General features: G+C 38.9%; 1 long non-coding RNA gene across 1 annotated transcript; it reads left to right on the top strand.

Annotated features, from left to right (window-relative positions):
• Window positions 1-17,774: 17,774 nt before the first annotated feature.
• On the top strand, window positions 17,775-55,937 carry LOC149185445 (uncharacterized). Its single transcript, XR_016257843.1, has 2 exons — window positions 17,775-18,544; window positions 55,764-55,937. It is a non-coding gene; the product is annotated as an uncharacterized LOC149185445 (long non-coding RNA).
• The last annotated feature ends 16,152 nt before the right edge of the window (window positions 55,938-72,089 follow it).

Below are 72,089 nucleotides of genomic sequence, written 5' to 3'. Positions count from 1 at the left end.
ACGAAGGTATGAAATTGCCAGATTTTGTTTATTGGGATTATGAAGGAACTGGATTAGAAGATCCTGGGTATTTGCAGGCCTAACCTGCGTCACATACCTCAATGTCCACCAAGATGTGAGAGACCAACTGTACATTTGGATTTGGTGCGAGGATTTGTTGAAAATAGACGAATGTTGTGGCATAGTCACTATTTGGAACTAATCTTCAATGTAGTTCTTGCTATCCAATAGATGCTTGATCATCATTCTAGATTTCCTGTCCACAAATGGATTAGTGTTGAAACTCTTATAGTACAAAAATTGATTGAAATTTATGCATCTAAATGATTTTTAACATGAATTTTAATTATGCATCTAAAAATGGATGCAAAAGTAAAGGATGCAAAAACAACGAGATAGCAAGTTTTTTGAAATTCAGAGTTAAAATCATGATTATAACCACTAGAGAATTGTGATATTCAATACACCTAATGTTTGATAAAAATTGTTGAAGGACATGTTCTTTTGTTTGCTCTTGAAATACCCTTGAGTTTTATAAATTTAATAGAGGAAACATGCATTCTTCTTCTCCGTAAGGGTTCTCTAACCAAGAGGGAACTTCATTTTTCAATTAGGCAGGTGGAAAAATGGCCATCTTTTGGATTTGGGATCCATTTGAACTTGTCATTTCTCCAACCCTACAATCAATAAAAGCATCATCAGTTGCTATCCATGGCCTTCCTAAGACTATTGGGTGTCCTAGTTTAGTGGTTTTGGGAGAGATCACTATAAACTCTATTGGGTATTCCCAGGAAGCCACAGTTACTACCACATCTTCTAGGACTCCAATGGGCTTAACAATAGATTTGTCTACCAACTCTAACATAATAGGTGTGGGTCTTACCTGGTTTAGTTGTAGTAAGGTCTTAGTATCAATGGTCGTTGCATTAATTGTTGCCCCTAAATCCACTAGAGTGTTAGACAGGAAAGTCCCATTAATCCCTATAGTTAGTACTGGATTCACTGGATATATATATTTTAGCGGCAATCCTAATATCAATTCAGAAATTTGGCCAACTACCTTAATGGTTTGGTTATTGTTTTTCTTCCTTCCTTGTTTATTTATACAAAAATCCCTAATAATCTTACTATAGATGTGTATGTCCTTAATAACATGAAGTAGAGGGATATTTGTACAAATGTTTCTTAGTTTTGATTCCAAGTCATATTCCATAGGTACTTTAGGTTTATTTACAAGTAGTATTTCTGGAAAAGGAGGTTATTTAGGTTCCAATTTTTCTCTAGGTCTACCTGTATCTCTATGCATATTGAAAAAATACAACAAGAAATGCTCAATTTGATTTTTCCTTCATTAAATTGAGGAAATTTGAATTTCCACATCAGCAGACAACTTGGATGCAGTTAACTTGTGTGACATGGCCTGTGTCACCCAATTTACTCAATAAATTCGAGTTGGAGGAGTTAGAGTTCAGTTCAGCATGTATGATTGCTAATTTGTGGCAATCAAGGTCAGTTATCTCAGGTTCTTTTCAGTTAAACTAGTTCCAACTTTTGGAGGAACTAGTGGAAGATTAGTTAAGAAGTGGGACTTCAGTCAAACTTAGTGATCATCTAGTTAACTGATCATTGAACCAAAAATAGCTAGTGCATGAAAATAATTCGAGTTACCCAATTGAGTTGGAGATTCAAAGGCAGTGTAACTTCAATTGTAGACTCGTCTTGAGTGTACATGTGTTGCATACAGTCAAAGGATCATCCTAAAGGAATTGCACAATCAATTTGAGGATTTTCCTAAATAATAGGGGCCTAATTTATCAAGGAACATCGCAAGGACATAGGAATTCAAGCCTAGAATTTCTTTTACTAAGTCTAGGTCAGAGTCTTTCAGTGAGCAGAGAGATAGGTTATGCACTTGCATGGTGTTCTCAGTTGAGCAAATCAATTGTAATACATATCTATTCTTCTAATTAAAGCAACCACACATTGGGGTTTTTAATAGTTTTATCTCCCCAGGAAAAATACTTGTTTCATGTGTGTTATTTCTTATTGCATGTCTAAAATTTTTGTTCTAGATTGTTAATTAATGTCCACATAGCAGTAGAGTGGGTTTGTTTCTTGTGATTTTGATTAGAAATTCATGAGTAGTTGCAAACATACATCGTAATTTCTACGACGTATATGAAAAATAAACTAAAGAAATCAATGAAGGACAACCATACTTTGGAGAAACCCCACCATAGTGGATGTGTGGCTCTTCATTCACATCTTATCGTACATTCTCTGCCCTCTTGTTTCCCTGCAAATCTGCTACCACAATAATTAATCTACCGAACTCGTATCAAAGCAAATTGTTACCTAAAGCATTTGCAACTCCCTGACAACTGTGCCAAAAATGTTAGGAGTTTTATATGTCTGCTTAATCTCCCTTCATTAAAGCATCAACCAAGGCTCATCAACTTTGAGTTGCAAGATAACACTAATCTAGGTACACTTCAACAAGCCTATTCAATATGAACATATTATGTTCTTAAAGTTTAACTTAACTACACAATACAAATCTATCAACTATAGGTACACTTGATTTAATCTTTCTACCAACTTAGTATAGAACTGAAGTACCAAACCATATCAAACTTAGATTTCAACCTTAACACCCGAAGATAAAGAAACCAATTAACTATTCTAACTAAAAATAAAGATTTTAAGAAGTAAAGAAGCCTATTAAATCCTTTTACTAGAAATAACTGAACGTTATAAAATGAAGAAATCAATTCAAATGCTTTGCCGATGAAAAATGGTGTAATAATTGGTGATTAATATCAAACTTTTAGATCGAACTTATTTCAAATCCAATGTTGGCCATATACAGCTATCTCAATCCAAATCTAATAGTAACTCAAATAGATCTAATAATAATCAAAGAAATCTAACTTATTTCAATCAAGCAGTGACCAAAAGAATCTAACTCATTTTAGAATTCTAATCCAAGGTTCTTAATTAAACACCAAAAAAATAGAGTCTCTATTCAAATCCTAATATACAATGATCAATATACAGTCAAGCATATTTATGACTTCAATCATTCAATCAACAATGTGCAAAACTAAAAAGAAACACTTCAATTCAAAAACAAGAGATGATTGATACTACTAAATGGAAAGTATAATTACTATGTATTAGATCTAACCATGCATGCTAAGTCTAATTAGATGTATCTTTATAAGGCTTGGCCAAGATCGATGGCAGGTCCTTTCCAATGACCTAAGTCAAGTTAAATTAACTATAATAAATTAAATTAATCACAACACATCAATAGTGAGGAAAATAACAACCGAAATATTGTATTAGAAAGTCTTAAGTAAAACTTATACATCATAGTTCCCAACATGTTTGAATTGAAATAAAGCTCACAGGTATTCTGGAAAAAATATTGTCACTAGTACTCATCCTCTTCTTTTCTGTCTAACCTATGACACTACTGATGATTCTCTTTTAAAGAGATCATTGTCTAAAAATATTTACAACTAAAGATACATAAATAGTACAAAATGATTTGCTAGTGTCATATTAGGACAAGACCAAATTTCTTGGAACATTGTTTCAATCCATACAAATCGATGCCCAAGGGAATTGGTCCTCTTTATCAAGTACAAATAGATGTCTTCCATACAAAGCCTAACATATTCCTGGAAAATTTAACATTGCTCCGAACTAGTTGAAGGAAGGCACCGAAAAACTGCAAACCATTGCCAAGAGGAGTGCAAAGATAGACTATCAGGTTTGTTGATGAATGATCTTAGTACAAAATTAAGTGCATAATATCTTCCTAGTACTGAACTTCCAATCTAGGTGTTGAACTGCTAAGTTGACCTACCAAAGACTAAGGTGTTCACATTTCCATGTCAAGGACCCTCAGTAAAGATGCAACCATATTTTAGTGCTAGTAACAAGATATAAATCACTTAAACATATGTCTATATCAACCAAAGAAGTGAAAAAATGAATCTAATCCATGACACTTTACCTACATTCATAATTTGGACCACTGACAGACATAAGGACATTTTTGAGTATCAAAGGATAAAAAATGAGGAAGAATGACTATGGAAAATGGTAGAATAGGGTATCAGAAAGAAGCAAAAAATGAGTCCCAACACATCTCGTCAAATTGCCTAAAATTCTATTGAAAACTTTAGTTTGAACATCAACCTATGGATGGTATGTTGAATTGAAACCCAAATTTGTGCCCAAACTCTTCCACAATGCATGTTAGAAATGACCAACAAACTTTGTATCCTTATCTAAAATTATGATTTTAGGAAATCTATGAAACCAAACTACTTATTTGAAAAATAAATTGGTTGTGGGAAGCATCACTAGTCTTTTGACACAGAATGAAATGAGCCATTTTTAAAAATAAATCAACAACAAAAAAATTGAATCATTACCTCGCTGATTTCGTAGCAACCCCAAAACAAAGTCCATGCTAATGTGCTCCCATGACCTTTCTATTATCGGAAACGAACTATACATTCCACTTCACTCCTTTTACATGCTAGCATATGCTACATCTTTGCACCATCTTCCTCACATATGCACTCATCCCAGGCCAATAATAACTCACACTTAGTTGAGCTATTGTTTTATGAATTCCAAAATGTCCACCTAGTCCACCATTGCATTTTTCTCTTATCAAATTATCCCTCATGGAGCCTTCATGCATGCATAATCATGTGCCTTTGAACAAAAATTCTCTTGAATGAAATACTCCAGCTATGGAGCTCAATCTACTCCCATCAGATTCTTGGATGTGTCCATGATCACTTAAAGTTGGGATCTTACTCATACAACTCACTTAGAATAAAATCCAACAATATTTACTTTCAACTCATTTAGCAAAAAATTCCTTCGACATGGTGCGCTACAAACTTTATTGGATTTACCACTTCTATGTTTCAAAATGAAAGAGTAACTTTGAAAAAATTCAACCCATTTCAAATTTCTCTTATTCAGCTTACCTTGATTATTTACGAATTGCAGTGCATGATGATCTGTATATAACAAAAGTTATTTAGGCAACAAGTAATGCCTCCATTTATTGAGAGTTGACACAATTGTATAAAAATCTTAGTCATATACTGAATACTTCCTTTTTTCCTTGTTCATTTTTTTGCTAACGTATGTGATTGACCTACCCACCTGACTGAATACTCCTATTATGGTTGTTCTTCATGCATCACAATCGACTTGGAAAAACTTCCCAAAATCTAGCAATGCCAACACTAGTTGTTTTATCACTTTGCTCTTTAACAACTGATTTTTTTTTTTTTTGCTTCTAATGTCCATTTAATTTCCTTTGTCACACCCTTGATAATTTTTCAATGGGAGTGAAAATTACATTGAAATTTATTATGAATTTTCGATAAAAAGTCACCAATCCATGGAAACTACGGGCTTCAAACATATTCCTTGGTGACTTCCAATCGACAATAGCCCTCACCTTCTCAACGTCCACTTTCAACCCTTCTTCTGAAACTACAAATCCAAAATAAACTAAATCCTTATTCATTAACATGCAATTTTTCGAATTTACCATCAGTTTTTCCTCATTCAACCATTGCAATACAACCCTAATGTGTTCCAAATGTTCTTCCTTTGTCTTAATGAAAACTAAAATGTCATCAAGATATGCTATGTTAAACTTGCCTAGATAGGGCTTCAATAATTGGTTCATCAACGTCATGAATGTACCAAGTGCATTTATTAATCCAGATGGCATAACCATCCACTCATACAGTCCATCATTCATTTTGAACACTATTTTCCACTCATCCCCTTCAAAAAATTATATTTGATGATATCCACTCTTCAAGTCAATATTTGTGAAATACCTTGTTCCACTATAACAATCCATTATGTCATCCATATGAGGTATTGGAAACCTATATTTGATGGTAATCTTGTTAATTTCTTAGGAGTATGTGCACATTCTCCATAGGGCTAGGGTTCTTTAACCTTTTCAATTTCAGTTTCTTCATCATTTCTTTAGATACAATATTGGCAGTGTTACTACTATCTACAATCACCTTGCAACACTTGCCACCAAACTTACATCTAGTCCTAAACATATTTCTTATTTGAATTGGTTCATATTCTACCTTCTCCAGATTTAATAAATTCCTTATCAATATCAATAGTTCACCATCCTTTGGGTCCTCTCCATGCTTTGATGATTCTGTAGATCTTTCCTTAGCTTAGGCCATGTGAATTTTGGCCTCCTTTCCTTTACCTCCACCTTGAATCTATGGGCACTCAAAATCTCTATGCCTAGTTTCTCTATACCGATAACATGTTCTAGTGAAACCTCAACCTCATTAGGGGAATTCTGAAGTAAAAAATGGGTCTCAAAATAAAAAAATTTACTAACAAAATTCATTGTAAAATAACCAATAAGATTCAAGATGGTGATGTTATCCCCACAAGAAAATATTTTGGAGGGAAAAGAAGAAAAACACTTTCCTTTAATTGAATTTTTCACTTATCTCCTTGTAGGTTCATTCAAACATGAAGAGTAGACATCCATTGGATGCAAAATTAAATTTCTAATCCAACGAGTACCCACTTTGCATACTTCTGAGTAGATCCACATCAAAAAAAAATTGGAAATACATGAAAAAAATGTGTTGAACATGATTTTTCATGTATTTCCAATTTTGTTTTAATGTGGATCTACTCAAAGCATGTAGAGTGGGTAGTCATTGGACGTGGAATTTAATTCCACACCCAACGGGTGTCTAGTTTTGATATTTGAGTGAACCTACAAGGATATAAGCTGAAAATACAATTAACAAGTAGTTTCCTTTAGTTTTCTTTACAAATTCATAAGTCTTATCTTATTATTTTAAATATTATTTTATTATTTTCCTTAAGAGCCCCATTTTAGACCTCAAAATCCCCCTAATGCTTCCTCTTCTAAAATGGTCTTATCCTCTCAAGGACTCACCTCTCCCATGAGAATTTCCTTTACCTCCCGCTTCATGAGTGAACAAACTCATTTGAGAAGTGTCAACTTCATCTTCCTTGGTAGAATTTCCTCTTCGAGCATTACTTTTTCCTATACCACATACATTTATGCCTCTTCCTTTGTTAGTAGTTTGTTGCTTCTGAATTAATTTCTCTTCAGCCTTCAAAGCACATCGATAGGCCTTCTCTATGCTGTGTAATATGAACACACTTACTTCATCTTGAATTTGTATACTCAAGCCATTCAAATACCTTGATACTTGCTCTATTCCATATTGAGTGTGACCTGCTTGTATTTTCAACTTATATAATTCCTTTGTGTATTCCTTAACACTGGCTTCTCTTTGCTTCAAAATTGTAACCTTCAGAACAAGATGATGTGGTGGCTAGCAGGAAAAAACTTTGCCTTAAACTTGTGACCATTCTATCCCATGATTTTATCTTCTCCTTACCTCTTCGTTGTGTAGAATTTCCCGCTGTAGATCAACATATTATGCAATAGACTAAAGCAAAATACAAGATCTACTTCTACAACAAACTTGTGGAAGCTTAATCGAATATGAGCAAGATCAATATAACACATATAACTGAGAAAGAGAAAGTAATCAAACATGAACACAGAAGAATACTCTGGGGAAAGCCTCAGCCTAAAACCTTGATCTCTGTAATATCATACAAGTGGAAATGTGTTCAGATTACACAGAGGATCAGCTCACAAGCTATCCTGCTCTCTCTGCAATCGAATTGCTGCTCATATACAGTGAAAGGCTTCTCACAAACCTTCTCCTCTACGCTCCAAGCCGCCTATTTCCTTGCGCAGTTTCTCGTGGGGTCCAATGTTGCCACCTGTGTGAATTTACCTCTCACACAACACATTAAACTCAAAAGTAACCGAACAGTCCTGAAGGAGATAATTCCTTCTACATGGATGAGTTTCCTATATAGGAAAAATCCTCCAACTGATAGTACATTGTCCCTTCCTCTGATCTCAACTGGGTCTCTGACTCAACTGACATGCATGAGTTATTTATGAGAGAATATTCAGTTATCTGAAGTGCAGTAGTTACATGCATGCATGCATTAACTAACTGAACTCACAATTAATTCCACAAATTGTTGGAACTAATCTAACTGGACTTAACTCAGTTAACTGAGCTAACTAATTACAACTCAAAGTACAACTCATCCTGATCTTCTTTAATCAAGTGATAACTTCCTCAATCAATGGAGAACCTATTGCATGTCTTCACATAGACTTCATGTTTGATTTCCTACAACTAATTAACTCAAGATGAATTAATTAATTATTTTACAAACAACTGCTAAGATCAAATTGGAATTTTACTTCTCAATTTTAGTTCAGGGACTAACTAAAATTGGAATCTATCCCGAAATGCTATTTATAGCAATGTTATTTTTAGCACTTCCATTTTTCATTCCTTGTTGCTATGTCCAACATTGGTACCCGAACTGCTATTTATGGCAATGCTATTTTTAGCATTTCCTTTTGCCATTTTCAACACTCCCCCTCAACAAGAAAGGCATTCAACTCGAACCCGATCCTGAACCTTTGGAATGTTCTACATGCAACACTTCTCCCAAGTGTTGTTACTCCAACAACTCTAGAAACAAAACAAAAAAGAAAACTCCCAACTGACCTCTCTGTTGGGCTAGAAACACCCTATGATGCTGAAGCTCCATCTACCATTGATAAGTGCTCCCTCTGTGACCTCTGAGCTGCTGCAACACTCCATGCATCTCGCACCATTGCACACCTCTCTATGCCATCCGACACTGGTGCAACACTCCTGTGCCTCTCGCATTGTTGCATCCTGCTAGCTCTACACTGTCTTGGGATTCCTGCACTGTAGCTCTCTCTACTGCTCCATCCGCATCTGTCTCTACCCACTCAGCCAGTTCTGTTACTCCTCATCAGGGCTCCCGTAGCAAGGTCTAATCAAAGAGGTTGGGTTCCTCAATGACCCTGCCCCTATTTCAGCCTTCTTGGGACTGTCACTCCACATCGCCCCGCCTCCTACTTGGAGGTATGGATGCATGTGATCCCTCTACCCACTTGGCTCCAAATTTCCCCCTACTGGAGGTCTCTGCATGAGTAGATGCCTCCACTCAATCTCCTCTTGGCTTCTCTAGTTGTGGCTGCTCCACAACCTCCTGAAGTTGCTTCACCAATTGTGGCTCCTCCACAATTGTCTAAGACTTCGTCTGGCACTGTATGTTGAGAGGTAGTGTACTCTCCCTGTCACCCACCAAGTCTCCATCAGTTGCCTTGCTCCTCAAGGCTTTGCATACATCATGAACCTCAAGAGCATACAGGTTCTTGACTCGTGAACCAATCTGCTTCACCTGTCTCGTGGTGATATGTCGAAGGAAAACCTTTCCCTTACTGAAGACTACATCATAGCCTTTATCTTCCAGCATTGCGATCGACACCAAATTTCTCCTCAGTCTTGGTACATACTTGACATCGATCAAGGTAATGCGAGCTCCATGCTCCCTCTGAAAAACAACCATGCCTACACCTGAGACACTATACTTTTCATCATTACCCATTGCTATAAGTATCTGGAGATCTTTCTCCTCCAAGGTATTGAACAAACTCTTATCGCCAGTCATGTAGAATGAAGCTCCACCGTCAAGAAACCAACCACATCCCACCATGGATGAAACCATGCATGCGATGAGTGTGAAATCCAACTCGAACTGTGAGGCCAATGCCTCACCTTCAGATTCTTCCTTGGATCCCATCTTGTATTTCTTTAGTGGGCAATTTGTAGCAAAATGGCCCACCTCATGACAACGAAAGCATCGCACTTTCGATTTGTCAAACTTCTTCCCACCATGGGAAGAAGTCAATTTGGGATGAGAATCCTTCTCCTTCCCTTTCTTCGCCTTACTTGCTAAGGCGCAATTTTCTTCATCCTCCTTGGATGAAGAACCATCTCTGGTGCTTCTTCTTATCTCCTCCTACATCAGATTTGACCAAAGTCGTTTCCAATTTGGCAGTTTCTCTCTTCCTTTTACCGAGTCTTGGTAGCTATGCCAGCTCTTAGGAAGACCGAGGAGAGAAAGACTCACCATGTCATCATCAGCTGTCGCGATCCCTACACTTCCAAGCTCATGCCTGCAAGTGGTGAGTTTGTTCAAATATGTAGAGATTGTGTTGCCCTTTTCACACTTGATTTTCCGAAGCTTGTCTTTCAGCGCTAACTTCCTCTAATTGTCGTTTTTCTGATATAGATCTTTCAATGTTTTCCACATTGAAAATGGTGTCTCCTTCCCATGGAGACTCGAGACTATGTGGTCTCGAACTCCCTCCAGAAGGATTCTCCTCACTCTAGCCACACATTTCTTCCATTCTGCCAATTCTGTAGCATTAGCTGCTGTCGGCTTGGGTACTTCTTGATCAATGAAGTCCTTTAGACCATTATTGTAAGGACCTGTGGTTCTTGGCATAACCGCCTGGGTGAAGTGTGATGGCTTGTTGGAAAACGAGTGAAGTTGGACGAATGAAGTGTGAGTAGCTCATGACCGAAATGTGTGAAGGACAAGTTAAAATACGCATTAGAGGATGGAGCGAAGAGTTTATATGGTGTGGGGAGCATTGGCTCAACCCACGGGCCGACCTACGACTTGGGCAAAGGCCGACATGCGAAGATGGAAAGATTGTGATGCGTAGGGGTGTTCAACACATGGAGGACGAGTCGGCTTGGGCAGCTTGACTCGCCCTTCCATCCATATAAGTAAACCATGCGATGGATTCATTTTGACATCGAACTTTTGAACAAGCAACTCGAGCAAGGAGAAAGTGTGAAGTAAGAAGGTGTAGCCATAGCAAAGAAGAGGCGCAGTTCTATGCGCCCAACCTTGGGCACGACCGCACAGAGATAATGCACGGGTCTCGGTTCTTGGGTGAGGGCGTGGGTGAAGGCGCCCGCTATTCGGACGAGGAGCACGGGTGGTGACTCAGGTGAGTCGCCCGCCCGACGTGCAATCAAAATGTGGTGGAGACTTGGTGACGTCGTCGCCGGTTGAAACATAACGAGGGTGTCTTGAGTGACTCGAGTAGGTCGCCCGCCCGTCGTGCACAAAGAAACAAGGTTCGGTTGAGAAGTGCGATTGGCAGCTCGTGTGAGGGCGCGCCCGCCCAGCTCAGGCAAGGAACTTTGGTTAGCACACGAAAGTGTGACAAGTTGTAAATTTGGCTAAGTATGAAACTTGGTGTTTCCCAAGTATACTTGTGAAGCTTTGTAATATTGGAAAGTTGATTAATATAATATATTCAGGCACACTCATTGTTCAGGGAGTTGCCCCTCCCTTTATACTATGCAATTGTGTTCTTCATTTATAATTTCTAATGATAATGAATGTGTATGGGTGTTCATTGGTATAAAGGAAACATAATAATTACTTGGTTGGGAAACACAAACTAAGTAGGACAAGTGGTTAGGCGTAGTCCATGAACATAAGTATTGGTGAAAAGAAAGTGTTCAGTGGTACCGCACCTCGCCAAGTACGGTTGAAAGACCACCATAGGCCTGGGGGTGTGACAGTTATCCTCTAATACTGCTTCCACACGATCCTTCTGGGCTATATAATTCGAGCTGCCATCATGGGCATACTCGAGTCTTAAACTGTTGAATGCCATTGGTGAAAATGAGATGTGATAAGAACTTGATTTCTATATTCAAGAACCTCAAACTTCAAACTTCTCCCTTCTTGTATACTATTCTTTGATTTGATCAACTTGGCTCCGATACCATGTAGAATTTCCCACTGTAGATCAACAGATTATGCAATATACTAAAGCAAAATACAAGATCTACTTCTACAACAAACTTGCAGAAGCTTAATTGAATATGAGCGAGATCAATATAACACATATAACTAAGAATGAGAAAGCAATCACACATGAACACAGAAGAATACTCTGGGGAAAGCCTCAGCCTAAAACCTCGATCTCTGTAATATGATACAAGTGGAAATATGTTCAGATTACACAAAGAATCAGCTCACAAGCTATCCTGCTCTCTCTGTAATCGAACTGCTACTCATAAACAGTCAAAGGATTCTCACAAACTTTCTCCTCTACCCTCCAAGCCTCCTATTTCCTTGCGCAGTTTCTCCTGGGGTCCAATGTTGCCACCTGTGTGAATTTACCTCTCACACAACACATTAAACTAAAAAGTAACTGCGCAGCCTGAAGGAGATAATTCCTTCTGAATGGATGAGTTTCTTATATAGGAAAAATCCTCCAACTGATAGTACACTGTCCCTTCCTCTGATCTCAACTGGGTCTCTGACTGAACTGACATGCATGAGTTATTTATGAGATAATATTCAGTTATCTGAAGTGCAGTAGTTACATGCATGCATGCATTAACTAACTGAACTCACAATTAATTCCACAAATTGTTGGAACTAATCTAACTGGACTTAACTCAGTTAACTGAGCTAACTAATTACAACTCAAAGTACAACTCATCCTGATCTCCTTTAATCAAGGGAGAAATTCCTCAATCAATGGAGAACCTGTTGAATGTATTTACATAGACTTCATGTTTGATTTCCTACAACTAATTGACTCAAGATGAATTAATTAATTATTTTACAAACAACTTCTAAGATCAAATTGGAATTTTACTTCTCAATTTTAGTTCAGGGACTAACTAAAATTGGAATCTATCCCGAAATGCTATTTATAGCAATGCTATTTTTAGCACTTCCATTTTTCATTCCTTGTTGCTATGTCCAACATTGGTACCCGAACTACTATTTATAGCAATGCTATTTTTAGCATTTCCTGTTGCCATTTTCAACACATTGTCTGTCAACTTGCACATGATCCCACCACAAGGATGCATGACCTTTCAACTTTGTATATGCATACTTTACCTTTTTGTCTTCTTCTATATCTTCAAAGTCAAAGTATTTATCCATATCAAAGATCCAATATAGTAATTTATTTGGATTCAGGTTTCCATTATAGGTTGGAGGATCAAAGCGGGGTCTAGTGTTTACTCTAGTTATGGCTTGAATGAACCTTTCATCCCTATGTTTAATTTTAGGTTGATTTCTTCCTTCTGTTGCTTCAAATTCTTTTTCATCATCGCGAATATATTCATCATGGACCCCACTACGTTGTGATGTCTCTACAACTTCAAGCCTGTCTGTTATCCCTCTCAACATTTCCGTTATAGCTAGGTCTACCTCTCTTCATTCCCCTCATCTTCTAGCACGTCCATGATGTGCCATTATATATAATGTTTTTGTAGTATAGGTCTTCTCTCTTCTCCTCTTACCCCCCACAAAATCTCCTCAAAGCTTCATAGCTCCTAACACTCTCAATTCTACCACTTGCGACAGTCAAGCCTAAGGATAAGCCCTCTCCACCCCCTATTGATATTTTTAAACCCATTTCTTGTTTGTCTTTCCCAACAATCAATCCCCTCTCAAGTTTCCATATGATTGACAGTGACCACATTTGAAAGGAATACCTTCATAATCGAAAGTTTGCCTATGAACTAGTTTTCCAAACTGAATAGTTATAGTGTTTAGGAGACGAGAGGGTAGATTTAGCCCAAGTAGGATCTTGGCCATAGCTATATCTCTTGAGATCTAATAGGAAGTGTCTCCTTTATAGAAAAATACTAGAATATTACCAATCTCCCAAAAAATGTATATAGACTAGAAAAGGAGAGGGAGACCTAGAAGAGAAACCCAAATTAGAACCACAGATAGCTTCTTCATCATTTCATTGAAATATATTGTCCATTTTTTAAGGTATAAAGCTTGAGAGCCGCACTATCTCGAAATGCTATTTTTAGCACTTCCATTTTTCATTCCTTGTTGCTATGTCCAACATTGGTACCCGAACTACTATTTATAGAAATGCTATTTTTAGCATTTCTTGTTTCCATTTTCAACACGTCGTCTGTCAACCTGCACATGATCCCACCACAAGGATGCATGACCTTTCAACTTTGTATATGCATAATTTACCTTTTTGTCTTCTTCTATATCTTCAAAGTCAAAGTATTTATCCATATCAAAGATCCAATATAGTAATTCATTTGGATTCAGGTTTCCATTATAGGTTGGAGGATCAAAGCGAGGTCTAGTGTTTACTCTAGTTATGACTTGAATGAACCTTTCATCCCTATGTTTAATTTTAGGTTGATTTCTTCCTCCTATTGCTTCAACTTCTTTTTCATCATCACGAATATATTCATCATGGACCCCACTACGTTGTGATGTCTCTATAACTTCAAGCCTTTCTGATATGCCTCTCAACATTTCCGTTATAGCCAGGTCTACCTCTCTTCATTCCCCTCATCTTCTAGCACATCCATGATGTGCCATTATATATAATGTTTTTGTAGTATAGGTCTTCTCTCTTCTCCTCTTACCCCTCACAAAATCTCCTCAAAGCTTCGTAGCTCCTAACACTCTCAATTCTACCACTTGCAACAGTTGAGCCTAAGGATAAGCCCTCTCCACCCCCTATTGATATTTTTAAACCCATTTCTTGTTTGTCTTTCCCAACAATCAATCCCCTCTCAAGTTTCCATATGATTGACAGTGACCACATTTGAAAGGAATACCTTCATAATCGAAAGTTTGCGTATGAACTACTTTCCCAAACTGAATAGTTATAGTGTTCAGGAGACCAGAGGGTAGATTTAGCCCAAGTAGGATCTTGGCCATAACTATATCTCTTGAGATCTAATAGGAAGTGTCTCCTTTATAGAAAAATACTAGAACATTACCAATCTCCCAAAAAATGTATATAGACTAGAAAAGGAGAGGGAGACCTAGAAGAGAAACCCAAATCAGAACCACGGATAGCTTCTTCATCATTTCATTGAAATATAATGTCCATTTTTTAAGGTATAAAGCTTGAGAGCTGCACTACCAGTGATATTGAAGAAGTTTTTTGGTGTCCTCCCTAGACGCAATGATCCAGCCCATCCAACCCTTCAAGGGAATCAAGAAACGAGGGGTATAACCTAGGAAAAACAACTTGGTTTGCCAAGACCCCATGACGACCATCATCATGCATTTGCTTTCAAAACGACAAAAAACTACAATATTTTCCATTTTTAAAATGCTATTTAGCTTAATGTTTGCACCCAAAATAAGACCGGGCTTTTCAACTTTCCTCTTAACCCATTTCTTGCTATGTTTGGAAGGATCCTTTTCTACCAACTAGAGGAGTGGTGATCGACTAGAAGAGTTTATGTCGAGGGTAATGTAATTATTAAGGAACTGGCTCTAGGAGGAAATAAAATAATTTTATTAAGTATAACTCAGGGAGTGAATTATCGTTCTTCCACGATTTCATCTTTAGCACTTGTTGCAGTTGACAAGCCGAACCCCCTTCCACCTCACTAATTCCTCCTTGGTGTCTCTCCTCCACCCACTAACTCCCCCAAAACATAAAGCTTCACCTTTTAAGGTTGGTTAAATCTCCCTCAATAATCCAACTATTATGATTCCTCCTAAAGGCCCAATGCTTCGCTTCCTTGGTCGATTTCCCTCTAACACAACGCTCTATCTCCCTAATACCTCCAATCAACAGCTTGAATCCAACACCAAGGATTGATGCTCCAAAACCCATTAGGCGCCACCAAATTCCTAGCCTAGCCAACCTTTTTGTCATTTGATGACTTGTCACTGGTTGTGGGACATGGTCCTCGTCGTGCCATCATACGCGAAACAAGGGCTTGAATGACCCCATCCCCAGAGCCTGATGGCCTTAGATTGGATGAGTCTTCGACGATGACGATTTGTCCTTGGAGATCAATGGCTCTAGTCACACGAGGGTGTCCACCACCACTGCCATGGAATCAACAAACAACGCATTTGCTCTACTCCTACAAGCACACCCAACAAATGCCTTACCTCAACCAAGCGGCTTGCTAGATTGAACCCAAACTAATCAGACCAAATCACTTTCGTTACTAGGCCATTTAAAGACTTAGAAAGCTCAGAAAATTTCTTCCTTTATTTCTACCGAAAATCACAGTTTGTACAAATACAAGATTCACCGCATCCAAACTCAACTTCGAAAAAAAGTATATACAAAGGATGAGGATGAGGATGACACAATCACCCAAAATGCTCATTATGGCAAAAGATACATTAATCCTTTTTAAGGATTTCGGTTCATCATAATTAAATAAAGTGAATTGTTTTTATTAGAATATATGGAATGTAACCTATATTTTTGTTTCTATTCCTATATTACCCGTCATATTAAAAAGAATAAATAAACAAATTCTTCTTAAAATTTTACAATATGATTTAGTTTATATTTATAAATTAAAAAAAATCATCTTGCAAAAGTAAATATTTATTTGTTAGGATTATTTTTAATAATAAAATAAACTTAAAATTAAATTTATTATATATCACCAATACGGTAATTTTAATATTTAAATTAAGTAGAAAAATCTTAACACACTCTAAACCATTGAAGCTTAACCCTTGACGTTCAATGAATGGGAGAAATATTTTGGATTCTTTTTGTTTGTTAGTTAAGTAACAAATCCAGACACGATCTTCATCGCTGTCTCTCTCTTTCTGGAGCTATTAATATGAAACAGACAATTTTACTCGGTGCTTCTCTCTTTATTTTGGAGTTCTTAATAATATGAAACGGAGTCGTTTAATAAGGTGGAGGAATTGGCTCGATGGTTAAAAATTTGGAGTTTTTAATAATATGAAACGGAGTCGTTTAACAAGGCGGAGGAATTGCCCCGATGGTTAAAAGTGGCCGGAAGCCAGTAAAAAATTCAAAAAATCTTGTAAATGGATGTTTGAATCGTCTTTTTTATGGTGAAAATGGATTCAGCACCATCAAAAATGTCTAAAACACCTAAAATTTTAAACAAAAATCCTTGCGAGATTTTCTCTAAATATAACTTGAATTTCCATAACTTTCCAAACTAACTTCTCAACCTCGTTACACCATACAATTTGTTTCGTGTTGGCAACTGCTTTAATGGGCAACTTCCCTTTAAAGCGATACGAAACTGTGCTGACACACACAATTTGTTTCGTGTTGGCAACTGCTTTAATGGGCAACTTCCCTTTAAACTTTCGCTTTAATGGGATAAATATTTTGGCTTTTTTTGTTTATTACTTAACGAACAAATCCAGACACAATCTTTTTTTTTGGTTTATTACTTAACCAACAAATCCAGACACAATCTTCCTCCAATTCCCGGAAGGACAGATTGTTACAGTGATCCTCCAATTCCCGGAAGGACAGATTGTTACAGTGATCGTAACTGGAATGAAAACAAAGAACCATTAGTTTCTGCATTGACTTTATAAATCAATTCAATTTGGTATTTTTTTCGCTGTGATTTTAAAATTGAATAATAATAATAATAATAATAATAATAATAATAATAATAATAATAATAATAATAAAATTTGGAAATATTTTTTAAATATATTTTTGTTTTAATTTATTTATATATTAAATATAAATTTAATAAGTTTAAATTATTAATTTTTCATAATTAAAATGTGTTTTCTCAGAGAATGTATATATAATAAAAAATTAATAAAAAAAACAAAAACAAAATTTAGAAAATAATGTGCGGCCAAAAACTCTAAAATGTATAATAAATATAAAATATTGTGAGTCGGTTGGGTTGGTCGTTGAATCTACTAGATACACGTGTGAGGTGTGTATTTTTCATTTCATGGTCCCATGGCAGGGTCCATTGTTCCTTGAGTTAGGTGACTTTCTCAAGATTCAATGTATCTATATATATTTCCATAACAACGGTATCACAAGAAGTTAGAGTTGAGAGTTTGCGAGCTTTACTTTCATCTCAAATCAGGAGAGCAGAGCCGTGCCGAGTTGAGCTGTGAGTATTTCTGGCTGCTTCTTCGGCTCTGGTGTTTCAAACACTGAAGTTCTGCACATATTCTCTACAATTTTTGAGTTGGGTTTGAGACAGCCTTTTACCGTTCAGAGATGTTTTCTCTTGTAAGAATATCCCCTATTCTGCAGCTTTTAACCAACCTCTTGGAAGTTTTATACTATTCATTGGGGGCGTTGTTTGGCATAAGATCCCATAGATTCGACCAGTTTTTTTGCTAGTCTGGTTAATGGAGGTCACTGTGCTTTTCTATTGCTGCCATTGTGCTGACTTTGGTGAAACAGATGCCATTCTGCATCCATGGCCATATCTGTTGGAATGGTATTTGGGATTCCATATAGTATTTGGGTCAAAGTTCTGAACAGGAACTTCAATTGTCTGTTGGGCTACCCATTGCATCAGATCTGTCGAAGATACAGGAGAAGCTCTCCATGTGTACAGTGAATAAAATCTTAAAGCAGAAAAATATTGGAAAGTGTCATTTTCTTCCATTTATTGGAATGAGGGAATATGTTTTTGGCATCATTAACTTTGCTTTGGATGGGTCTACAATAACAAATTTATTATATGTGGAGAAGGGAGTCTTATGCTCAATGGAGAAGGTGGTCTGAGCAACTTATTACAGAGACGCGATTTCACAAAAATAGGGAAAGTTCTGACCCTAGGAGTTATTGTTATGGATTTAATGCTCAAAATTCTTCCATGACTTCGAAGAGTTTCTCTTTTATATACTTAGATTTTTATCCCTAGGATTATATTTTGTTTTTGTGAGAGGCAGTGTGACTTACAAATGGTGAGATCATCAGCTGCAGTAACTTTTTGAATGGTCATATCTGTAGGGTTTTAGACCGTTTATTATGTTTGTATAGATCGTAGCTTTCTATCAGAAGTTAGAAGGGTAGATTTTGCATTAAAAAAATGGAGAAACTAAAGAAATTATCAATATATTTCAAATGGGAAATGATGATTACAATGAGATTTTTTCAAATTTTGTATTATCTTTTTATTTTAATGAAAAGAAAGTGCTTTTGCCTTTAAAAAATATACTTAGATTGTTTTATTGGTCTACTTAAATGTCCCAAATTGCTCCTCTCTTCTGTCACAGAGGATTTAATGTGATGTTTGTTGTGAATACAACATTAGGCAACGAGGCTATTTCTAATTTGATCCAGTATGTGAGTATTTTATAATATTACTTTGAACAGTCTAATTATAAAACTTTTTTTAATTTTGTCGTGAATAATAACATCATAAATCTAACTAGTTTAAAATGCAAATTTTGAATGTATAAATCATTTTCAAAAATTTATTATCAGATTTTAACAGAAATTAATCAGAATAATTATCAGGAAAAAATAAAAACATATAAAATTTAAACTATATTTATAAACATTCTTAGAATTTATTATTTATAACTAATTATTTTTATGATCATTATAAATTTATAATAAAATAAATTTAATTATTTAAATAAAGTGAAATAGCCAAATTAAGCAAAACCAACCATTTGACTTTATTATTGGTCATTAAATCTTAAAAAAAACTCAAAATCCACATATTTTTGAGAATTTTTGCACCACTGCATATTTAGTCACTAAAAAATGTGGCTTGCTATGTCAAATGAAAAATGTTATGAAATTTATCATCTAAACAAATACCAAATTACAAAATAATAAACTAGGGTTATTTCAAAAAATAATTATTATCAATATTGTTATTTTATAATAATAATAATAATTATAAAAATATTTCATATACAAAAAAGAGTTTTATAAAAAGTTAAAATCAAATTTAAATATTAAAATTATAGGTTATCTCATAAAAATAAATATTTATAAATTAAATATATAGAATTAAGTTAATCATATATATTATTACACAAATGTAATTTTATTTTCTTTTTATTTTTTATTTTTTTTATTTTTTATAATAAAGTCCGTTACTAGATTTCTATTCCAAAAAAAGAAAAAGAGGGAGGCATGCTCCCATTTCATCAAGGTAAAATGGAGAGAGAAAAAGAGGGAGGCATGCTCCCATTTCATCAAGGTAAAATGGAGAGAGGGAAGAAAAACAGAGAGTAAACATTCCCTATCTTCCAAGTCCTTCCCCTTTTGATTATGAGGTTACTAATTGCACTATCCTTATTAATACATACAAACTGATTCAACAATGATTTACACTTACCTAACATAAAAAACTATTAGCGGAAAAACTTCGCAGAAAAGAGAGGAATGGAGATATAACAACTATTTTTTATTGACTGAAGGTCCCTGATGGTACTGAGGCCAGTTCTTGCTGCTTTGAATGTTTGAATTTTATCCCGTCTAATTAATAAGTAATCTCTTCAAATAGTTGATCGTATCCTCCATATGCTTACACTTTTGTTTTAGAGCTGACATTTCTTTCCTCTGCTCTTCCAGCTATCTCTTTAGAAAGGAATTCTCATATTTTTCTTCAAATTTGTAGTCTTTGACTATTTCTCTAACATGTTTGATCATGTATTTATTACCTCTACAAATTGCGCAGTTCTCGCACTTTGGAGCATTTGCAAGAGGGTTCCATTCCATTTCTCCTAAATGATGTAAGTGACCATTCTAGTAGGGAAGAGAAGGGGAATTAAGAGACAAAGAGTAGAAAGAAAAACTTCCACTAGACAAGCTCGCTAAGACCAACATCTGCCAGGAAGAGGAAAGCAGAGCATCAAATGAAGATGCCACCAGAGTTGCGCGAAGGTTAATGAATATGGAATTAAGCCTCTAGAGTTGCGTGAAGGCTAGAGCCACCAGAGATGCACGGAGGCAAATGGTTTTGAAATTCAGCCACTAAAGTTGCGTGAAGGGGAGAAGCAAGGCTATGACAGAGTAGATAAGCTCATTCCCCAAAGGGCTGCAACGATAGTTACAAGAAATTTGATTATGACTTCTTAAACAGTGAGGAAAGAAAGGGAGGGTGAAGATGACAAAGCCCATGGGCAAGAAGACAACATAGGTAATTAGCAGCGAAGAGATAAAATCAATAGAGTGGTGGGAGAGTATATAGAGCTGCGCAACAGGCCACTTCAAGAAAGAGAACTTTAGCATTTCACTGTAAGCTTGAGTGGATGCTATTCACTTGATGGTTGTAGTCTGGATGTACTGTTTGTTCTTGGAGATTTCCTTGACGTTCATGATCTTCTGTATTCTAGCCTTTCAAGCTGAAGTGATTGCTGCCCACCTTGATGTCCAAGTCTTGAGTGCTATTCTCTGCACATGGAGGAATGAGGTCCAATGGAATCGTTTCTAAGCAATCTCATTATCATTCTAGATTCTCCCATAGCATGGTTGACAACAAGATTAGCCTGCATATCGGTAGTACAATTATTTTCTCTAAGGATATGATTGAAGGTGACTTCACCAAGAAACTGCAAATTTTTTCCCACCCTTTTTTTAATTTGACTCAGGGCCTTGTTCTCGAGGCTTCTACTTTCCACCATCAATTGGATTATTATTGCAGAGTCCCCCATTATAACCAGATTCTTCATACTTCACTGCCTTAAGATTTCTGTTCCCAAGAGGAGGCCATATGCTTTTGCCCTGTTGTTTGTTAGTTCTCCTAATCCCCATTCATATGTGATGGGATTTTTGCCTCCTGGATCAAAAAGTATACCTCTTGCTCCAGCTTTGCTTGGATTGGACTTGGAAGCTCCATCAAACAGTAAGCAGGGCCTATTTAAGTTTTTTAACCATGTTTTGAATTCCTCTTTTTTAATTCTGATTTTCCAGTTCTGAATGTTGTTAGAAGATTTGCTTATGTTTAGTTTTTGTTGCTTGCTCATCACAAATTCGACCTAGACTCTTTCCTCTTGCTGCATGTGTTTGATATCTATTGCTTTAGCTCCTTTGGAGTTGATGAGTTCAGATGACATGCTCAAAGTTTTAGCTAGAACTGTTTTGGTGTTTGGAGTGTGATCTTTAAAGATCCTCTGATTTATTGCTAACTAGATTTGCCAACACATAAATGAGGGAAAACTCAGCCCATATCTTTTAACTTTTTCTTTATTTTTGAAAGTATATGGATACTTTTTTCCCTAGGTTGATAAAAGCTCATGTAAAGGCTGCGATTGCATAATACTAACCTCCAAGGGACGAACTAGCCCTTGCCATCAGACACGAGAAAAGGACACCCCACAAAGAGATGCTAGATATTTTCTTCACTCCCCTGGCACATTGCACAGTGTGATGGGCCTTCATAACCTTTCTTTTTAATATTATCGGTGGTCATAATTTTTCCTTTAAGAAGTGTCCACATGAACACTTTGATTTTTGGCAGGGTTTCAATTTTCCAAGCCACCCTCTAGTATTCCCAGTGTTGTCTAATTAATAAGTAATCTCTTCAAATAGTTGGTCGTATCCTCCATATGCTTACACTTTTGTTCTAGAGCTGACATTTATTTCCTATGTTCTTCCAGTTGTCTCTTTAGAAAGGAATTCTCATATTTTTCTTCAAATTTGTAGTCTTTGACTATTTCTCTGACATGTTTGATCATGTATATATTAGCTCTACAAATTGCGCAGTTCTCGCACTTTGGAGCATTTGCAAGAGGGTTCCATTCCATTTTTCTTGAATGACGTAAGCGACCATTCTAGTAGGGAAGAGAAGGGGAATTAAGAGACAAAGAGTAGAAACAAAAACTTCCACTAGACAAGCCCGTTAAGACCAACATCTGCCAGGAAGAGGAAAGCAGAGCACCAAATGAAGATGCCACTAGAGCTACGCGAAGGTTAATGAATCTAGAATTAAGCCTCCAGAGTTGCACGAAGGCTAGAGCCACCAGAGATGCACGAAAGCAAAAGTTTCTGAAATTTAGCCACTAGAGTTGCGCGAAGGGGAGAAGCGAGGCTATGACAGAGTAGAAAAGCTCATTCTCCAAAGGGGTGCAACGATAGTTACAGGAAATTTGATTATGACTTCTTAGACAGTGAGGAAAGAAAGGGAGGGCGAAGATGACAAAGCCCGTGGACAGGAAGACAACATAGGTAATTAGCAGCGAAGAGATAAAATCAATTGAGCGGTGGGAGAGTATATAGAGCTGCACAACAGGCCACTTCAAGAAAGAGAAATTTAGAATTTCACGGTAAGCTTGAGTAGATGCTATTCACTTGATGGTTGTAGTCTAGATGTACTATCTATTCTTGGAGATTTCCTTGACGTTCCTGATCTTCTGTATTCTAGCCTTTCAAGCTGAAGTGATTGTTTCCCACCTTGATGTCCAAGTCTTGAGTGCTATTCTTTGCACATGGAGGCATGAGGTCCAATGGAATTGGTTTCTAAGCAATCTCATTATCATTCTAGATTCTCCCATAGGACGGTCGACAGCAAGATTAGCTTGCATATCGGCAGTACAATTATTTTCTCTAAGGATATTATTGAAGGTGACTTCACCAAGAAACTGCAAATTTTTTCCCACCCTTTTTTTTATTTGACTCAGAGCCTTATTCTCGAGGCTTCTACTTTCCACCATCGATTGCATTATTATTACAGAGTCCCCCATTATAACTAGATTCTTCATACTTTACTGCCTTAAGATTTCCGTTCCCAAGAGGAGTCCATATGCTTCTGCCCTGTTGTTTGTTAGTTCTCCTAATCCACATTCATATGTGATGGGATTTTTCCCTCCTGGGTTGAAAAATATACCTCCTGCTCTAGCCTTGCCCGGATTGGACTTAGAAGCTCCATCAAATAGTGAGCAGGGCCTATTTAAGTTTTCTAACCATGTTTTGAATTCCTCTTTTTTAATTCTAATTTTCCAGTTCTGAATGTTGTTAGAAGATTTGTTGATGTTTATTTTTTGTTGCTTTCTCATCACAAATTCGACCCAGACTCTTTCCTCTTGCTACATGTGTTTGACATCTATTTCTTTAACTCTTTGGAGTTGATGAGTTCAGATGACATGCTCAAAGTTTTAGCTAGAACTGTTTTGGTGTTTGGAGTGTGATCTTTAAAGATCCTCTGATTTCTTGTCAACCAGATTTGCCAACACATAAATGAGGGAAAACTCAGCCAATATCTTTTAATTGTTTCTTTTTTTTTGAAAGTATATGGATAATTTTTTCCCCAGGTTGATAAAAGCTCATGTAAAGGCTGCGATTGCATAATACTAACCTCCAAGGGACTAACTAGCCCTTGCCATCAGACACGAGAAAAGGGCACCCCACAAAGAGATGCTAGATATTTTCTTCACTCCCCTGGCACATTGCACAGTGTGATGGGCCTTCATAACCTTTCTTTTTAAGATTATCGGCGGTCATAATTTTTCCTTTAAGAAGTGTCCACATGAACACTTTGATTTTTGGTAGGGTTTCAATTTTCCAAGCCACCCTCTAGTATTCCCAGTGTCGATTTCCATGCTAATGTAACGTGGAATATCTAGATTTGATTGAGAAATCCCATCCATCAGGGTCCCATCGAAGAGTATCTTTTGTGTCCAGACTCAGAGGAGCAGCCCCCTTAAGATGAGAGATTAGAGACTTCCAGTGAGGGACAAGGCCTAGAGGGAGGCTGAGAATCCTCCAATCCCCCCATTCTCCACCTCTCCAAAGAGAGATGTCATCCAGAGTAATGATTCCTTTTGTTTTCATCCACCTTCTCAGATCTTGAAGATTTTCTTGACAGGCTATAGGCTGATTTCCCATTATTCTGTCCTTCCAGATTTTGATGAGTTTACCATTCCCAGGGATCATGGAAGAGTTTTCTTTGATGAGGGATACTGTTTTTTTAATTAGATTCCAGACCTGGGTGCAGGGCCTCGTTGGGTAACCTTTTCCCAATAAGTGAATTCTATTGTGGTTCATGTATTTTGCTTCTAGGATTTGCTTCCATCAGCGTCTCTCTCTAGTTATAAATTTCCATGTTATTTTTTCTCCAAGTGTCAAGTTTAGCATCCCAGGAAGTCTTATTGTGAACCCACATTTCTCCTAAGGCAGAGTAACTTAATCCCATTTCACTAGGTTGTGCTTCTTTGTCTCAACTTTACCTCCTTGACATAGGAACCCCCTAATTACTAGCTCAATTTGTTTATGTATACTTGTCGAAGCTAGCATTGTTGCATACTGATAAAGTGGAAGATTTGTGAGTAATGCCTTAATTAATACCACCCTTCCAGCCATGTTGAGCCACTTCATACCCCAATTCTGCACTTTTTGTTTCATTTTCTCAATGTACTTGTTCCATATCTCCATCTTCAAATTTTATTTTGCAATAGGGATGCCAAGATAGTGAAAATGGCTCCAATTTTTTTGAAAAGGAATTAATTCGTATTTAAATAGGAACGAAACAAATTACAGAGATAACCACAAATACAAAGATGAAACGGAAATAATACTTCATTTCATTACTGTAAAATATTGAAATATGATTACAAACAGAAATGGAAATAAACCAGCTAGGGCGATGGTAGCTTATCTTTGAGAAGAGATGTGGTGGTTACATGCCTCTGAATTGTCTTATAATGAGGTTCGAAGGCCTATTTTATTGTGGAGAAACAATGGAAAACCCTAAACATCCGAAAACCTAACCCTAGAAGATGAAATGCCAAACTGTGGGCCTTGTTTGGGTAAATTGGTACATCAACTTCCTGGGGTCATAACTTTGGCATATGATCTTCGTTTGATGTGGACAATATCTCATTAGAAATATCTATCCAAGAACTACAACTTTAGGAAGAGCAACATCCATGGACCATGGACCTATGTTGCTCATAGTTTTCCCAAAAAACGTCGTTTATGGCCTCAAAATGACTCTGGAAGTTCAGGACCCGAAAAACTGCTAAAAATAGTAAATTGTGCTACAATTAAGGAAACTGAAAAGATGAAAGAAACAATGGTGGGGGTCCAAGTGGACTTGGCGGGTGGCCACCCATATCCACCTAGATCATTCCTCCCCCTAGGAAGCAATGGTCCCCATTGCGTTGTGTTCCTCTATGAGATGAGGAAACTTCTACTGAACTTGGTCCCTGGTGAGCCACTTGCCCTGGTGAAGGAGTTGGCCTGCTTTGACAATTCGATACAGTTGGATATTCTGCTGGCGAGTGTGCTTGATCTATGTGTCCATGATCTCATTAGTTGCAGCTTGTTCCATGCAATCTGGATTTAACTCTGTGCGTGTGAGCTGTTCTACAATGTTGTATGTGTCTAGCAATGGTGGAAAGTATGGCCGAAGGTGGTCCACATTGAACACTGGGTGCAAGCCAAGGAATGGGGGAATGCTGAGCTCAAATGCATTATCTCCCACAACCTTGGTAATGGTGTAAGGACCATATCAGAGTGGTTTGAGTTTCCAATAGGCTACGGTAAGGCGTTCCTTTTGCAAATGCAACCAAACTTTGTCGCCCACCTAAAACTTGTGTGGCACCTGATGTTGATCATGTTGCTGCTTGTACTTGGCATTTGATTTCTCCAGAATGTCGTGGACGTACTGGCGAATATGTTGGATGTGATCAATGAAGTTGTTTGCCTTATCTATTTCGGACTGGACATGAGCCAAATCTGTGTGAGTAGCTACAAATGGCATGGCCACATCAATAGGACAGAGTGGCTGGGATCCTAAGCCCACTTGAAAAGGGTTGTGGCCAGTCGAGCTGTGGAGAGCCTGGTTGTAGCTGTGTTGAACATAGGGGAGGCTCTCATCCCATGTGCGTGGATGCTTTGAGTTGTACATGCGTAGAATGTGTACGATCATCATGTTCACAACCTCTGTCTGGCCATCAATTTGGGGATGGAAGGCTGTGGACTTAGTGATTTTGGTGTCGACCATCGACTAGAGGCTGGACCAAAATGTACTGAGGAACCTGTTGTCCCGATCTGAGATGATAGACTGTGGAATCCCAAAGTGTACCCACACTCATTCAAAGAAGAGTTTAGCAGTGGCTTCCATTGTGATAGTCTTCTTGCAGGCCGCCATAATGGCCATCTTCAAGAACCTATCAACAACCACAAAAACATAGTCATTTCCATGCTTAGTAGAAGGAAAGCCCGACATGTTATCCATGGAGATGGATTCCCAAGGCCGATTAGGGGTAGACAACAAGGTATAAAAGCCTTGCTTCTTGATGGTCGGTTTGGTAATGGTGTAGGTAGTGCATGATCTGATGTGCTTTCCGACATCCTGTCGAAGATTCAGCCATTAGAAATAATTCTGCAGTACTGCCACTATTTTCTCGACCCCGAAATGCCCAGCAGCCTGACTGTAGTGTGCTTCCCAAATCATCTTGGCACGCTCGCTTGAAGGAACATAAAGGTGGCCCAGGTGGCATAACAGGGCATCCTGGAGGTGAAAATATGGAACATGCTGACCCTCCAAGAGTGTCTAGTATGTGTGGCCAAATTCTAGGTCGCTTTTGTAGATAAGTGGCCAATCAGAAGTCTCATGCCCATAAGAGTTGAGCACAGTGGTTAACACAATGATCGGTGGTCAACTGAGGCAATCTACAACATTATTGGTGTTGCCCTTCTTATACTTGATATTTAAATGGAACTGTTGCAGGTATGTGGACCACTTCTGATGGCGATCATTCTGCAATTTCCCTTGGATCTGTATGAACTGCAGGGGTTGGTGGTCTGTGTGGATGACCGTTTCCTTCCCCAAAATGTAATGCTTCCATTGTTGGCAGGCCTGCACAATGGAATACATCTCTTTGTCATAAGTGGGATACTTCCGGACTATGTCTGAAAGTGTCTCACTTTGATATGCCACTGGATGCCCGTGTTGAGTAAGGACTACCCCAATAGCATAGTCAAAGACATCTATCTCAACCTCAAATGGTTGTTGCAAGTGCGGTAATGCGAGAACTGGTGCCGAGTAGAGGCGGTCTTTCAACTCTGTGAATGCCTTTTGTTGAGACTCAGGCCAAAAAAAATTTGCTTTCGCTCCTCCCTTGGTGACTTGACTCAAGGGCCAAGTGATATGAGAAAATCCCAACATGAACCTACGGTATAAGTTGGCAAGACCTAGAAAGTTGTGGAGCTTTGTCAGAGTGGTTGCAGATGTCCAATCCCGAATGACTTGGAACTTGGCTAGATCCACATGCACCCCCTGTTCATCAATAATGTATCCTAGATACTAAACCTGGGTAATGTCAAAAGTGAATTTCTCTAAATTGGCACATAACTTGTGTTGCCGCAGTGTTTGGAGAACCTGTCGGATGTGGTGGAGGTGCTCTTCCCAACTCTAGCTGAAGATCAGGATGTCATCCAAGTATACCACTACAAATGAGTTGGTGAATGGCTGAAAGATGTCATCCATTAGCCTCATGAAGGTTGCAGGATAATCTGTCAATCTGAAAGGCATAACCAACCATTTGAAAAGGCCCTCCTTGGCTTTGAAGGCAGTCTTCCACATATCAAAGGGTTCGATTAGTACTTGGTGATATCCTGACTTCAAATCAATCTTGCTAAAATATTTTTCCCCTTTCAGTTGGTCTAGGAGGTCATCAATCCGTGGGATCGGGTACCTATTACGGACAGTGATCTTGTTTAGTGCCCAATAGTCAATACAGAGTCTCCAAGTCCCATCCCTTCTGTACGTACCAACTCGATTGGGCTCCCACAAGGCGATGAACTCAAACGGATGTGACCTTTCTATAACAACTCCTGAATCTGCCACTTGATTTCATCGTTCTCTAGAATGGAGCACCGATAGATTGGTCCATTCAGGAGCGACGCACCTGGGGTTAGATTGATGGAGTGCTTGACCTAACAGTGCAGAGAAACCCCTGTGGGGGAGGTGAAGATGTCTTCGTACTCCTCCATGACCTTGTCCATCTGTAGTTGTCGTGCATAGGGGCCCTATTTAGAGGTCATGGCCACCGTCTTCTTCTTTCCTTGAGGGCATATCATCAGGAAAAAAAATTTCCCGGTTTTGGAAATGAGCTTACTGCATTGTTTTGTAGTAACCAAAGAGATGGCGGTAGGCGGTGCTACCTCCGGTATCCTGTACAACTTATTTCCCAAAGTAACAATAACAACTTGGGGCCTTGATTCATACACTACATGTCGCTTCCACAAGTATGGTTGTCCTAATAATACATCACAAACATCAAGGGGAGCAACATTACACAATACCTCATCTGTGAAAGGCTTGATGTTGTATGGAAGGCGAAACTGCTGGCTTACGTGAAGATCCCGTCCTTGGTGAAGCCACCCGATGGTGTACGGTTGTGGATGTGCTGTGGTTCACGACTTCTGCGGAAATGAGGTTCTTTTGGCTCCCACTGTTGATAATGAACTATAGCGGGGAGTCCTTTACCCACATCTAGGAGTAGAAGAGATGCTCCTCCTCCTCTGGATCTTTGGGTTCCTCCTTCTATATATTCATGGTGGCAATCATGGCGTTGGGCTCTGCATCAATAATCTGCTTCCCTTTGTCATTCCCCTTGTCGAGTTCTAACATAGAGTCAGAACATGCATATGATTCTGAAACCCTTAGCTTGGCCACCAGTGACTGTTTGGCCCGACACTCACTTGTGTTGTGAGTGGAGCTCTTATGGAACTCACACCACTTTCCTGTGTCCTTTTTCGGCTTCGCGACACTGTTCTTTGCTTGCAGCTTTAGCGGGTTGTCTTGGGCCACCCCGCCTTAGCTTTGTCATTTGTTTTGCGGTTTGGGGGCACCTTTCCCTTGCTTTGGATTCACAGATCCAAAAACTCGCTTCTTCTATTTAAACTTTTGCTCGACCTTGACGGCATATCGGTATGTCATGCCGAGTGAGGAGATGTTCAGGAATTATATTTCTTCTTGGATGTACTTGTGCAAGCAGCCACTGTATTTGAGTACCAAATGCTACTCCAAATCCTTGATACCCAAATTTGTGCAAAGGGTATGGAATATATTGGTAAACTCCAGCATGTCTTGGTCCCTTCCCTGTTGTAGCGTGGTCCACTTTATGTATTGACCCTCATAGCTTCCGATAGGGTAGTACTGCTCTGTGATGATAGTCCGGAATGAATTCCAAGTGGGTACGGCTGAAAATAGTGAGCTTGTACTTCCATCGTTCTGCTCGCAGTAGGTTTCCCACCAGTCCTTGATGTGGGGGGCTGCTTTGAGAAGGGCGAAAATAATCTTTTCCCGACTCGAACAATCATGAACAGAAAAATACCCTTCTAGCAGATTTAACCATTTATCTATGGCATCTGCGTCTATTTGACCCTCAAAGATGGGGATTTCAAAATTAACTTGTACCTTAAAGGTGTGGCGTTTCTAGAGTAGCTCTTGGAAGTCGATGCATCGCCTCTGGGTAGCCGCTGAAGGATCTAGGCAAAGCTATCCATCATCACGTTCCTTTGCTACTCGAGGCTTCTTCGAGCAATATTTTGATAGGATCTCCTGGCCCCTCATATTTCTTTTCATCTGCCATGGGAGGTCATCGGGATTTTCGAGGCTGGTCTTGCAAAGGTTCGACCAATTCAAGCCCTAACTCCTTATATCCCGACCTCATTGGGGACATGCAAAGAAAAGCAGAGAAAAAATAGATCACTTTGATACCATTGATCCATATTCAAATAGGAATGAAACAAATTACAGTGATAACAAAAAATACAGAGATGCAACGGAAATAATACTTCATTTCATTACTGTAAAATACTAAAATATGCTTACAAACAGAAATGGAAATAAATAAGCTAGGGTGATGGTATCTTATCTCTGAGAAGAGATGTGGCAGCTACATGCCTCCAAGCTATCTTACAATGAGGATGAAGGACTACTTTATTGTTGAGAAACAATGGAAAACCCTAAACATCCAAAAACCTAACCCTAGAAGATGAAACGCCAAACTGTGGGCCCCATTTGGGTAAATTGGTATATCAACTTCCCGAGGTCGCAACTTTGGCATACGATCTCCGTTTGACGTGCACAATATCTCATGGACCAATGTTGCTCCTAGTTTTCCAAAAAAACGTCGTTTAGGGCCTCAAAACGGCTCTGGGAGTTCAGGACCCGAAAAACTGCTAAAAATAGTAAACTATGCTACAATTGAGGAAACTGAAAAGATGAAAGAAACAATGGTGGGGGTCGAAGTGGGCTTGGCAGGTGGCCACTAATATCCACCTGGATAAGGAATTTCCAGTATTTCTGAGATTTTTTGCAGAGTGCGAGGAGTGTTCCAACCAAAAATTGTACAATTCTGATTTTTCAGTAGTCCTCCAGAGGCTTCCATAAAACTATTAATTACCTTTTTTATTCTTCTTTCCATTATGAAAGAGGCCCCTAATGACCAAGGTGTCATCTGCGAATAGAGAGAGGTTTATGCTTTTTACTTCTAGAGAGATTGAAAATCATATGATAGTCCTATCTTGTTTGCATTTCTCAAGCTTCATACTCAGAGAGTTTGCCATTATGATATATAAAAAAGGAGAGAGAGGGTAGCCTTGGCGAAGCCCCCTTGAACTCTGAAAATATTCACTTGGTCTTCCATTGACCAATGGTGCAATCCAAGGTCCCACAATACAAGCTTTTATTATATCTATTGTCTTTTTTGAGAAACCAAATCTCTATAGGACACCCACAAGAAAACACATGTTAACCATATCAAAATCTTTTTCCATGTCAAGCTTGACAATCATTCCTTTTTCCTTTTTCAGAAGGCTAGAGTGCAAAGCTTCCTCTATTATTAGAATGTTGCCAAGGAGTTGTCTTTTTGGGAAGAATCCTCCTTGGTTTCTAATATTATTTTTGGAAGCACTACTTTTATTCTGTTTGCCAGACTTTTTGTTATAATTTTGTAGGAGGAATTACACAGAGAAATGGGCATGAATCTACTAAATGAGTTAGCATTCGACTCTTTTGGGACAAGGGCAAGGAAGGAAGAGCTTGTGAATCCTCCTATCTTGAATTTCCCAAAAACAATTTTGATCATTCTTATCAAATCTTTTTTGATAATGCTCCAGTTGTTTTCAAAGAAAGAAATAGGAAACCCATTCGGGACTGGAGCCTTATCCGGATGAAAATCCAAACAATAGCAACAACTTCCTTTTCTTCAACTTCTCTTGTGAATTCATTGTTTTCCACTTCACTGATTTTAATTGGGATATGTTGTAGATATTCTTCATACTCATTATTTGATGTTGGGGATGATAACAGTTTTTTGTAATATCTATAAGACTCCTTCTTTATTTCCTCCTGTCCTCTAAATTATTTTCCTTCTTTATCTTTGATGTTTTCTATTGATTTTGATTTCTCCTTATTCTGGCAATATTATGGAAGAACACAATATTCTTGTCTCCTGCTTTGAGCCATAGATTTTGGGATTTTAGTTGCCACTCTTCTTCTTCCTTTCTGTTTTGCCTATACAAATCACAATACACTTGTTTTCTTGCCATAAGCTCTCCCACATTTCCTCTTGCTTCTCTTTTTCCACTTAAATTCTATCTATTTTTTTATTATTATTTCTATCTTTCTTTTTTGTGTTTCTAGTTGATTGCTCCTTTCCTAATGTTTCAGCTCTCTCCTCGGGGCTTTTAATTTAGATTCCCAAACATAGCTAGGAGAGCTAGTAACTTGAATTGTCCATACTTTTGCACTAATATTTTAACTTCTTCATTGTCATTCCAAGTGGAACTGAATCTGAAAGGGACAAGGCTAAAGTTCTCTAACTTCCCAAGTGAAAGCATGACTGGTTTGTGATCCGATGCTATATTATGAATGATTTTGGATTTTATCTCGCTGAATGAGATGGAGATTTTGTCTTGAATTATAAATCTGTCCAACCTTTCCTTTATGTTAATTCTACAAATTCTTTTGTTGCTCCTGTTATCACTCAGGTTGTCCTTAAGCTTCGGAAAAGGATACGGCCGAGGTAACCACAGACCAACTTTGGACTGTAGGTTCTAGCCAACCTGCAATCAGAGAGGGCTCTCTCTTTTAGATTTAACTTTGTTGAAAAGGATTTTAGGCTAGGTTTTGAGTTCAGAGGGTTTTGTTTTGTTTTTGGTGGGAAAATTGATGTTTTCAGACAGAGAGGCAAGGCATAGTCTGGAAGTTTCAAACCATTGGGCGTGGAGTCGAGGAGGAGAACTGCTGGTGCATTTCTTCGATCACAAGAGAGGGAAAATGGAGCAAGATAGCTGCGCATGAAACAGTATTTCAGGTTTAAATGATGGAAAGAATGCTAAGTAATGAGAGGCAGTTAAGAATCTCTCAATCAGCTTAACAGATGGGGGTAACAGAGCTCTACCTAGGGGCAGTAAAGAATCCCTAGATAATTGGAAAACACAGGTAAATCGGGGTAAATATGAGCCCGGGGGACTTCACATTCATAACCAATTCATTCAGAGGAAAACATAAAGAAACAACAGAAATTGAGCATAGAGTGTACTTAAACAAATTCTAAGCTATTCTTTCTTTCTCCTATTTAGATAGTGATAAACAATAAACAGAGGTAAGATGCACTTATTGCTTCAGATTGCAGCACAAGAATTCCATCTTCATATCTCCAAAAACATTCATTTACAACAGACAGTTTGCTCTCCAAGCTTTCAGTAATCTTTGATTATAGAAAAAACCCAGGTATACAATGCGAGTCTCTAGTGAAAATTCTCAATTTTCCAACCCTTGTAACAATGTAGAGGGCAGTATATATAGGGAAAAACTCTCTACAACTGCTTTTATTACAACTTGACCTAAACAGGTCTGAAAGAAAGATGATTACTTAACCTAATCCTATCCAGAAATAAATGCAAAAAAATATCTCGGGCTGCGCTCAGGGCTGCCGTATCAAAACTGAGTAAATGATGTAGTCCTTGGCGGCTTGGTGCAGTGTTTTCTGCAATAAATGTGTATAGGTTTTTGCTTCTTTGTTGTATGTCTGCATTTAAAGCTTTAACTGTGATTTGAGGGCAAGGATGGGCTTACGCCTCTTGATTTGACTTTCTGGGGGGCTCATCAATGTTCAGGTGCTTCGAGCCCCTAAAAAATCTTGACTGATACTCTTTGGCTCTTCTTCTTCCTCTGATACTCTTTGACAATAAACTGGGTCACTGTTTTCCTTTGCTGTGGGTCTAATCACAAATTAATGGCCGTTGTTCGGCCTCTGTTTCCTCTAGAACTGTCTTCTGCTCCTTTCGGCAAGCTTCGCGAAGAAAAATGGGTCATTCGGCGCCTTTCTGGCTTGCTGGGGGCTGCAAAATGAAAAGATTCCCTAAAGATTCCCCATTCAGGCCTAATTTATCCAGCGATGAGCGATTTGTGCTAAAACTGCCTCATAAACTGATTCCGGGGCTTCGGAGTGCGATTTTCGCCTTCGCGCCAAAAAACTGGTGATGACGTCAGTGATGGGACCTCGTACGACGAGTGACGTCAGCGATGACGTCAGCATGATGATGTGGCAGGATGACGTCAGCATGATGATGTCATCACGTACAGAGGTGACGTGGCAGTACGGCGGCTCTGAAGATGTGGCAAGACACGTTGCAGGTGACTCGGCGGTACAGTGGCAGGAGGGCCATGCAGGCGGATGACGTGTCATGGTGACTGGGCAGGGGGGTGATGCAGGCAGGTGACGTCACCAGGCAGGGGGCGGTTTCTGGTTTTGTGGCGCATCGCCTTTGGGCATGAGCGGTTTTGTCAGAAGGGGCTCCGCCACAGCCCAGGAGGTGACGTGTGGCGGGAGTACGGCGGAAATACCGCCCATCTTCCGGACGCTAACCTTCAGGCGGTTCGGAGATGGGACAGCCCGTCAACCGTCGATCTGGACGCAGGGCGATCGGACGGCTGGCAGCGATGGTGAGGCGGCGGGGGTATACGGGCAGGGAATATGCGCAGAATATTCCAAATTTAATAATGCGTGCAGGTGGTTTAAACTTAGGGAAAGTGGGTTATGGGGTTTAAAATGGGCGGGTTACGATATTTATAGTTAGGGCATAGGGAAAAGGGGTAGAACATGGGTTTTTTGCGCGTGGGTTTAACAATTCATGCCCAAAACTTAGGATAAGGGGGCAAAAAGTGGGTTTTTGAGGGTTTTAGGGCTAGGGAAGAGGCTGTTAGCATGACCAGGTGTCATCTAACCCCTGTTATGACTCGGATGGGCTAAAAACAGCCCCGGATGGACCATTTTTTCCCGGACTTATAAAAAATATGGCTATATTGCCAGGGAGGGGATATTTACATAGGGGAGTTTTATATACATTCTTTTAGTAGGGGAAAGGGGAAGACTGATAGGGAGTTATATAGTAGAGTTAGTGGTTAATATGGTGATGATAAACAGGTGCTAAGGTCAGGGACCTTAGGCTAATTTTGGGGAAAAGAATTTGGAAAGAAATAAAATCCTTGAGTGAAGCAGATCTTCACCAAGGCAACTGATATGGATGATGATGAAACTAAGAGGAATCAAGTAGATCTTGACCTCTTTGGGAAGTTAGTAAGTGACTTATGGAATTAGAAGAAGGGGGAGTTAGTGATATCCACCTTTGAGCTCCTTTGAATGAAAACTGCCTGCACTATGATCCGGAAAAATATACACTTAGTAACACAAAATTGATCATAAGTCATCTTTCTGCAACCTCTCAGCTACCTACCTAGCCTACTCACCTAACATTTTTTTTCTTCTTTTTTTGGTTTGGGTGCACTTAGACTTGCAGACCCAGATTTACAATTTTTTTTTTGAATGTTTCCTATCTAGCTCTACACTTATTTTTGCCAGGGCCCAGATTAAACAGTTGGGTCCCTTTGATTCTCTACCTATCTACAAATCTGCCAAGATTAAACTGTTTGGTCAGATGCATCCTCTATATTCTAAAACAGGAAATTGAAACCTAGGGAGACCAAGATTAGACTGTTTGGACCTCCCTTAAATGAAAACTCTTCAAAACCGGAACAACTCATCAAAATTGGAATCAGCAGTGGCATTTGGACTAGCACACTTCATGGCTTTCTTCTTTGGTCTCTTCTGGAAATATGGAACACTGCAGCTTGCAAAGTATGACATATTTGGCATGTAAAAATGTCAATCATGAAAGATGAAACCCTGTTGCAACAGGAGGTTAACAGCTCCATGTATACTTTCCATTGCTATGAGGCATGCCCATTAATTTGCATACTTCCATAATAGATTCTACCATTTCCCGATATGGATCAACATTGTATATTTTCTCAAACTTGTCCTTTGCATTCAATACCAAATTGAGATCTCCTCCTAAAATTATGCCTCTGTTTTGGTCCTGCATAAGTGTTGGGACAAGGTCCCCTAGGGTTAATTTTGGGGCTAAAAGCTCAAGTTTTAGGGTAGAAAGCCCAAGTTTTTGTATGTAAAGTGTAAAGTCTCCACAATTTATGGTCGCAGAGCACATAGATGTAAAACGTCATAAAGGTTTTTTGCCCTTCTTGTATGTAAGTTGTGTTGGCTTTAGAATATCTACTTGTATAAAAAGGAGAGTCTTAGAAGAGTCTAAGTCAGAAGAAGTAGTAGTATTGATGATGAAAGGAATGGGTCATTAGCGAAAAGAGCGAAGAGTTTTAGAGTAGAAGGGAGGCTCTCTAGCTGTGTGCATAGAGGTCGAGGGTAGAATTCCGCAACTGAGTGCGTGGACCCCTGTAGCTGAGTGCACAGGGTAGTTAGAGTCTGTAAGAAGATCTGAAGTACTAATAAAGAACATTACTATGGAAATATCTATGTTTGATCTATTTACTTATGTTATGAATAAATGCGGTTATGTTATGCAGAATAATGGGTTCATGATTTAATACTATATTGATGTGCGAATCTATATGTTTTACATTGTTATCTGAACACAAGTAATTATATCTATTTATGCGAAGAACATATTAATGCATGTTGAAGTTATCAGATACTTAAGTTGATCTGGGTGAATACAGAAGTAAGAGTAATATAGAAGCACGTAAGTCATTGATTCGCCTAATTAGGGTCCGCAAACGACAGTTGTAGACCTTTGTGAAGGTCTAGAGGCCGATTAAGAGAAGTATATCGACAAGCCCTAAAAGGCTTATCGATCTGCACGAGGGCAGAATTAAGGCATAAAACGACATCACTACCATCTCTAGGTGCAGAAACTTGGTTCCAACATCCCCCCATACTGCTTCAGGTGAGACTTTAGTCTGCGCTCCGTAGATTGATGCCGAAAGGGCCAGTAGTGTAGGGATTTGTTTGGCTAAATTAACGTTGAACCTGGGTCAGGGCCCCCTAAGCCAACAAATGGTTCCATTGTTGGGACTAGGATCTGCATAAATTGATGTGTGATGTTGCATCACTGGAATCCGACTAAGAAAGAAATTGAAGACTAGTTGGATAGAAAGATCCATGAATTTGTGGCGCAAGAAAACAAAAATCTGTGATTAATGAAAGAACAGTGGTTGGACAAATACCTATACACATAGATACACAAAATCTTCTTTTGTTCCTTCCGGTTGAGTTATACGAGTGGATCGCTAAATTGGCAGAACACCAAGGAAGGTGGAGGCTTGACGGTCTGATAGTGTGGGCCCCAGAGTTACTGCGGATATTGAAAGCCTCTGAAAATAAGATCGTATGCGTTGTCGATCACTGGCTTGATCGTATCATAAGAGGATTAGTGACAAAGTTCACGGTCGATACTTTGGTCAATTACAGTGAAGCATAGCACTGCTTCTTCAAGGGACCGCGAGGTAAGTATTTAAGGTCTTAGATTCTCTTGTGTGAAAAGTGGATTATGCAGTTACCTCGATGTTTGGAGCTACGCGAAGTGGAAAGATCTTTTGGGATAGAGGGAGAACAGGCCCTGAATATAGCACGCTGATCGAACCTCCTCTAAGTGACGACGAGGAAATAGCATAAGGTCACCGCCGAGCGCTGTTCAGTTAATAAGATGAGGGTTCCCGCAAATACCCCATCCACCCACCCACCTCTACATTCACCTCCACAACATACACCTTCACCCACACTGCCACCACCTCTGCCATCGTTTAATATGGTGAATGGAGTAAAGTTGCTCGTTTTCAAGGCTTCTAGAAATTAGGACTCGTATCAGTTTTGGTTAAAAGCAAAGGTCGTATAGGAAGCTCAAGGTATAACGCATGATCAGATGAAGAAAGAAACATTGGTCACTGCTTTATAGGAATGCGCACTGACATGGTACATTAAGTACTACATTGGTAACGTGATGGCTTCATTAGCAGATATTCAGACCGTGCTGAATAAGGAATTCAGTAGGCATAAGTTTGAAGCATAATCAATTGTGGCATTCAAGGAGATCATGATGAAGCATGAAAAGACACCTTGGGATCCGAATCAGAGGTTGAAGTGCACGATCCACAAAGCCAACATGAATCTAATGGATGGGCAACACTGCAAATGGTTTGTGGCTTCGCTCTTGCCTCATCTGAGAGTTGCTTTATCACAAAAAAAGGTTGGGACACAGGTGGAAGCCCTAGAGATTACGATGAGATTGCATGAAACACCAATGCAAGATGCTAATTTGGGAGTTCAACATATTCATGCGTACTTGAAGAACCTTTACCTAGAGTTTCAAAGTCTGAAGAAGGATAGAGTAGTTCGGCTAGAGGTGCGCAAAGAAGTTTGGTGCATGAAATGCAAAAGTTAGGGGCATGAAAAAGATCATTGTCCAGTCTTTGCAAATTAAATTGCAGCAGGAGGATCAATTCCTTAGAGGTTGGAAGCTCAAGCAGGGCCAAGTATAGGGCCTGCATTATGGTGTGCTATCTATCAGGTAGTTGGAAAACATGTGACAGAAAATTGTCACCTGCAGTAGAAATTTGTACAGACACCGCAACAGCTCTTTTGCAACTTCTGTTAATCGGTGGGTCATGATGAGTGTAACTATCTTAGCTATGAGCTAATGATGGATAGAACACCCACATATAGAGTACAGGAAGAAAATCAACCTACAGATCAAGGTGCTGGGGGAGCGCGAGGAGGATATTAGGGATGCGGATGAGGCCGAGGTGGAGGAGGACCTGGTAGAGGTCAGGGACAGGTTATTTACTACAACTGTGGGGGACTAGGACACTACGCGTGAGAATGCATGAACCCGACGCGCTTGTCATGCATATACTGCACTCACTTTGACCATGCGACAGAACATTGCCCTATATTACTAGCTAAGACACACGAAAAAGGGGTGCAGCCTTAGCAACCTACCCAGAACCTGCAGATGATCAGGGTTGAACCCCAAGAAGAAAACCCCAATGTGAATATTGTGCTACGAAGTGGAATGAAAACTAGCAAAGATAAGGGAAAGTGGCCTGAAGAGGGTGAATGGGTCCGCAAAGCTCTAGAGAAGGAGGTTAGCTTTGATTTGGAGCACGTGAAGGAAAATTTCATGGAAGCAAAGAAAAGATTCGCTGAGGCCTCTACCTCAGGAAGTTAGGATAAGCAGTCTGAAGAAATGGACCCATCCATGCTTACTACATTTTTGGAGACCTGTATGAAGCTGCTACGAGATAGCAAGGCCATAAGGATTACAGGAATTGATCAATAAATGTGTTGGTAATACACTTGAGGGATCACGCATGTTCAGGAAAATTGGTAAGCATAAGGCAAGAACAGGGCGTGAGATGAGGCTCACCGCAGAAATAGGAGAATATGAAATAGACCAAGTTATTCTGGATCTAGGGTCCAACGCAAATTTTTGCCTAAACAAATGTGGGAGAGAATAGGGAGACTTGCGCTGCAGTGGTCTCCTATTTAATTGAGGATGGTGAATCAACAAAAGATTATCCCCATGGGAAGATTACAGGGAGTGACAGTCGATATTGAAGGTGCGAGTGCATTGGACAATTTTGAAGTGAAAGAGATTGTGGATCACAGTAATCCCTACCCTGTGCTCCTTGGGGTCGAATGGGCTATCATCATGAATGGGGTGATCAATTTGAAGAAGCAGACAATGTCATTTGAAAGAAAATCACTCCGCATAGGAGTAACATTGGACCCTACAGAAGGACACTATGAAGTTGAGGGGCCGTAGATAGCAAATCAAGAAGTCACTGCATTGCTAAAAACGAGACAAGTGAACATTGGGACAGAGGCAGAGCCAAAGTTTGCGAAGATAGGTGACTGATGGGCCTCTAAATTAGACATATATTAAGGCCCATTTCTCTAATTTAAAACATAAATTAAGACCTATGACCATCCTTCAGCGCATTAAACCTCTCTTTTTGCATTAGATAATTTATTTTTAACTTTAATATATTCATTAGGATGGTTTACGAATAATTGAATATTCGTGCCTAATATTATTTATTTTTGTGGAATATTATGAGAATATTGGGTAGATTATGAAGAGTTGGAGGAGGAGATAATTTAGGGACTTAGGGACTTGTTTCCTATTACTAGAGGATCAATAATAAATAATAAGTCAACAAGATATTATGGAATTATGGCACAAATTGTGGAACTCCAATGATTGAGAAAATCTAGGAATGTGTTCCACTAATCAAGGGAGAAGATCCACCAATCAACGGAGAAAATCCACTAATCAAGGATTTTGGTGGGGAAAGCTTCTTCCATCCATGGGGAATGATTCTTAATCATTTTTTATAAGTACCAAGTTGAATTTTCCTCTAGGGAATGATTGAGAAAATCTAGGAATGTGTTCCCTGCCATTTAATGCAAATTCCTAGTATTGGGGACTAGATCCACTAATCAAGGGATTTTGGTAGGGAAAGCTTCCTCCATTCATGGGGAATGATTCCTAATCATTTTTATAAGTACCAAGTCGAATTTTCCTCTAAAAAAATATTTTCATTAGTGTTATAGTGGAGAGAGCTTGTATTTTTGTAGCTCCATTGTGTTTTCTTGCAGGGATGTAATTCTATTGATGAAAATAATGAATATTGGTGTCATGTTCAGCTTCTAAATTTTGTTCTCCTCCACAGATCTCTGAGTTTCCTTGGGCTTGGCCATCCCAAGAACCTCAGAGCCCTTTTGTATCATTTTCTTTCATTCTTTTCATTGCTTATTCACATGCATCTCTAGTTTTTATTTCTTTCTATTTCTGCATTTAATATTAATCATTTCTTGCTGTAGGATTGAGTTAAATGGTTGATGTAAGTTCTTTTGCAGGATCAAAAGCATTATTTAATCCTTGGAAAAGCTTTGGAATTTCATAATAATCATTGAGTTGCTTGGATTAGTCTTCTTACTCCCAAATCTAGATTGTTGGACCTCCTTTTTAGCAAAGAACAATAAATTTCTGTTATTTTTTAGAGCATTCTAACGAGATTCAATCGACTTGATTCCACTTGCATTAGATCAATAAAACATTATAGTTCATAACAAAAATTACCCCATTGCATTTTCAATTGATTTGGTTAGGAATTTTTTAGATTTACTAGCTCACTAGTTCTCAAATTTCTAGATTTTCGACTAGTAATGTTTTTTATTTTCTTAGAATGGGTTAACATAGATATTTTTGAGTGATTCCACTTGGAATAGTGACCTAAGACATCCCAATCAATAAAAAAATCTGTCCCATCGAATTTGGATTTGATTTTCTTGGTCATTAAACCCTCACCAATTTCATCATTTCACAAGGTTTTTGAGAGAATCCATCCATCTCCCAACTTTGGTTTTGAGTTCTGAGTGATCCTAGGAATTTTACCACTCCATTCCACCCATCACACACCTTTCCTAGGCCTCCCATCACCTCCAACACCTCACATTTTTCTCTTGGCTGTATCCTATAGGTTTCCTGGAATTCCTACAGGATCATCCTGTAGGTTTCTAGTACATCCTGTAGGTTTTTCTAAAATGACCTGTTTTGAGGCTGAATTGATGGAAAACCTTTAGGAAGCCACCAAAAGCCTCCCAGGGGTCCTCCACACCATCCAACCATCTCATAGCCCTTCCATCCATCCTCAAACATCCTTAATTCACCTGCCACATCCACAAAAGCAATTAGTTGCATACTTGATTTTCATAAAAAGACAAAAAATGAAAAAACATATTTAGTTAAGTCTCTTTACTTGCACATTAGTGTTGTTTGATTCTTCTTACTCCTACAACTTAGATAATAGGATTTTTTTCATGTTGATTTAGCATTTCTACCTAGCATATTTTCTTAAATGGTTAATTAGGGAATGGTGTGATTTAGCATTACATTTCCGTCTCTTTCCTTGTACTTTCTTTCTTGCAATAGGTTAAGGTTCCATTTTGAATATTTCATTTTCTGCAATTAGTTTAGGATTTGACTTCAGTACATGAACTCCATTACATCATGACAGCAAAGGAAGGACACATTGTATGCCACACATATAGTGCTGACACCTCTTAAGTTTGTACGAACCCTGGGTTGATAATTAAATTCGGTAGCCTTTGGAGTTGCAGCATTCTTGTTGCAATACCGAGGTGCATCAGGGACTACTGGGATAATGTTACGGTGGATAAGGTCGCTAATTCGCTTTGCGAATACCAGGACTTGTTCCCTACAAAGTTTTTAGACCTAAAAGGGATAATAGGTGATTTAGGAGTAATGCGGATAACATTGAAACATGATGCGAAGCTTGTGAAGCAGAGGACATATCACCACAATCCTCTTATGGTTGTTCTTCATTCATCACAATCGACTTGGAAAAACTTCCCAAAATCTGGCAATGCCAACACTGGTTGTTTTATCACTTTGCTCTTTAACAACTGAAAAACGTTTTTTTGCTTCTAATGTCCATTTAATTTCCTTTGTCACACCCTTGATAATTTTTCAATGGGAGTGAAAATTCCATTTAAATTTATTATGAATTTTCGATAAAAAGTCACCAATCCATGGAAACTACTGTTGAGATTGCAACAAGATGATGGAGCTTAGTGAAAAGAGTCGCCTTCACTAAGTGGGCCCGCAGGCAAATTATGGCGCAAGTTCTATTTTTTATCACAGTGTGGATGATCACAGTGTGAGTGATCACAGTGTGGATGATCACAGTGTAGGTGATCACAGTGTGAGTGATCACAGTGTGGGTGACCACAGTGTGGGTGACCACAGTGTGAGTGATCACAGTGTGGGTGATCAAAGTCTATTTTTAGACTGGCTGTCAAAAATAGAAAAGTCAAATATTATTGTCTCATAATAATATTTGGACTATAAACTTGATCTTATTCTCTTGGAGCACTTCAGTTTGAGCTACAGATGTGGCCCATGCAGCTGTCAGAAGGAAGTGTACTTTTCTTATGAGTCAGTTGAGTTGTTGCATGCATGACTTCAGTTAGAACTCAATCAATTGAGTTTGGTGGAGTTGATGGAGTTGTGTTCAGTTTGACTTGGTTAAACTAGTTGTAGTTAGTCTAACTGCAAATAGACTAATGATGAGTTGTTAAACTAATTATTAACTCATAATACAACTATAGAATACATCAATTAACTCAGTTGCATGTCAGTGCATGTTCAGTTCAGCAAGGACAGGTGTTAGAGAATCAGATTGCTATCAGTTGTGACTATAGTTGTGCATCAGATCTTGCACAATCAAGGGATTGAGTATGCCAATGAGTTTGCTCATGTATTTGCCCAGTTTGTAGCTTTTGCTCACGTCTTACACATTGTGAGTGATTCTTTGGAGGTGAAATACGAGGGTAGACCATTCTCATTCATTCTTGAGCAGGTATTGAGCAGTGGAGGCAGGCAAGCAGTGGAATAGATTTGGAGATCAGATCTTAGCTGTATTGTGTGTAACAGGTGGAGCTGGTACTGGATTTCTTGTGATAAGCATTATACTTTGTAATGTTACATGGTCTCAATCATTAATATACAGATAGTGTGGGGTTTTTAGCGAGATGCTTTCCCCAGGTTACATACTGTGTTAATGTGTGAATGCTCTTGATGTTTTATTGTTATTGATGTTGCTATATTGATGATCAATGTAGAGGAGCTTATGTATTGTGTATGTATTCCGCAATAGTACATGATCAGGATAATCTCTGTTGAATATGTGTTAAATTATTCAAAATTTCTACAACTACGGGCTTCAAACATATTCCTTGGTGACTTCCAATCGACAATAGCCCTCACCTTCTCAACATCCACTTTCAACCCTTCTTCTGAAACTACAAATCCAAAATAAACTAAATCCTTCTTCATTAACATGCAATTTTTCAAATTTACCTTCAGTTTTTCCTCATTCAACCTTTGCAATACAACCCTAATGTGTTCCAAATGTTCTTCCTTTGTCTTACTGAAAACTAAAATGTCATCAAGATATGCTATGATAAACTTGCCTAGATAGGGCTTCAATAATTGGTTCATCAACGTCATGAATGTACCAAGTGCATTTATTAATCCAGATGGCATAACCATCCACTCATACAGTCCATCATTCATTTTGAACACTATTTTCCACTCATCCCCTTCAAAAAATTATATTTGATGATATCCACTCTTCAAGTCAATATTTGTGAAATACCTTGTTCCACTATAACAATCCATTATGTCATCGATATGAGGTATTGGAAACCTATATTTGATGGTAATATTGTTAATTGCTTAGGAGTATGTGCACATTCTCCATAGGGCTAGGGTTCTTTAACCTTTTCAATTTCAGTTTCTTCATCATTTCTTTAGATACAATATTGGCAGTGTTACTACTATCTACAATCACCTTGCAACACTTGCCACCAAACTTACATCTGGTCCTAAACATATTTCTTATTTGAATTGGTTCATATTCTACCTTCTCCAGATTTAATAAATTCCTTATCAATATCAATAGTTCACCATCCTTTGGGTCCTCTCCATGCTTTGATGATTCTGTAGATCTTTCCTTAGCTTAGGCCATGTGAATTTTGGCCTCCTTTCCTTTACCTCCACCTTGAATCTATGGGCACTCAAAATCTCTATGCCTAGTTTCTCTATACCGGTAACATGTTCTAGTGAAACCTCAACCTCATTAGGGGAATTCTGAAGTAAAAAATGGGTCTCAAAATAAAAAAATTTACTAACAAAATTCATTGTAAAATAACCAATAAGATTCAAGATGGTGATGTTATCCCCACAAGAAAATATTTTGGAGGGAAAAGAAGAAAAACACTTTCCTTTAATTGAAATTTTCACTTATCTCCTTGTAGGTTCATTCAAACATGAAGAGTAGACATCCATTGGATGCAAAATTAAATTTCTCATCCAACGAGTACCCACTTTGCATACTTCTGAGTAGATCCACATCAAAAAAAAATTTGGAAATACATGAAAAAAATGTGTTGAACATGATTTTTCATGTATTTCCAATTTTGTTTTAATGTGGATCTACTCAAAGCATGCAGAGTGGGTAGTCATTGGACGTGGAATTTAATTCCACACCCAACGGGTGTCTAGTTTTGATATTTGAGTGAACCTACAAGGATATAAGCTGAAAATACAATTAACAAGTAGTTTCCTTTAGTTTTCTTTACAAATTCATAAGTCTTATCTTATTATTTTAAATATTATTTTATTATTTTCCTTAAGAGCCCCATTTTAGACCTCAAAATCCCCCTAATGCTTCCTCTTCTAAAATGCTCTCATCCTCTCAAGGACTCACCTCTCCCATGAGAATTTCCTTTACCTCCCGCTTCATGAGTGAACAAACTCATTTGAGAAGTGTCAACTTCATCTTCCTTGGTAGAATTTCCTCTTCGAGCATTACTTTGTCCTATACCACATACATTTATGCCTCTTCCTTTGTTAGTAGTTTTTTCCTTCTGAATTAATTTCTCTTCAGCCTTCAAAGCACATTGATAGGCCTTCTCTATGCTATGTAATATGAACACACTTACTTCATCTTGAATTTGTATACACAAGCCATTCAAATACCTTGATACTTGCTCTATTCCATATTGAGTGTGACCTGCTTGTATTTTCAACTTATATAATTCCTTTGTGTATTCCTTAACACTGGATTCTCTTTGCTTCAAAATTGTAACCTTCAGAACAAGATGATGTGGTGGCTAGCAGGAAAAAACTTTGCCTTAAACTTGTGACCATTCTATCCCACGATTTTATCTTCTCCTTACCTCTTCGTTGTGTAGAATTTCCCACTGTAGATCAACATATTATGCAATATACTAAAGCAAAATACAAGATCTACTTCTACAACAAACTTGTGGAAGCTTAATCGAATATGAGCAAGATCAATATAACACATATAACTGAGAAAGAGAAAGCAATCACACATGAACACAGAAGAATACTCTGGGGAAAGCCTCAGCCTAAAACCCTGATCTCTGTAATATCATACAAGTGGAAATGTGTTCAGATTACACAAAGGATCAGCTCACAAGCTATCCTGCTCTCTCTGCAATTGAATTTCTGCTCATAGACAGTGAAAGGCTTCTCACAAACCTTCTCCTCTACGCTCCAAGCCTCCTATTTCCTTGCGTAGTTTCTCGTGGGGTCCAATGCTGCCACCTGTGTGAATTTACCTCTCACACAACACATTAAACTCAAAAGTAACCGAACAGTCCTGAAGGAGATAATTCCTTCTGCATGGATGAGTTTCCTATATAGGAAAAATCCTCCAACTGATAGTACATTGTCCCTTCCTCTGATCTCAACTGGGTCTCTGACTGAACTGACATGCATGAGTTATTTATGAGAGAATATTCAGTTATCTGAAGTGTAGTAGTTACATGCATGCATGCATTAACTAACTGAACTCACAATTAATTCCACAAATTGTTGGAACTAATCTAACTGGACTTAACTCAGTTAACTGAGCTAACTAATTACAACTCAAAGTACAACTCATCCCGATCTTCTTTAATCAAGTGAAAACTTCCTCAATCAATGGAGAACCTATTGCATGTCTTCACATAGACTTCATGTTTGATTTCCTACAACTAATTAACTCAAGATGAATTAATTAATTATTTTACAAACAACTGCTAAGATCAAATTGGAATTTTACTTCTCAATTTTAGTTCAGGGACTAACTAAAATTGGAATCTATCCCGAAATGCTATTTATAGCAATGTTATTTTTAGCACTTCCATTTTTCATTCCTTCTTGCTATGTCCAACATTGGTACCCGAACTGCTATTTATGGCAATGCTATTTTTAGCATTTCTTGTTGCCATTTTCAACACTCCCCCTCAACAAGAAAGGCATTCAACTCGAACCCGATCCTGAACCTTTGGAATGTTCTACATGCAACACTTCTCCCAAGTGTTGTTACTCCAACAACTCTAGAAACAAAACAAAAAAGAAAACTCCCAACTGACCTCTATGTTGGGCTAGAAACACCCTATGATGCTGAAGCTCCATCTACCACTGATAAGTGCTCCCTCTGTGACCTCTGAGCTGCTGCAACACTCCATGCATCTCACACCATTGCACACCTCTCTATGCCATCCTGCACTAGTGCAACACTCCTGTGCCTCTCGCATTGTTGCATCCTGCTAGCTCTACACTGTCTTGGGATTCCTGCACTGTAGCTCTCTCTACTGCTCCATCTGCATCTGTCTCTACCCACTCAGCCAGTTCTGTTACTCCTCATCAGGGTTCCCGTAGCAAGGTCTAATCAAAGAGGTTGGGTGCCTCAATGACCCTGCCCCTATTTCAGCCTTCTTGGGACTGTCACTCCACATCGCCCCACCTCCTACTTGGAGGTATGGATGCATGTGATCCCTCTACCCACTTGGCTCCAAATTTCCCCCTAGTGGAGGTCTCTGCATGAGTAGATGCCTCCACTCAATCTCCTCTCGGCTTCTCTAATTGTGGCTGCTCCACAACCTCCTAAAGTTGCTTCACCAATTGTGGCTCCTCCACAATTGTCTAAGACTTCGTCTGGCACTGTATGTTTAGAGGTAGTGTACTCTACCTGTCACCCACCAAGTCTCCATCAGTTGCCTTGCTCCTCAAGGCTTTGCATGCATCATGAACCTCAAGAGCATACAGGTTCTTGACTCGTGAACCAATCTGCTTCACTTGTCTCGTGGTGATATGTCAAAGGAAAACCTTTCCCTTACTGAAGACTACATCATAGCCTTTGTCTTCCAGCATTGCGATCGACACCAAATTTTTCCTCATTCTTGGTACATACTTGACATCGATCAAGGTAATGCGAGCTCCATGCTCCCTCTGAAAAAAACCGTGCCTACACTTGAGACACTATACTTTTCATCATTACCCATTGCTATAAGTATCTGGAGATCTTTCTCCTCCAAGGTACTAAACAAACTCTTATCGCCAGTCATGTAGAATGAAGCTCCACCGTCAAGAAACCAACCACATTCCACCATGGATGAAACCATGCATGCGATGAGTGTGAAATCCAACTCGAACTGTGAGGCCAATGCCTCACCTTCAGATCCTTCCTTGGATCCCATCTTGTATTTCTTTAGTGGACAATTTGTAGCAAAATGACCCACCTCATGACAACGAAAGCATCGCACTTTCGATTTGTCAAACTTCTTCCCACCATGGGAAGAAGTCAATTTGGGATGAGAATCCTTCTCCTTCCCTTTCTTTGCCTTACTTGCTAAGGCGCAATTTTCTTCATCCTCCTTGGATGAAGAACCATCTCTGGTGCTTCTTCTTATCTCCTCCTACATCAGATTTGACCAAAGTCGTTCCCAATTTGGCAGTTTCTCTCTTCCATTTACCGAGTCTTGGTATCTATGCCAGTTCTTAGGAAGACCGAGGAGAGAAAGACTCACCATGTCATCATCAGCTGTCGTGATCCCTACACTTCCAAGCTCATCCTTGCAAGTGGTGAGTTTGTTCAGATATGTAGAGATTCTGTTGCCCTTTTCACACTTGATTTTCCGAAGCTTGTCTTTCAGCGCTAACTTCCTCTAATTGCCATTTTTCTGATATAGGTCTTTCAATGTTTTCCACATTGAAAATGGTGTCTCCTTCCCATGGAGACTCGAGACTATGTGGTCTCGAACTCCCTCCAGAAGGATTCTCCTCACTCTAGCCACACATTTCTTCCATTCTGCCAATTCTGTAGCATTAGCTACTGTCGGCTTGGGTACTTCTTGATCAATGAAGTCCTTTAGACCATTATTGTAAGGACCTGTGGTTCTTGGCGTAACCGCCTGGGTGAAGTGCGATGGCTTGTTGGCAAACGAGTGAAGTTGGATGAACGAAGTGTGAGTAGCTCATGACCGAAATGTGTGAAGGACAAGTTAAAATACGCATTAGAGGATGGAGCGAAGAGTTTATATGGTGTGGGGAGCATTGGCTCAACACATGGGCCGACCTACGACTTGGGCAAAGGCCGACATGCGAAGATGGAAAGATTTCGATGCGTAGGGGCATTCAACACATGGAGGACGAGTCGGCTTGGGCAGCTCGACTCGCCCTTCCATCCATATAAGTAAACCATGCGATGGATTCATTTTGACATCGAACTTTTGAACAAGCAACTCGAGCAAGGAGAAAGTGTGAAGTAAGAAGGTGTAGCCATAGCAAAGAAGAGGCGCAGCTCTATGCACCCAACCTTGGGCACGGCCGCACAGAGATAATGCACGGGTCTCGGTTCTTGGGTGAGAGCGTGAGTGAAGGCGCCCGCTATTCGGACGAGGAGCACGGGTGGTGACTCAAGTGAGTTGCCCGCCCGACGTGCAATCAAAATGTGGTGGAGACTTGGTGACGTCGTCGCCGGTTGAAACATAATGAGGGTGTCTCGAGTGACTCGGGTAGGTCGCTCGCCCGTCGTGCACGAAGAAACAAGGTTCGATTGAGAAGTGTGGTTGGCAGCTCGTGTGAGGGCGCGCCTGCCCTGCTAAGGCAAGGAACTTTGGTTAGCACATGAAAGTGTGACAAGTTGTAAATTTGGCTAAGTATGAAACTTGGTGTTTCCCAAGTATACTTGTGAAGCTTTGTAATATTGGAAAGTTGATTAATATAATATATTCAGGCAGACTCATTGTTCAGGGAGTTGCCCCTCCCTTTATACTATGCAATTGTGTTCTTCATTTATAATTTCTGATGATAATGAATGTGTATGGGTGTTCATTGGTATAAAGGAAACATAATAATTACTTGGTTGAGAAACACAAACTAAGTAGGACAAGTGGTTAGGCGTAGTCCATGAACATAAGTATTGGTGAAAAGAAAGTGTTCGGTGGTGCCGCACCTCGCCAAGTACGGTTGAAAGACTACCGTAGGCCTGGGGGTGTGACAGTTATCCTCTAATACTGCTTCCACACGATCCTTCTAGGCTATATAATTCGAGCTGCCATCATGGGCATACTCGAGTATTAAACCGTTGAATGCCATTGGTGAAAATGAGATGTGATAAGAACTTGATTTCTATATTCAAGAACCTCAAACTTCAAACTTCTCCCTTCTTGTATACTATTCTTCGATTTGATCAACTTGGCTCCGATACCATGTAGAATTTCCCACTGTAGATCAACAGATTATGCAATATACTAAAGCAAAATACAAGATCTACTTCTACAACAAACTTGCGGAAGCTTAATTGAATATGAGCGAGATCAATATAACACATATAACTAAGAATGAGAAAGCAATCACACATGAACACAGAAGAATACTCTGGGGAAAGGCTTAGCCTAAAACTTCGATCTCTGTAATATCATACAAGTGGAAATATGTTCATATTACACAAAGAATCAGCTCACAAGCTATCCTGCTCTCTCTGCAATCGAACTGCTACTCATAAACAGTCAAAGGATTCTCACAAACTTTCTCCTCTACCCTTCAAGCCTCCTATTTCCTTGCGCAGTTTCTCCTGGGGTCCAATGTTGCCACCTATGTGAATTTACCTCTCACACAACACATTAAACTCAAAAGTAACTGCGCAGTCCTGAAGGAGATAATTTCTTCTGCATGGATGAGTTTCTTATATAGGAAAAATCCTCTAACTGATAGTACACTGTCCCTTCCTCTGATCTCAACTGGGTCTCTGACTGAACTGACATGCATGAGTTATTTATGAGAGAATATTCAGTTATCTGAAGTGCAGTAGTTACATGCATGCATGCATTAACTAACTGAACTCACAATTAATTCCACAAATTGTTGGAACTAATCTAACTGGACTTAACTCAGTTAACTGAGCTAACTAATTACAACTCAAAGTACAACTCATCCTGATCTCCTTTAATCAAGGGAGAAATTCCTCAATCAATGGAGAACCTGTTGAATGTCTTTACATAGACTTCATGTTTGATTTCCTACAACTAATTGACTCAAGATGAATTAATTAATTATTTTACAAACAACTGCTAAGATCAAATTGGAATTTTACTTCTAAATTTTAGTTCAGGGACTAACTAAAATTGGAATCTATCCCGAAATGCTATTTATAGCAATGCTATTTTTAGCACTTCCATTTTTCATTCCTTGTTGCTATGTCCAACATTGGTACCCGAACTACTATTTATAGCAATGCTATTTTTAGCATTTCCTGTTGCCATTTTCAACACGTTGTCTGTCAACTTGCACATGATCCCACCACAAGGATGCATGACCTTTCAACTTTGTATATGCATACTTTACCTTTTTGTCTTCTTCTATATCTTCAAAGTCAAAGTATTTATCCATATCAAAGATCCAATATAGTAATTCATTTGGATTCAGGTTTCCATTATAGGTTGGAGGATCAAAGCGGGGTCTAGTGTTTACTCTAGTTATGGCTTGAATGAACCTTTCATCCCTATGTTTAATTTTAGGTTGATTTCTTCCTTCTGTTGCTTCAACTTCTTTTTCATCATCACGAATATATTCATCATGGACCCCACTACGTTGTGATGTCTCTACAACTTCAAGCCTGTCTGTTATCCCTCTCAACATTTCCATTATAGCCTAGTCTACCTCTCTTCATTCCCCTCATCTTCTAGCACGTCCATGATGTGCCATTATATATAATGTTTTTGTAGTATAGGTCTTCTCTCTTCTCCTCTTACCCCCCACAAAATCTCCTCAAAGCTTCGTAGCTCCTAACACTCTCAATTCTACCACTTGTAACAGTCAAGCCTAAGGATAAGCCCTCTCCACCCCCTATTGATATTTTTAAACCCATTTCTTGTTTGTCTTTCCCAACAATCAATCCCCTCTCAAGTTTCCATATGATTGATAGTGACCACATTTGAAAGGAATACCTTCATAATCGAAAGTTTGCCTATGAACTAGTTTTCCAAACTGAATAGTTATAGTGTTCAGGAGACCAGAGGGTAGATTTAGCCCAAGTAGGATCTTGGCCATAGCTATATCTCTTGAGATCTAATAGGAAGTGTCTCCTTTATAGAAAAATACTAGAATATTACCAATCTCCCAAAAAATGTATATAGACTAGAAAAGGAGAGGGAGACCTAGAAGAGAAACCCAAATTAGAACCACAGATAGCTTCTTCATCATTTCATTGAAATATATTGTCCATTTTTTAAGGTATAAAGCTTGAGAGCCGCACTACCAGTGATATTGAAGAACTTTTTTGGTGTCCTCCCTAGACGCAATGATCCAGCCCATCCAACCCTTCAAGAGAATCAGAAACGAGGGGTACAACCAAGTATAGGAAAAAAAACTTGGTTTGCCAAGACCCCATGACCACCATCATCATGCATTTGCTTTCAAAACGACCAAAAACTACAATATTTTCCATTTTTAAAATGCTATTTAGCTTAATGTTTGCACCCAAAATAAGATTGGGCTTTTCAACTTTCCTCTCGACCCATTTCTTGCTATGTTTGGAAGGATCCTTTTCTACTAACTAGAGGAGTGGCGATCAACTAGAAGAGTTTATTTCGAGGGTAATGAAATTATTAAGGAACTAGCTCTAGGAGGAAATAAAATAATTTTATTAAATATAACTCAGGGAGTGAATTATCGTTCTTCCACGATTTCATATTTACCACTTGTTGCAGTTGACAAGCTGAACCCCCTTCCACCTCACTAATTCCTCCCTGGTGTCTCTCCTCCACCCACTAACTCCCCCAAAACATAAAGCTTCACCTTTTAAGGTTGCTTAAATCTCCCTCAATAATCCAACTATTATGATTCCTCCTAAAGGCCCAATGCTTTGCTTCCTTGGTCAATTTCCCTCTAACACGACGCTCTATCTCCCTAATACCTCCAATCAACAGCTTGAATCCAACACCAAGGATTGATGCTCCAAAACCCATTAGGTGCCACCAAATTCCTAGCCTAGCCAACCTTTTTGTCATTTGATGACTTGGCACTGGTTGTGGGACATGGTCCTTGTCGTGCCATCATACGCGAAACAAGGGCTTGAACGACCCCATCCCCAGAGCCTGATGGCCTTAGATTGGATGAGTCTTTGACGATGACGATTTGTCCTTGGAGATCAATGGCTCTAGTCACACGAGGTTGTCCACCACCACTGCCATGGAATCGACAAACAACACATTTGCTCTACTCCTACAAGCACACCCAACAAATGCCTTACCTCAACCAAGCGGCTTGCTAGATTGAACCCAAACTAATCAGACCAAATCACTTTCGTTACTAGGCCATTTAAAGACTTAGAAAGCTCAGAAAATTTCTTCCTTTATTTCTACCGAAAATCATAGTTTATACAAATACAAGATCCAAACTCAACTTCGAAAAAAAGTATATACAAAGGATGATGATGAGGATGACACAATCACCCAAAATGCTCATTATGGCAAAAGATACATTAATCCTTTTTAAGGATAAAAAGGATTTCAGTTCATCATAATTAAATAAAGTGAATTGTTTTTATTAGAATATATGGAATGTAACCTATATTTTTGTTTCTATTCCTATATTACCCGTCATATTAAAAAGAATAAATAAACAAATTCTTCTTAAAACTTTACAATATGATTTAGTTTATATTTATAAATTAAAAAAAATTATTTTGCAAAAGTAAATATCTATTTGTTAGGATTATTTTTAATAATAAAATAAACTTAAAATTAAATTTATTATATATCACCAATACGGTAGTTTTAATATTTAAATTAAGTATAAAAGTCTTAACGCACTCTAAACCATTGAAGCTTAACCCTTGACGTTAAATGAAAGTGAAAAATATTTTGGATTCTGTTTGTTTGTTAGTTAAGTAACAAATCCAGACACGATCTTCATCGCTGTCTCTCTCTTTCTGGAGCTATTAATATGAAACAGACAATTTTACTCGGTGGTTCTCTTTCTTTTCTTTTTTTTTTTTTGGAGTTTTTAATAATATGAGACGGAGTCGTCTAACAAGGTGGAGGAATTGCCTAGATGGTTAAAAGTGGCTGGAAGCCAGTAAAAAAATTGAAAAAATCTTGTAAATTTAGTGTTTGAACCATTTTTTTGATGGTGGAAATAGATTCAGCACCATCAGAAATGTCTAAAACACTTAAAATTTTGAAGTTTAACAACTATAACTTAGATTTACAAAAATCCTTGCGGGATTTTCTCTAAATATAACCGGAATTTCCATAACTTTCAAGACAACTCCTCCGCCTCGTTAAACTACGCGATATGAAACTGTGTTGACACATACAATTTGTTTCGTGTGGGCAACTGCTTTAATGGGCAACTTCCCTTTAAACTTTCGCTTTATTGGGATAAATATTTTGGCTTTTTTGGTTTATTACTTAACCAACAAATCCAGACACAATCTTCCTCCAATTCCTGGAAGGACAGATGAATGTTACAGTGATTGTAATTGGGAGGAAAACAAAGAACCATTCGTCTCTGCATTGACCTTATAAATCAAATCAATTTGGTATATTCTTTAGCTTCGCTGTGACTTTAAAATTGAATAATAATAATTTTGGAAATATTTTCTAAATATATTTTTGGTTTAATTTATTTGTATTTCAACATAAATTTGATAAGTTTAAATTGTTAATTTTTCATAATTGAAATGTGTTTTCCGAGAGTACTATCCATATATAATAAAAAATTAATTAAAAAAAAACAAAATTTAGAAAATAATGTGCGGCCAAAAACTCTAAAATATATAACAAGGTAGAGTGGGTAGTTGGTTAGATCTAATATAAATCATACCTGGGCGATAGTTGGAGTCGGCGGCTCTCCTAGGGTTACTTCATCAAATATAAAATATTGTAAGTCGGCTGGGTTGGTTGTTGAATCTACTAGATACACATGTGAGGTGTGTATTTTTCATTTCATGGTCCCATGGCAGGGTCCATTGTTCCTTGAGTTAGGTGGCTTTCTCAAGATTCAATGTATCTATATATCTTTCCATAACAACGGTATCACGGCAAGTTAGAGTTGAGAGTTTGAGAGCTTTACTTTCATCTCAAATCAGGAGAGCAGAGCCGTGCCGAGTTGAGCTGTGAGTATTTCTGGCTGCTTCTTCGGCTCTGGTGTTTCAAACACTGAAGTTCTGCACATATTCTCTGCAATTTTTGAGTTGGGTTTGAGACCGCCTTTTACCATTCATAGATGTTTTCTCTTGTAAGAATATCCCCTATTCTGCAGCTTTTAACCAACCTCCTGGAAGTTTTATACTATTCATTGGGGGCGTTGTTTGGCATAAGATCCCATAGATTCGACCAGTTTTTTTGCTAGTCTGGTTAATGGAGGTCTCTGTGCTTTCCTATTGCTGCCATTGTGCTGACTTTGGTGAAACAGATGCCATTCTGCATCCATGGCCATCGTTATTTCTGCCTAATAAGATCTGTTGGAATGGTATTTGGGATTCCATATAGTATTTGGGTCAAAGTTCTGAACAGGAACTTCAATTGTCTGTTGGGCTACCCATTGCATCAGATCTGTCGAAGATACAGGAGAAGCTCTCTATGTGTACAGTGAATAAAATCTTAAAGCAGAAAAATATTGGAAAGTGTCATTTTCTTCCATTTATTGGAATGAGGGAATATGTTTGGCATCATTAACTTTGCTTTGGATGGGTCTACAATAACAAATTTTATTATATGTGGAGAAGGGAGTCTTATGCTCAATGGAGAAGGTGGTCTGAGCACCTTATTACAGAGATGCGATTTCACAAAAATAGTGGAAGTTCTGACCCTAGGAGTTATTATTATGGATTTAATGTTCAAAGCTCTTCCATGAACTTCAAGAGTTTCTCTTTTATATACTCAAATTTTTTATCCCTAGGATTATACTTTGTTTTTTTGAGAGGTAGTGTGACTTACAAATGGTGGGATCATCAGCTGCTGTAACTTTTTGAATGGTCATATCTGTAGGGTTTTAGACAGTTTATTATGTTTGTATAGATCGTAGCTTTTTATCAGAAGTTAGAAGGGTAGATTTTGCAAAAATTGGAGAAACTAAAGAAATTATCAACATATTTCAAATGGTAAATGATGATTACAATGAGATTGATCTCAAATTTTGTATTTTCTTTTTATTTTAATGAAAAGAAAGTGGTTCTCCCTTTGAAAAATATACTCAGATTGTTTTATTTGTCTAATTAAATGTCCCAAATTGCTCCTCTCTTCTGTTACAGAGGATTTAATGTGATGTTTGTTGTGAATACAACATTAGGCAACGAGGCTATTTCTAATTTCATCCAGTATGTGAGTATTTATTTATAATATTACTTTGAGCAGTCTAATTATAAATATGTGATGTTTGTTGTGAATACAATATTAGGCAAGGAGGCTATTTCTAATTTGATCCAGTGTGTGAGTATTTATTTATAATATTACTTTGAGCAGTCTAGTTATAATTTTTTTTGTTAATTTTGTCGTGAATAATAATATCATAAATTTAACTAGTTTAAAATGCAAATTTTGAATGTATAAATCAATTTCAAAAATTTATTATCAGATTTTAACAGAAATTAATCGGAATAATTATGAAAGTATCCTCTTCAGATGTCGATCGTGCTTTGAGCCGGGGCATCTAGCCAAAAATTGCCCAAAAGCCTCTGAGAAAAATTTTGCTAGAAAAAACCACCACAGATCTACATGGTGGGAAGGAGCACAAAAAGAACACTACACTGTCATCAAAGAAGAATATTCTAGCGAAAACTCTGAGTCACAAGAAATCAAGGAAGAAGGAAACAACTCTCAAAGCAAGCAAGGAGAAAGCCCCCAACAAATCAACAGTTATGAGGATTTGAATACCGCAGAAAATAAATCTTCATTTAACAGCAAAGCAGATCTCCTAAACCAAACTTCTCCGACTATAGATCGCTAAGCTAAGACACCAATGTCCCAAGAACCAGAAGAGATGAAGGAGATGCAAGACAAAGGAAGTTGGAAGACCGTAGAGAAAAGAAAGAAAGCTACAACACCAATCTCGCCAAGAAAGACGAGGAGCCAGACAAGTAAAAATTAAGAAAATTGTAGGTCCGATAGACCAATTTGGTCTCAGTGCACGTTAACCACCACCACCACCATCATCATCATCATCAAAAACATCTAAAATTTAAACTATATTTATAAACATTCTTAAAATTTATTATTTATAACTAATTATTTTTATGATTATTATAAATTTATAATAAAATAAAACTAATTATTTAAATAAATTGAAATAGCCAAAAATATTAAGCAAAACCAACCATTTGACTTTACTATTGGTCATTAAATCTTAAAATAAATTCAAAATCCACATTTTTTGAGAATTTTTGCACCACTGCATATTTAGTCACTAAAAAATGTGGCTTGCTATGTCAAATAAAAAATGTTATGAAATTTATCATCTAAACAAATACCAAATTACAAAATAATAAATTAGGGTTATTTCAAAAAATAATTATTACCAATATTGTTATTTTATAATAATAATAATTAAAAAAATATTTGGATATACAAAAGAGAGTTTTATAAAAAAGTTAAAATCAAATTTAAATATTAAAATTATAGGTTATCTCATACAAATAAATATTTATAAATTAAATATATATAATTAAGTTAATCATATATATTATTACGCAAATGTAATTTTTTTTTTTTTTTAATAATAAAGTCGGTTACTAGATTTCTATTCCAAAAAAAGAAAAAGAGGGAGGCATGCTCCCATTACATCAAGGTAAAATGGAGAGAGGCGCCTTGGAAGAAAAACAGAGAGTAAACATTCCCTATCTTCCAAGCCCTTCTGCTTTTGATTATGAGGTTACTAATTGCACTATCCTTATTAATACATACAAACTGATTTAAGAACGATTTACACTTACATAACATAAAAACTATTAGCGGAAAAACTTTGTAGAAAAGAGAGGAATGGAGATATAACAACTATTTTTTGTTGACTGAGGGTTCCTGATGAGACTGAGGCCAGTTCTTGCTGCTTTGAATGTTTGAATTTTCTCTTGTCTAATTAAGAAGTAATCTCTTCAAATATTTGATCGTATCCTCCATATGCTTACACTTTTGTTTTAGAGCTGACATTTCTTTCCTCTGCTCTTCTAGTTGTCTCTTTAGAAAGGAATTCTCGTATTTTTCTTCAAATTTGTAGTCTTTGACTGTTTCTCTGACATGTTTGATCATGTATTTATTAGCTCTACAAATTGCGCAGTTCTCGCACTTTGGAGCATTTGCAAGAGGGTTCCATTCCATTTTTCCTGAATGATGTAAGCGACCATTCTAGTAGGGAAGAGAAGGGGAATTAAGAGACAAAGAGTAGAAACAAAAACTTCCACTAGAAAAGCCTGCTAAGACCGACATCTGCCAGGAAGAGGAGAGCAGAGCAGAGCACCAAACGAAGATGCCACCAGAGCTGTGCGAAGGTTAATGAATCTGGAATTAAGCCTCCAGAGTTGCGCAAAGGCTAGAGCCACCAGAGATGCACGAAGGCAAATGGTTCTGAAATTCAACCACTAGAGTTGCACGAAGGGGAGAAGCGAGGCTATGACAGAGTAGATAAGCTCATTCCCCAAAGGGGTGCAACGATAGTTACAGGAAATTTGATTATGATTTCTTAGACAGTGAGGAAAGAAAGGGAGGGTGAAGATGAAAAAGCCCGTGGACAGGAAAACACATAGGTAATTAGCAGCGAAGAGATAAAATCAATTGAGCGGTGGGAGAGTATATAGAGCTGTGCAGCAGGCCACTTCAAGAAAGATAACTTTAGCATTTCACGGTAAGCTTGAGTAGATGCCATTCACTTGATGGTTGTAGTCTAGATGTACTGTCTGTTCTTGGAGATTTCCTTGACGTTCCTGATCTTCTGTATTCTAGCCTTTCAAGCTGAAGTGATTGTTGCCCACCTTGTTGTCCAAGTCTTGAGTGCTATTCTCTACACATGGAGGCATTAGGTCCAATGGAATCAGTTTTTTGAGCAATCTCATTGTCATTCTAGATTCTCCCATAGGAAGGTTGACAGAAAGATTAGCCTGCATATCGGCAATAAAATTATTTTCTCTAAGGATATGATTGAAGGTGACTTCACCAAGAAACTGCAAATTTTTTCCCACCCTTTTTTTTATTTGACTCAGAGCCTTGTTCTCGAGGCTTCTAATTTCCACCATCGATTGGATTATTATTGCAAAGTCCCCCATTATAACCAGATTCTTCATACTTCACTTCCTTAAGATTTCCGTTCCCAAGAGGAGGCCATATGCTTCTGCCCTGTTGTTTGTTAGTTCTCCTAATCTCCATTCATATGCGATGGTATTTTTCCCTCTTGGGTCGAAAAGTATACCTCCTGCACCAGCCTTGCCTGGATTGGAATTAGAAGCTCCATCAAACAGTAAGCAGGGCCTATTTAAGTTTTCTCACCATCTTTTGAATTCCTCTTTTTTAATTCTGATTTTCCAGCTCTAAATGTTGTTAGAAGATTTGCTGATGTTTATTTTTTGTTGCTTGCTCATCACAAATTCGACCCAGACTCTTTCCTCTTGTTGCATGTGTTTGACATCTATTGCTTTATCTCCTTTGGAGTTGATGAGTTGAGATGACATGCTCAAAGTTTTAGCTAGAACTGTTCTGGTGTTTGGAGTGTGATCTTTAAAGATCCTCTGATTTCTTTCTAACCAGATTTTCCAACACATAAATGAGGGAAAACTCAGCCAATATCTTTTAACTGTTTCTTTATTTTTGAAAGTATATGGATACGGATACTTTTTTCCCCAGGTTGATAAAAGCTCATGTAAAGGTTATGATTACATAATACTAACCTCTAAGGGACTAACTAGCCCTTGCCATCAGACACGAGAAAAGGGCACCCCACAAAGAGATGCTAGATATTTTATTCACTCCACATGAGCACTTTGATTTTTGGCAGGGTTTCAATTTTCACATCCACCGTCTAGTATTCTCAGTTTCGATTTCCATGCTAATGTAAGGTGGCATATCGAGATTTGATTGAGAAATCCCCTCCATCAGGGTCCCATCAAAGAGTATCTTTTGTATCCAGACTCAGAGGAGCAACCCGCTTAAGATAAGAGATTAGAGACTTCCACTGAGGGACAAGGCCTATAGGTAGGCTGAGAATCCTCTAATTCCCCATTCTCCACCTCTCCAAAGAGAGATGTCATCAAAAGTAATGATTCCTTTTGTTTTCATGCACCTTCTCAGATCTTGAAGATTTTCTTAACATGCTATAGGCCGATTTCCCATTATTTTGTCCTCCAAGATTTTGATGAGTTTACCATTCCCAAGGATCATGGAAGAGTTTTCTTTGATGAGGGATACTGTTTTTTTAATTAGATTCGAGACCTGGGTGTAGGGCCTCATTGGGTAACCTTTTCCCAATAAGTGAATTCTATTGTGGTTCATGTATTTTGCTTCCAAGGTTTTCTTCCACCAACATCTCTCTCTAGTTATAAATTTCCATGTTATTTTTTCTCCAAGTGTCAAGTTTAGTATCCCATGAAGTCTTATTGCCAACCCACATTTCTCCTAAGGCAGAGTAACTTCATCCCATTTCACCAGGTTGTGCTTCTTTGTCTCAACTTTACCTCCTTGCCATAGGAACCCCCTGATTACTAGCTCAATTTGTTTGTGTATACTTGCCGAAGCTAGCATTGTTGCATACTGATAAATTGGAAGATTTGTGAGTAATTCCTTAATTAATACCACCCTTCCAGCCATGTTGAGCCATTTCATACCCCTATTCTACACTTTTTGTTTCATTTTCTCAATGTACTTATTCCATATCTCCATCTTCAAATTTTATTTTGCAATAGGGAGGCCAAGATAGTGAAAATGGCTCCAATTTTCTTGAAAAGGAATTGATCCGGATTTAAATAGGAACGAAACAAATTACAGAGATAACCACAAATACAAAGATGTCGTGGAAATAATACTTCATTTCATTAATGTAAAATACTGAAATATGCTTACAAACAGAAATGGAAATAAACCAGCTAGGGCGATGGTAGCTTATCTCTAAGAAGAGATGTGGTGGCTACATGCCTCTGAACTGTCTTATAATGAGGCTCGAAGGCCTATTTTATTGTTGAGAAACAATGGAAAACCCTAAACATCCAAAAACCTAACCCTAGAAGATGAAACGCCAAACTGTGGGCCTCGTTTGGGTAAATTGGCACATCAACTTCCTGGAGTCATAACTTTGGCATACGATCTTCGTTTAATGTGTACAATATCTCAATAGAAATATCTATCCGAGAACTACAACTTTTGGAAAAGCAACATCAGTCCATGGACCCATGTTGCTCTTAGTTTTCCCAAAAAATGTCGTTTAGGGCCATAAAACGACTTTGGAAGTTCAGGACCCGAAAAACTGCTAAAAATAGTAAATTGTGCTACAATTAAGGATACTGAAAAGATGAAAGAAACAATGGTGGGGGTCCAAGTGGACTTGGCGGGTGGCCACCAATATCCACCTAGATCATTCCTCCCCCCTTAGGAAGCAATGGTCCCCATTGCGTTGTGTTCCTCCATGAGATGATGAAACTTCTGCTGAACTTGGTCCTTGGTGAGCCACTTGCCCTAGTGAAGGAGTTGGCCTGCTTTGACAATTCGATACAGTTGGATATTCTGCTGGCAAGTGTGCTTGATCTGTGTGTCCATGATCTGATTAGTTGCAGCTTGTTCCATGCAATCTAGATTTAACTCTGTGGGTGTGAGCTGTTCTACAATGTCAGATGTGTCTAGCAATGGTGGAAAGTATGGCCGAAGGCGATCCACATTGAACAATGGGCGCAAGCCAAGGAATGGGGGAATGCTAAGCTCAAATGCATTATCTCACATAGCCTTGGTAATGGTGTAAGGACCATATCGGAGTGGTTTGAGTTTCCGATAGGCTACGGTAAGGCGTTCCTTTTGCAAATGCAACCAAACTTTGTCGCCCACCTGAAACTTGTGTGGCACCCGATGTTGATCATGTTGCTGCTTGTACTTGGCATTTGATTTCTCTAGAATTTCGTGGACCTACTGGCGAATATGTTGGATGTGCTCAATGAAGTTGTTTGTCTTATCTGTTTCAGACTGGACATGAGCTGAATCTGCGTGAGTAGTTACAAATGGCATGGCCACATCAATGGGACATAGTGGCTGGAATCCCAAGCCCACCTGAAAAGGGTTGTGGCCAGTCGAGCTGTGGAGAGCCCAGTTGTAGTTGTGTTGAACATAGGGGAGGCTCTCATCCCATGTGCGTGGATGCTTTGAGTTGTACATGCGCAGAATTTGTACGATCATCCTGTTCACAACCTCTGTCTAGCCATCAGTTTGAGGATGGAAGGCTGTGGACTTAGTGAGTTTGGTGTTGAGCATCGACCAGAGGCTAGACCAAAATGTACTAAGGAACCTGTTGTCTCAATCTGAGATGATAGATTGTGCGATCCCAAAGTGTACCCACACTCATTCAAAGAAGAGTTTAGCAGTGGCTTCCGTTGTGATAGTCTTCTTGCAGGCCGCCATAATGGCCATCTTTGAGAACCTATCAACGACCACAAAAACACAGTCATTTCCATGCTTAGTAGAAGGAAGGCCCGACATGTTATCCATGGAGATGGATTCCCAAGGTCGACTAGGGGTAGGCAGCAAGGTATAAAGGCCTTGCTTCTTGATGGTCGGTTTGGCAATAGCATAGGCAGTGCATGATCTGATGTACTTCCCGACATCCTGTTGAAGATTCAACCAATAGAAATACTTCTATAGTACTGCCACCATTTTCTCGACCTTGAAATGCCTAGCAGCCCGACTGTAGTGTGCTTTGCAAATCATCTTGGCACGCTCACTTGAAGGAACACAAAGGTGGTCCAGGTGGCATAACAGGGCATCCCGGAGGTGAAAATCTAGAACATGCTGACCCTCAAAGAGTGTCTGGTATGTGTGGCTGAATTCTGGGTCGCTTTTGTAGACAAGTGGCCAATTAGAAGTCTCGTGCCCACAAGAGTTGAGCACAGTGGTTAACACAATGATCAGTGTCGACTAAGGCAATCTACAACATTATTGGTGTTGCCCTTCTTATACTTGATATTTAAATGGAATTGTTGCAGGTATGTGGACCACTTCTGATGGCGATCATTCTGCAATTTCCCTTGGATCTGTATGAACTGTAGGGGTCGGTGGTCTGTGTGGATGACTATTTCCTTCCCCAAAATGTAATACTTCCATTGTCAGCAGGCCTGCGTAATGGAATACATCTCTTTGTCATAAGTGGGATACTTCTGGACTGTGTCTGAAAGTGTCTCACTTTGATATGCCACTGGATGCCCATGTTGAGTAAGGACTGCCCCAATAGCATAATCAAAGACATCTATCTCGACCTCAAATGGTTGTTGCAAGTGTGGTAATGCAGGCACTGGTACCGAGTAGAGGCAATCTTTCAACTCTGTGAATTCCTTTTGTTGAGACTCGGGCCAATTTTTTTTTTCTTTCGCTCCTCCCTTGGTGACTTGACTCAAGGGCCAAGTGATATGAGAAAATCCCAACATGAACTGAGGGTAGAAGTTAGCAAGACCTAGAAAGCTGTGGAGCTTTGTCAGAGTGGTTGGAGATGGCCAATCTCGAATGACTTGGATCTTGTTTGGATCCACATGAACCCCTCGTTCATCAATAATGTATCCTAGATACTGAACCTAGGTCATGCCAAAAGTGAATTTCTCCAAATTGGCACATAACTTGTGTTGCCGCAGTGTTTGGAGAACCTGTTGAATGTGGTGGAGGTGCTCTTCCCAACTCTAGCTGAAGATCAGGATGTCATCCAAGTATACCACTACAAATGAGTTGGTGAATGGCTGCAAGATGTCATCCATTAGCCTCATGAAGGTTGCAAGAGAATTCGTCAATTCGAAAGGCATAACCAACCATTCGAAAAGGCCCTCATTGGCTTTGAAGGCAGTCTTCCACACATCGGAGGGTTCAATTGGTACTTGGTGATATTCTGACTTCAAATCAATCTTGCTAAAATATTTTTCCCCCTTTAGTTGGTCCAGGAGGTCATCAATCTGTGGGATCGGGTACCTATTACGGACAGTGATCTTGTTCAGCACCCGATAGTCAATACAGAGTCTCCAAGTCCCATCCTTCTTCTGTACCAACACGATTGGGCTCCCACAAGGCGATGAACTCGAATAGATGTGACCTTTCTGCAACAGCTCCTGAATCTACCTCTTGATTTCATCATTCTCCAGAGCAAAGCGCTGATAGATTGGTCCATTGGGGAGCGACGCACCTAGGGTCAGATCGATGGAGTGCTTGACTTGACAGTGTAGAGGAACCCCTATGGGGGAGGTGAAGATGTCTTCATACTCCTCCACGACCTTGTCCATCTGTAGTTGTCGTGCGGAGGGGCCTTGTCTAGAGGTCATGGCCACCGTCTTCTTCTTTGCTTGAGGGCGTATCATCAGGAAAACAAATTTCCCGGTTTTTGAAATGAGCTTACTGCATTGTTTTGCAGTAACCAAAGAGATGGTGGTAGGCAGTGCTACCTATGGTATCCTATACAACTTATTTCCCAAAGTAACAATAACAACATGGGGCCTTGATTCATACACTTCATGTCGCTTCCACAAGTATGGTTGTCCTAATAATACATCACAAACATCAAGGGGAGCAACGTCACACAATACCTCATCTGTGAAGGGCTTGATGTTGTATGGAAGGCAACACTGCTGGCTTACGTGAAGATCTCGTCCTTGGTGAAGCCACCTGATGGTGTACGGTTGTGGATGTGTTGTGGTCGGTAAGCCCAGTCGGTTCATGACTTGTGCTGAAATGAGGTTCTTTTGGCTCCCACTGTCGATAATGAACTATAGCGGGGAGCCCTTTACACACATCTGGAAGTAGAAGAGACGCTCCTCCTCCTCTAGATCTTCGGGTTCCTCCTTCTAGATCTTCATGGTGGAAACAATGGCATTGGGCTCCGCATCGATAATATGCTTCCCTTTGTGATTCCCCTTGTCAGGTTTTGACTCGGAGTTGGAACATGCATTTGATTCTGAAACCCTTAGCTCGGCCACCAGTGACTACTTCGCCCGACACTCACTTGTGTTGTGAGTGGAGTTCTTATGGAACTCTCACCACTTTCCTGTGTCCTTTTTCGGCTTCACGACACTGTTCTCTTCTTGCAGCTTTAGCGGGTTGTCTTGGGCTGCCCCGCCTTGGCTTTGTCCTTTGTTTTGTGGTTTGGGGGCACCTTTTCCTTGCTTCAAATTCGCAGATCCAAAAACTCGCTTCTTCTATTTAAAATTTTGCTTGACCTTGACGGCATATCGGTATGTCATGCCGAGCGAGGAGATGTTCAGGAATTATATTTCTTCCTGGATGTACTTGTGCAGGTAGCCACGGTATTTGAGTACCAAATGCTACTCTGAATCCTTGATGCCCAACTTTGTGCGAAGGGTATGGAAGATATTGGTAAACTCTGGCACGTCTTGGTCCCTTCCCTATTGTAGCGTGGTCCACTTTATGTATTGATCCTCATAGCATCTGACAGGGTAGTACTGCTTCGTGATGGCAGTCCGGAATGAATTCCAAATGGGTGCGGTTGAAAATAGTGAGCCTATACTTTCATCCTTCTGCTCATAGTAGGTTCCCCCCCAGTCTTTGAGAAGGGTGAAAATAATCTTTTCCCAACTCGAACAATCATGAACAAAAAAAATACCCTTCTAGCAGATTTAACCATTTATCTATGGCATCTGTGTCTATTTGACCCTAAAAGATGGGGATTTCAAAATTAACTTGTACCTTAAAGGGTGTGGCATTTCTAGAGTAGCTGTTGGAAGTCAATGCATCACCTCTGGGTAACCACTGAAGGATCTGGGCAAAGTTGTCCATCATCGCGTTCCTTTGCCGCTCGAGGGCTTCTTCGAGCAAGATTTTGATAGGATCTCCTGCCCCCTCATATTTCTTTTCATTCACCATGGGAGGCCATCAGGATTTTCGAGGTTGGTCTTGCAAAGGTTCGACCAGTTCAAGCCCGAACTCCTTATATCCCGACCTCGTTGGGGACATGCAAAGAAAAATAAAGAAAAAGCAGATCGCTCTGATACCACTGATCTAGATTTAAATAGGAATGAAACAAATTACAGTGATAACCACAAATACAAAGATGCAGCGAAAATAATACTTCATTTCATTACTGTAAAATACTGAAATATGCTTACAAACAGAAATGGAGATAAACTAGCTAGGGCAATGGTAGCTTATCTCTGAGAAGAGATGTGGTGGCTACATGCCTCTAAACTGTCTTACAATGAGGCTCGAAGGACTATTTTATTGTTGAGAAACAATGGAAAACCCTAAACATCCAAAAACCTAACCCTAGAAGATGAAACGCCACATTGTGGGCCTTGTTTGGGTAAATTGGTACATCAACTTCCCGGGGTCATGACTTTGGCATATGATCTCTGTTTGACGCGCACAATATCTTGTCATAAAGATTTATCCGAGAACTACAATTTTTGGGAAGAGCAACACTGGTCCATGGACCCATGTTGCTCCTAGTTTTCCCAAAAAACGTCGTTTAGGGCCTCAAAACGGCTCCAGAAGTTCAGGACCCGAAAAACTACTAAAAATAGTAAATTGTGCTACAATTAAGGAAACTTAAAAGATGAAAGAAACAATGGTGGGGGTCCAAGTGGACTTGGTGGGTGGCCACCAATATCCACCTGGATAAGGAATTTCCAGTATTTCTGAGATTTTTTGGAGAGTGCGAGGAGTGTTCCAACCGAAAATTCTACAATTCTGATTTTTTATTAGTCCTCCAGAGGCTTCCATAAAACTATTAATTACCTTTTTTATACGTCTTTCCATTATGCAAGAGGCCCCTCATGACCAAGGTGTCATCTGCGAATAGAGAGGGGTTTATGCTTTTTACTTCCAGAGAGATTGAAAATCCTGTGATAGTCCTATCTTGTCTGCATTTCTCAAGGTTTATACTCAGAGAGTTTGCCATTATGATATATAAAAAAGGAGAGAGAGGACAGCCTTGGTGAAGCCCCCTTGAACTCTGAAAATATTCACTTGGTCTTCCATTGACCAATGGTGCAATTCAAGGTCCCACAATACAAGCTTTTATTATATCTATTGTCTTTTTTGAGAAACCAAATCTCTATAGGACACCCGCAAGGAAACACATGTTAAGCATTTTCCATGTCAAGCTTGACAATCATTCCTTTTTCCTTTTTCAGAAGGCTAGAGTGCATAGCTTCCTCTACTATTAGAATGTTGTCAAGGAGTTGTCTTTTTGGGAAAAATCCTCCTTGGTTTTTTATATTATTTTTGGAAGCACTGCTTTTATTCTGTTTCCCAGAATTTTTTTATAATTTTGTAGGAGGAATTACACAGAGAAATGGGCATGAATCTACCAAATGAGTTAGCATTCGACTCTTTTGGGACAAGGGTGAGGAAGGAAGAGTTTGTGAATCCTCCTATCTTGAATTTCCCAAAAAAAATTTGATCATTCTTATCAAATCTTTTTTGATAATGCTCCAGCTGTTTTTAAAGAAAGAAATAGGAAACCCATTTGGGCCTGGAGCCTTTTCCGGATGAAAATCCAAACAATAGCAACAACTTCCTTTTCTTCAACTTCTCTTGTGAATTCATTGTTTTCCACTTGATTTTAATTGGGATATGTTGTAGATATTCTTCATACTCATTATTTGATGTTGGGGATGATAACAGTTTTTTGTAATATCTATAAGCCTCCTTCTTTATTTCCTCTTGTCCTCTAACTTCTTTTCCTTCTTTATCTTTGATTTTGTCTATTTGATTTTGATTTCTCCTTATTCTAGCAATATTATGGAAGAACACAATATTCTTGTCTCCTGCTTTGAGCCATAGATTTTGGGATTTTAGTTGCCACTCTTCTTCTTCCTTTCTGTTTTGCCTATACAAATCACAATACACTTGTTTTCTTGCCATAAGCTCTCCCGCGTTTCCTCTTGCTTCTCTTTTTCCACTTAAATTCTATCTATTTTTTTTATTATTATTTCTAGCTTTCTTTTTTGTGTTTCCAGTTGATTGCTCCTTTCCTAATGTTTCAGCTCTCTCCTCGGGGCTTTTAATTTAGATTCCAAAACATAGCTAGGAGAGCTAGTAACTTGAATTGTCCATACTTTTGCAATAATATTTTAACTTCTTCACTGTCATTCCAAGTGGAACTGAATCTAAAAGGGACAAGGCTGAAATTCTCTAACTTCCCAAGTGAAAGCATGATCGGTTTGTGATCTGATGCCATATTATGAATGATTTTGGATTTTATCTCACTGAATGAGATGGAGATTTTGTCTTGAATTATAAATCTATCCAACTTTTCCTTTATGTTAATTTTACAAATTCTTTTGTTGCTCCATGTATACTTTCCATTGTTATGAGGCATGTCCATTAATTTGCATACTTCCATAATATATTCTACCATTTCCTGATATGGATCAACATTGTATATTTTCTCAAACTTCTCCTTTGCATTCAATACCAAGTTGAGGTCTCCTCCTAAAATTATGCCTTTGTTTTGGTCTTGCATAAGTGTTGGGACAGGGTCCCCTAGGGTTAATTTTGGGGCAAAAAGCCCAATTTTTGGGGTAGAAAGCCCAAGCTTTTGTATGTAAAGTGTAAAGTCTCTGCAATTTATGGTCGTGGAGCGCGTAGGTGTAAAGTGTCATAAAGGGTTTCCGCCCTTCTTGTATGTAAGTTGTGTCGGCTTTAGAAGATATACTTGTATAAAAAGGAGAGTCTTAGAAGAGTCTAAGGTAGAAGAAGTAGTAGTATTGATGATGAAAGTAATGGGTCATTAGCGAAAAAGGCAAAGAGTTTTAGAGTAGAAGGGAGGCTCTGCAGCTGTGTGCACAGAGGTCGAGGGTAGAAGTCCACAGCTGAGTGCACAGACCCCTGTAGTTGAGTGCGCAGGGTAGTTAGAGTCTGTAAGAAGATCTAAAGTACTAATAAAGAACATTACTATGGAAATATCTATGTTTGATTTATTTAATTCTGTTATGAATAAATGCAGTTATGTTATGTAGAATAATGGGTTCATGATTTAATGCTATATTGATGCATGAATCTATATGTTTTACATTGTTATCTGAACGTAAGTAATAATATCTATTTACGCGAAGAACATATTAATGCATATTGAAGTTATCAGATACTTAAGCTGATCTGGGTGAATACGGAAGTAAGAGTAATATAGAAGCACGTAAGTGGTTGATTCGCCTGGTTAGGGTCCGCAAACAATAGTTGTAGACCTTCGTGAAGGTCTGGAGGCCGATTAAGAGAAGTATATCGACAAGCCCTAAAAGGATTATCGATCTGCATGAGGGCATAATTAACGCATAAAACGAAATCACTATCTTCTCTAGGTGCAGAAACTTGGTTCCAACATCCACCCATACTGTTTCGAGTGAGACTTCAGTGCGCGCTCTGCAGATTGATGCCGAAAGGGCCAGTAGTGTAGGTATTTGTTTGGCTAAATTAACGTTGAACCTGGGTCAGGGCCCCCTAAGCCAACAAATGGTTCTGTTTTCAGGACCGGGATCTGCATAAAGTGATGTGTGATGTCGCATCACTAGAATTTGACTAAGAAAGAAATTGAAGACTAGTTGGATAGAAAGATCCATGAATTCGTGGCACAAGAAAATAGAAATCTGTGATTAATGAAAGAAAAGTGGTTGGACAGATACCTATACACATAGATACATGAAATATTCTTTTGTTCCTTCCGGTTGAGTTATATGAGTGGATCGCTAAATTGGCAGACAACCAAGGAAGGTGGAGGCTTGATGGTCCGATAGTGTGGACCTTAGAGTTACTGCGGAGATTGAAAGCCTCTGAAGATAAGATCGCATGCGTTGTTGATCACTAGCTTGATCGTATCATATGAGGATTCGCGACAAAGTTCGCGATCGATACTTCGGTCAGTTACAGCGAAGCGGAGCGCTGCTTCTTCAAGGGACCGCGAGGTAAGTATTTAAGGTCTTAGATGCTCTTGTGTGAAAAGCAGGTTATGCAGTTACCTTGATGTTTGAAGCTACGTGAAGTGGAAAGATCTTCCAGGATAGAGGGAGAACAGGCCTTGAATATAGCCCGCTGATTGAACCTCCTTTGAGTGACGACGAGGAAATAGCATAAGCTCACCGCAAAGTGTTGTTCAGTTAATAAGATGAGGGTTCCCGTGAATACCCATCGACCCACCCCACCTTTACATTCACCTCCACAACATACACCTTCACCCACACCGCCACCACATCCACCACCATTTAATATGGTGAATGGAGTAAAGTTGCTCGTTTTCAAGGGTTCCAGAAATGAGGACCCGTATCAGTTTTGGTTCGTTGCAAAGGCCATATAGGAAGCTCAAGGTATAACGGATGATCAGATGAAGAAAGCAACATTGGTCACTACTTTACAGGAATGCGCACTGACATGGTACATTAAGTACTACACTGGTAACGTGATGGCTTCATTAGCAGATATTCAGACCGTGCTGAATAAGGAATTCGGTAGGCATAAGTCTGAAGCACAATCAATTGTGGGATTCAAGGGGATCATGATGAAGCATGGCAAGACACCCTGGGATCTAGATCAGAGACTGAAGTGCATGATCCGCAAAGCCAACATGAATCTTATGGATGGGCAGAACAACAAATGGTTTGTGGCTTCATTCTTGCCTCATCTAAGGGTTGCTTTATCACAACAAAAGGTTGGGACCCAAGCGGAAGCCCTGGAGATTGCGATGAGATTGCATGAAACACCGATGCAAGATGCTAATTTGGGAGTTCAACATATTCACGTGCAGTTGCATAACCTTTACCTAGAGTTTCAAAGTCTAAAGAAGGATAGAGTAGTTTGCCCAAAGGTGCACGAAGAAGTTTGGTGCATGAAATGAAAAATTCAGGGGCATGACAAAGATCATTGTCCAGTCTTTGCGAATTACATTGTAGCAGGAGGGTCAATTCCTTAGAGGTCAGAAGCTCAAGCAGGGCCAAGTATAGGGCCTGTGTTATGGTGTGCTATCTATCAGGTAGTTGGAAAACATGTGATAGATAATTGTCACCTGTTGCAAAAATTTGTACAGACACCGCAACAGCTCTTTTGCAACATCTGTTAATCGGTGGGTCATGATGAGCGTAACTGTCGTAGCTATGAGCTAATGATGGATAGAACACCCGCATATAGAGTGCAGGCAAAAACTCAACCTCCAGATCAAGGTGCTGGGGGAGTGCGAGGAGGATATTAGGGATGCAGATGAGGCCGAAGTGGAGGAGGACCTGGTAGAGGTCAGGGACAGGTTATTTACTACAACTGTGGGGGACCAAGACACTACGCATGAGAATGCATGAACCTGACATGCTTGTCATGCATATACTACACTCACTTTGACCATGTGATAGAAGACTGCCCTGTATTACTAGCTAAGACACACGAAAAAGGGGTGCAGCCTTAGCAACCTACCCAAAACCTACAGATGATCAGGGTTGAACCCTAAGAAGAAAACCCTAATGTGAATATTGTGCTACGAAGTGGAATGAAAACTGGCAAAGATAAGGAAAAGTGGCCTAAAGAGGGTGAATGGGTCCGCAAAGCTCCAGAGAAGGAGGTCAGCTTTGATTTGGAGCGTGTGAAGGAAACTTTCATGAAAGCAAAGAAAAGATTTGCTGAGGCCTCTACCTCAGGAAGTCAGGATAAGCAGTCTGAAGAAATGGACCCATCCATGCTTACTACATTTTTGGAGACATGTATGAAGCTGCTACGAGATAGCAAGGCCGTAAGGATTACATGAGTTGATCAATAAATGTGTTGGTAATACTCCTGAGGGATTGCGCATGTTCAGGAAAATTGGTAAACATAAGGCAAGAACAGGGTGTGAGATGAGGCTCACCACGCAAATAGGAGAATATGAAATAGACCAAGTTATTCTAGATCTAGGGTTTGACGCGAATTTTTGCCTAAACAAACGTGAGAGAGAATGGGGA

This window comes from Pinus tabuliformis, chromosome 3_2 (genome assembly GCF_031772625.1).
Source record: "Pinus tabuliformis cultivar Carrire ecotype Pingquan chromosome 3_2, CPIR1, whole genome shotgun sequence".
NCBI lineage: Eukaryota > Viridiplantae > Streptophyta > Pinopsida > Pinales > Pinaceae > Pinus > Pinus tabuliformis.
Note: the sequence above shows the minus strand (reverse complement) of the source record. Positions and strands in the feature narration are given on the sequence as shown.